This window comes from Arachis duranensis, chromosome 4 (assembly GCF_000817695.3).
Source record: "Arachis duranensis cultivar V14167 chromosome 4, aradu.V14167.gnm2.J7QH, whole genome shotgun sequence".
NCBI classification, from domain to species: Eukaryota; Viridiplantae; Streptophyta; class Magnoliopsida; order Fabales; family Fabaceae; genus Arachis; species Arachis duranensis.
In genome coordinates this window covers 19,617,741-19,689,829 of record NC_029775.3, presented here as the reverse complement: position 1 = coordinate 19,689,829, position 72,089 = coordinate 19,617,741, and the positions used below count along the sequence as shown (strand labels likewise).

General features: G+C 35.7%; 3 protein-coding genes and 2 long non-coding RNA genes across 8 annotated transcripts; 3 read left to right on the top strand and 2 right to left on the bottom strand.

The window, feature by feature from the left end:
• Positions 1-21,321: 21,321 nt before the first annotated feature.
• On the top strand, positions 21,322-23,127 carry LOC110279929 (uncharacterized). Its single transcript, XR_008008478.1, has 3 exons — positions 21,322-21,599; positions 22,233-22,454; positions 23,011-23,127. It is a non-coding gene; the product is annotated as an uncharacterized LOC110279929 (long non-coding RNA).
• Positions 23,128-24,726: 1,599 nt separating this feature from the next.
• Positions 24,727-28,889, top strand: LOC107483692 (uncharacterized). 4 transcript variants are annotated; one of them, XM_052260954.1, is made up of 4 exons: positions 24,735-24,873; positions 25,341-26,873; positions 27,288-27,402; positions 28,266-28,889. In XM_052260954.1, exons 1-2 carry the CDS (start codon positions 24,818-24,820, stop codon positions 26,350-26,352), a joined length of 1,068 nt encoding a protein of 355 aa, XP_052116914.1. In that variant the 5' UTR covers positions 24,735-24,817; the 3' UTR covers positions 26,353-26,873; positions 27,288-27,402; positions 28,266-28,889. The 4 variants fall into 4 exon arrangements, with proteins under 4 accessions (XP_015959783.1, XP_052116914.1, XP_052116913.1 ...); XM_052260953.1 differs by having other exon boundaries at positions 27,529-28,889; XM_016104297.3 differs by having other exon boundaries at positions 24,727-24,873; positions 25,683-26,873; positions 27,288-28,889.
• On the bottom strand, positions 24,809-36,478 carry LOC127746746 (uncharacterized). Its single transcript, XR_008008413.1, has 4 exons — positions 36,384-36,478; positions 35,594-35,873; positions 31,973-32,076; positions 24,809-24,922 (listed from the first exon to the last, which is right to left on the bottom strand). It is a non-coding gene; the product is annotated as an uncharacterized LOC127746746 (long non-coding RNA).
• Positions 36,479-42,407: 5,929 nt separating this feature from the next.
• On the bottom strand, positions 42,408-45,158 carry LOC107483661 (uncharacterized). The gene is made up of 6 exons (XM_016104270.1): positions 44,990-45,158; positions 44,834-44,857; positions 44,698-44,723; positions 44,525-44,584; positions 43,331-44,432; positions 42,408-43,231 (listed from the first exon to the last, which is right to left on the bottom strand). Exons 1-6 carry the CDS (start codon positions 45,156-45,158, stop codon positions 42,408-42,410), a joined length of 2,205 nt encoding a protein of 734 aa, XP_015959756.1.
• An 11,407-nt stretch (positions 45,159-56,565) lies between these two features.
• On the top strand, positions 56,566-57,975 carry LOC107483660 (uncharacterized). The gene has a single exon (XM_016104269.3). It carries the CDS (start codon positions 56,566-56,568, stop codon positions 57,973-57,975), a length of 1,410 nt encoding a protein of 469 aa, XP_015959755.1.
• The last annotated feature ends 14,114 nt before the right edge of the window (positions 57,976-72,089 follow it).

Below are 72,089 nucleotides of genomic sequence, written 5' to 3'. Positions count from 1 at the left end.
AAAGGTTGGACCAAGTCCTTAGGGACATATGTGTGGAAGGAGCTCAATGGAAAAGAGACTCCAAAGGCAAGCCAGTTCAATTAAGAAGACTGGACCTCAAGCCTGTGGCTAGAGGATGGTTGGAGTTCATCCAACGCTCCATCATCCCCACTAGCAATCGATCTGAAGTTACTGTGGATCGGGCCATCATGATTCATAGCATCATGAATAGAGAGGAAGTAGAAGTTCATGAAGTCATCTCCCTTGAATTCTACAAAATAGTCGAAAAGCCCTCTACCTTGGCAAGGCTAGCTTTTCCTCATCTTATTTGCCATCTATGTTACTCAGCTGGAGTCATCATAGAAGGAGACATCCCCATTGAGGAGGACAAGCCCATCACTAAGAAAAGGATGGAGCAAACAAGAGAGCCCACTCATGGACACCAAGAGACGCATGAGGAAGCTCATCACCAAGAAATCTCGGAGATGCCTCAAGCGATGCACTTTCCTCCCAACAACTATTGGGAACAACTCAACAGTTCTCTAGAAGATTTGAGTTACAATATGGACCAATTAAGGGTGGAACATCAAGAGTATTCCATCATTCTCCATGAAATTAGAGAAGATCAAAGAGTAATGAGGGAGGAGCAACAAAGACAAGGAAGAGACATAGAAGAACTCAAGGACATCATTGGTTCTTCAAGAAGAAAATGCCACCATCACTAAGGTGGACTCATTCCTTGTTCTTAATTTTTTCTGCTTTTCAGTTTCTTTATGTTAAATGTTTATCTATGTCTGTGTCTTCATTACATGATCATTAGTATTTAGTAACTATGTCTTAAGGCTATGAATAATTCTATGAATCATTCACCTCTCTTAAATGAAAAATGTTTCTAATTCAAAAGAACAAGAAGTACATGATTTTCGAATTTATTCTTGAATTTAGTTTAATTATATTGATGTGGTGATAATACTTTTTGTTTTCTGAAAGAATGATTGAACAGTGCAAATTTTTTATCTTGTTGTTTATGAATGTTAAAATTGTTGGCTCTTGAAAGAATGATGAACAAAGAGAAATGTTATTGACAATCTGAAAAATCATGAAAATTGATTCTTGAAGTAAGAAAAAGCAGTGAAAAAGCAAAAGCTTGCGAAAAAAAGTGGCGAAAAAATATTTTTTGAAAGAAAAAGAAAAAGCAAGTAGAAAAAGCCAATAGCCCTTAAAACCAAAAGGCAAGGGTAAAAAGGATCTAAGGCTTTGAGCATCAATGGATAGGAGGGCCCAAAGAAATAAAATCCAGGCCTAAGCGGCTAAATCAAGTTGTCCCTAACCATGTGCTTGTGGCATGCAGGTCCAAGTGAAAAGCTTGAGGCTGAGTGGTTAAATTCGTGATCCAAATCAAAAAGAGTGTGCTTAAGAGCTCTGGACACCTCTAACTGGGGACTCTAACAAAGCTGAGTCACAATCTGAAAAGGTTCACCCAATCATGTGTTTGTGGCATTTATGTATCCGATGGTAATACTGGAAAACAAAGTGCTTAGGGCCACGGCCAAGACTCATAAAAGTAGCTGTGTTCAAGAATCAACAAACTTAACTAGGAGAATCAATAACACTATCTAAAATTCTAAGTTCCTAGAGATGCCAATCATTCTAAACTTCAAGGAAAAAAGTGAGATGCCAAAACTGTTCAGAGGCAAAAAGCTACAAGTCCCGCTCATCTAATTAGAACTAATACTTATTGATATTTTGGAATTTATAGTATATTCTCTTCTTTTTATCCTAATTGATTTTCAATTGCTTGGAAACAAGCAACAATTTAAGTTTGGTGTTGTGATGAGCGGATAATTTATACGCTTTTTGGCATTGTTTTTAGGTAGTTTTTAGAATAATCTAGCTACTTTTAGGGATGTTTTCATTAGTTTTTATGCTAAATTCATATTTCTTGACTTTACTATGAGTTTGTGTATTTTTCTGTGATTTCAGGTATTTTCTGGCTGAAATTGAGGGACCTGAGCAAAACTCTGATAAAAGGCTGACAAAGGACTGCTTATGCTATTGGATTCTGACCTCCCTGCACTCAAAATGAATTTTCTAGAGCTACAAAACCCCAAATGGCGCGCTCTTAATGGTGTTGGAAAGTCCAGAGCTTTCCAGAAATATATAATAGTCCATACTTTATTTGTAATTAGATGACGTAAACTGGCGCTCAACGCCAGTTTCATGCTGCATTCTGGAGTCAAACGCCAGAAACACGTCACGAACCAGAGTTGAATGCCAAAAACACGTTACAACTTGGCGTTCAACTCCAAGATAAGCCTCAGCTTGTGTAAAGATCAAGCTCAGCCCAAGCACACACCAAGTGGGCCCCGGAAGTGGATTTATGCATCAATTACTTACTTCTGTAAACCCTAGTAGCTAGTTTAGTTTAAATAGAACTTTTTACTAGTGTATTAGACATCTTGGACTATCTAGTTCTTTTGACCATTAGGTCTTTCATGAAGGCTGGCCATTCGGCCATGCTTGGACCTTCATCACTTATGTATTTTTAACGGTGGAGTTTCTACACACCCGTACCTCAAGTTTTAATGCAATTACTACTATTTTCTATTCAATTCAGCTATTCCTGTTCTAAGATATTCATTGTACTTCAACATGATGAATGTGATGCTCCGTGACACTCATCATCATTCTCACCTATGAACGCGTGACTGACAACCACTTCCGTTCTACCTCAGACCGGGCGCGTATCTCTTGGATTTCTTAATCAGAATCTTCGTGGTATAAGCTAGATTGATGGCGGCATTTATGAGAATCCGGAAAGTCTAAACCTTTTCTGTGGTATTCCGAGTAGGATTCAGGGATTGAATGACTGTGACAAGCTTCAAACTCATGATTGTTGGGCGTGATGACAAACGCAAAAGAATCAAGAGATTCTATTCTAACATGATCGAGAACCAACAGATGATTAGCCATGCCGTGACAGATCATTTGGACCTTTTTCACTGAGAGGATGGGATGTAGCCATTGACAACGGTGATGCCCTACATACAGCTTGCCATGGAAAGGAATAAGAAGGATTGAAGGAAGACAGTAGGAAAGCAGAGATCCAACAGGGACAAACACCTCCACACACTTATATGAAATTCCCACCATTGAATTACATGAGTAACTCTATCTTTATTTTCTGTTTTATTTATTATTCGAAAACTCCATAACATTTACTATCCGCCTAACTGAGATTTACAAGATGACTATAGCTTGCTTCATACCAATAATCTCCGTGGGATCGACCCTTACTCACGTAAGGTATTACTTGGACGACCCAGTGCACTTGTTGGTTAGTTGTGCGGAGTTGTGACTAAGTGTGATTCACATTTGAGAGCGCTACCACGTTTTTGGCGCCATCGTTGATGATCACAATTTCGTGCACCAGTCTCATGAATTTCAGAAAACAGAACATAAACAGAAAGAAAGAAGATGACACAGTCATGTATCCTGGTTCGGCTGCCCTGTGCAATGCAACCTACATCCAGTCTGCACCACAACTAACGTTCATGTGAACAATGAATATGTGTAATTGATAAAAAATATATGCAATAATAAATATGTGTAATTCTCAAGTTTTCATGTGAACAATGAATCGATTCAAAGATAAGTTTATTATTTGACAAAATTTTGTGGAGAATATTTGGAAAGCCACACTAAATGAATTTATGTATGCGTAGTTTATACGAGTACAGATCGGTCCAAAAGAAGTTCTGTACTTAGCCAAATTACATGCGCATTTGTGATAATGAACGTGTGCTACTTATTTGATTCCATTTAAACAATAAGTTTGTCGAAAGATAGACTTATTGTTTAACAAGATTTATTATCAATGTTTGATTACTGTATTAAAAAAACTACTTACAAATTAATAGTTTTTTATTTATATGATATGTAACTTGTGTGAACATATTATTTTACTTTAAAATTGTATTTGCCAATGTTAGTCTATTTTTTAAATAGATTTTTTTTACAATTAGAAAAAAAAGATTAGTAACTTATATTTCATCATATTATTATCTCATATGGCCTTCCAAGATAAATGTGGTTGATAAATAATATCAGTTTAGTGGGAGTAAGTATATTTTTACTATCCTTATACGTTAGTGGCATCAGAATTGTCTGAAGGTTTTAGAAGGTTTAGAGAATAGGGGTTGAATCTTTGGCCTTCTTTTTCTTTAACTGATTAAGCTTTAAAACCAGAACTCAAACTGCAACTCTATTTGAACTGCATAGTGGAATATTTAAGAGACGATTTTGTTTTGTCTCTGATGAGCGGATAATTTATACGCTTTTTGGCATTGTTTTTAGGTAGTTTTTAGAATAATCTAGCTACTTTTAGGGATGTTTTCATTAGTTTTTATGCTAAATTCACATTTCTGGACCTTACTATGAGTTTGTGTATTTTTCTGTGATTTCAGGTATATTCTGGATGAAATTGAGGGACCTGAGCAAAACTCTGATAAAAGGCTGACAAAGGACTGCTAATGCTGTTGGATTCTGACCTCTTTGTACTCAAAATGGATTTTATGGAGCTACAGAACTCCAAATGGCGTGCACTCAATGGTGTTGGAAAGTAGACATCCAGAGCTTTCCAGCAATATATAATAGTCCATACTTTATTTGTAATTAGATGACGTAAACTGGCGCTCAACGCCAGTTTCATGCTGCATTCTGGAGTCAAACGCCAGAAACACGTCACGAACCAGATTTGAACGCCTAAAACATGTTAGAACTTGGCATTCAACTCCAAGATAAGCCTCAGCTCGTGTAAAGATCAAGCTCAGCCCAAGCACACACCAAGTGGGTCCCGAAAGTGGATTTATGCATCAATTACTTACTTCTGTAAATCCTAGTAGCTAGTTTAGTTTAAATAGAACTTTTTACTAGTGAATTAGACGTCTTGGACTATCTAGTTCTTTTGACCATTCGGTCTTTCATGGGGGCTGGCCATTCGGCCATGCCTGGACCTTCATCACTTATGTATTTTTAACGGTGGAGTTTCTACACACCATATATTAAGGGTGTGGAGCTCTATTGTACCTCAAGTTTTAATACAATTACTACTATTTTCTATTCAATTCAGCTATTCCTGTTCTAAGATATTCGTTGCACTTCAACATGATGAATGTGATGATCCGTGACACTCATCATCATTCTTCACCTATGAACGCGTGACTGACAACCACTTCCGTTCTACCTCAGACCGGGCGCATATCTCTTGGATTCCTTAATCAGAATCTTCGTGGTATAAGCTAGATTGATGGCGGCATTCATGAGAATCCGAAAAGTCTAAACCTTATCTGTGGTATTCCGAGTAGGATTCAGGGATTGAATGACTGTGACGAGTTTCAAACTCGCGATTGTTGGGCATGATGACAAACGCAAAAGAATAAAGGGATTCTATTCCAACATGATCGAGAACCGACAGATGATTAGTCGTGCCGTGACAGAGCATTTGGACCTTTTTCATTGAGAGGATGGGATGTAGCCATTGACAACGGTGATGCCCTACATACAGCTTGCCATGGAAAGAAATAAGAAGGATTGAAGGAAGACAGTAGGAAAGCAGAGATCCAACAGGGACAAGCACCTCCACACACTTATATGAAATTCCCACCATTGAATTACATGAGTAACTCTATCTTTATTTTCTGTTTTATTTATTATTCGAAAACTCCATAACATTTACTATCCGCCTAACTGAGATTTACAAGATGACTATAGCTTGCTTCATACCAACAATCTCCATGGGATCGACCCTTACTCACGTAAGGTATTACTTGGACGACCCAGTGCACTTGTTGGTTAGTTGTGCGGAGTTGTGACTAAGTGTGATTCACGTTTGAGAGCGCTACCACATTTTTGGCGCCATCGTTGATGATCACAATTTCGTGCACCAGTCTCATGAATTTCAGAAAACAGAACATAAACAGAAAGAAAGAAGATGACACAGTCATGTATCCTGGTTCGGCTGCCCTGTGCAATGCAACCTACATCCAGTCTGTACCATAACTAACGTTGGTGGAATTTTCACTATATGAAGATTATTACATACACGAATTTCCTAGGACTCACATAACCCTATCTGGGCACACAAGTTTCAACCTGTTCATACCCTGGGTCAAGCTGTCCGACCCGGGATGTTCTACAGACAAAGCACTCGACCTCTTTAGGTCAAGCGGACCGACTTCTTCGCAAAGAACTCGGTCCAAATCGACAGAAAAGCCCAAAGAAGGGTCCAACTCAAGGAATACAATCCCGATCCAAGGGCAGCCAAAGCCTATAGAGATAAGGACGGTTCCATGGAAGATAAGCTGACCTCGACAAAAGATAAGATAAGATAAGATAACTAACTTATCTTATCTAAAGAAGGTCACATCTCACCATTATAAATACACTAGAGCACGCAAGTATAACTCATACTCTGATTCTACTCAATACCTGTTTAATACCCTTGCTAACTTAAGCATCGGAGTCCCTTGCAGGTGCCCCCCACCCTTCGGTGACAAGGGATCAGCAGCATTCTCAGTTCCACAAGTCGGACACACCAGCTCCGGCTGCTACACACCTGCCAGACACGTCGGCTCTGACCAGCACAGAAGATCTCATCCGAGATTGACCTATAGTTTCAGGTAAACCCTCGGAACATTAGCGCCGTTGCTGGGGATCCTGGAAGTCATCCCATCACCATGGCGGACGACCATGACAACGACCACGATTCAGGTTTGGAAGATAGAACGTCGCACAAGAACGTGGACGTTACACTCAAAGATACTCCGGAGCCCAACGGGGACAAAAATTCATCAAATTCAGGAGTAATAAAGGCGCTTCAAGATCGATTAAAGCAACTTGAGAAAGAAGCCGAACATCAACGCGAAAAAGAAGAGGATCTGCATCGGGAGATAAGGCGACGCCGAGAATTAGAAGATAAACTTCTAAAACTCAAAGCCGATCTCAAAACTAAAGCTACTCGATCCACTCCAGATGATAGTTCTCGCAAGGATCAAGATCCATTCACCAGGGAAATTATGAAGACCAAAATCCCAAAGGGCTTCAAACTTCCGGATATGACTCTGTATGATGGCACTTCAGACCCCAACCATCATCTCAGTAATTTCAGAAGAAGAATGTACCTCACTGACGCCTCGGATGCAGTTCGCTGCAAAGCCTTTCCAACAACTCTTACCAAGACAGCCATTAGATGGTTTAACAGCCTACCTCCAAAGTCTATCTCAAGCTTCGACGACCTGGCCAAAAAGTTCCTGGCCAGATTTTCCATACAAAAAGATAAGGCTAAACACGCACCCAGCCTACTAGGAATCAAGCAAGAAGATCGGGAGAGTCTTCGTAACTACATGGAAAGATTCAACAAAACATACATGGATATACAAAGTTTACCAACAGAAGCTGCCATTATGGGCCTTATAAATGGCCTACGAGAAGGACCGTTTAGCCAATCTATATCAAAGAAGTACCCTGCATCCCTGGACGAAGTACAAGAACGGGCGCAGAAGTACATCAACATGGAGGAGAATTCTCGACTTGGGGAAGCCTCAAGGTTCGGTTCCGCCTACCGAGATAAAGATAAAGAATCCAAGAAAAAGGAAGATTGCTCCGGGGAGAAAATCAAAAAATATCATAACTACACCCCTCTTAGGGTATCATTGGTAGATGTTTACAAAGAAGTCTGCCATACGGAAAAAATACCTCCAGCTCGGCCACTCAAAGGCAAAAGAGGAGGAGGAAATCAAAACGAATACTGTGAGTATCATCGAGTCCGAGGACATTCCACCAACGAATGCTTCACCTTGAAAAATGTCATAGAAAAATTAGTAAGAGAAGGAAAACTAGATCGGTTTTTGGCCAACCGGGACGAAGAGCCAAGAAAAAGAAGAAGGGATGAAGATGTCGGACGGTCTGAGCGATCACCTCGCACACCGGAGAGACACGTCCACGTGATACACGGCGGATTTGCGGGAGGAGGAATCTCCAAATCATCTTGCAAGCGACACCTCAAAGAAGTATACCATGTCGAAGGAAAGAAGGAGGCGCCAGACATCCCAGCAATCACGTTTACCAAAGAAGACGCATCCGGAATCATCTCAGGACACGACGACCCCATGGTCATCACTATCATACTAGCAAACACCAACCTCCACCGTACATTAATTGACCAAGGAAGCTCCGCCGACATCTTATTCAAAACTGCCTTCGACAAGCTCGGCTTAGAAGAAAAAGAGCTAAGAGCATACCCGAACAGCCTGTTCGGACTTGGGGATACCCCAATACAACCACTGGGATACGTATCGCTACATACAACCTTCAGAAAGGGGAACCAATCCAAAACACTCAAGATAGACTACATCGTGGTCGACGTAAGCTCAGCCTACAATGCCTTAATAGGTCGGACAACGTTAAACCAACTCGGCGCAATAGTTTCAACTCCACATCTATGTATGAAATTTCCAACTGCAGAAGGGATAGCTACAATAAAAGTAGATCAAAAGATGGCGCGTCGCTGTTATAACGAAAGTCTAAATCTCAGAGGCGAAGGAGGAGAGTTCCACACAATCGAACTTGGTGGAGTTCAGAGGCGAGAAGAACTCTGGCCACAATCCGAAGGTGAAGTAGAGAAAGTTCAGATCGGAGACACCTTGGATAAGATAACTAATATTGGCACGATCCTGAAAGGAGATGCAAAGGAATCACTCATACAGTTCCTACGAGATAATGTTGATCTCTTCGCATGGAAAGCTGCCGACATGCCAGGCATAGATCCCGAACTGATGAGCCACAAATTGGCAGTCTATCCAGGATCCCGGCCGGTACAATAAAGACGAAGAAAACTCAGGCCAGAATGGTCTCAGGCTGTAGCAGAACAGGTGCAAGCACTACTAGAGACAGGATTCATAAGAGAAGTTAAGTACCCACTATGGCTAGCAAACGTCGTCTTGGTGAGAAAGTCAAAAGGGAAGTGGCGAATGTGCACCGACTACACCGACCTCAACAAAGCCTGCCCAAAAGACCCTTATCCACTCCCAAGCATCGACGCTCTAGTAGATGCCTCATCGGGATATAAGTATCTCTCGTTTATGGATGCATACTCGAGGTACAACCAGATCCCAATGTATCCACTGGATGAAGAAAAAACCTCGTTTTTAACACCCAAAGCAAACTATTGTTACATCGTAATGCCTTTCGGCCTTAAGAATGCGGGAGCTACTTATCAGAGGCTAATGAATAAGGTCTTCTCAGATCACATCAAAAAAATCATGGAGGTCTACATGGATGACATGTTAATAAAGACACAAAGTGAAAAAACATTATTGTCCGACTTGGTTTAAGTATTCGACACCATACGGAAGCATGGCATGCGACTTAACCCGGCTAAATACACCTTCGCCGTGGAAGCAGGTAAGTTCTTGGGCTTTATGCTCACACAAAGAGGAATCGAGGCAAATCCAGATAAATGCCAGGCCATACTCAACATGAAGAGCCCAACCTGCATCAAAGAGGTACAACAACTCAATGGGAGATTGGCGGCCTTATCCAGATTCCTAGCAGGGTCAGCGATAAGATCCCTCCCTTTCTACGCTACTTTAAGGAAGGGAAAGAACTTCGAGTGGACAACGAAATGTGAGCAAGCCTTCCGAGACTTCAAAGAATTCTTGGGATGGCCACCTATCCTATCTCGACCACGAGAAGGAGAACCACTCATATTGTACCTCGCAGTAGGAAGCCGGGCAATAGCCTCAGCACTAATTAGAGAAGACGAGGGTGGGCAATAACCCGTCTACTTCATTAGCAAAGCACTGCAAGGGTCAGAGCTGAACTACCAGAAAATAGAGAAGTTTGCCTACGCTCTCATACTCACATCCCGACGACTTCGCCCGTACTTCCAAGCGCATACCATTAAGGTTCGGACCAACCAACCCATAAAGGGGATATTGCAGAAAACAGATCTAGCAGGAAGAATCCTACAGTGGGCAATCGAGTTTTCCGAGTTCGACCTCCAATACGAGGCGCGAACAGCCATCAAATCACAATACTTAGCCGACTTCATTGTAGAATTCACAGACACCCCAGAAATCCCCATAGAGTGGAATATATACGTGGATGGCTCCTCAAATAAAACCGGAAGTGGTGCAGGTGTGATAATCGAAAGCAACCAAGGAACCCAACTTGAGCTTTCCCTCAAAAAATTTGGATTCCCGGCCTCAAACAACCAGGCAAAATATGAAGCGTTATTAGCTGGTTTGAAGCTGGCTAGAGAAGTTGGAGCTCGGAAACTCAACATCTACAGTGATTCACAAGTCGTTACCTCACAAATAATAGGGAGCTACCAAGCCAAAGATCTTACAATGAAAATTTTTTTGGATAAAACCAAGGAATAACTCAGACAACTCGGGAAATATAGGATCTGCCACATACCCCGTGAGCAAAACGCCCGAGCTGACGCACTCTCAAAACTAGCCAGCACCAAACCAGGGGGCAACAATAGAAGCCTCATCTGGAAAATACTGCAGAACCCGTCAATATCGGGAGAAGAAAAAGTCCTAGCCATAACAGGTCGGGATCAAGGATGGATGACCCCCATAATTAATTACCTCAAAACAGAAGCTCTCTCTACAGATGAAAAAGAGGCAAAGAGGTTAAAAAGGGAGGCACAGTACTACACTATCATAAACAACACCCTGTACAAAAGAGGGATCTCAATACCATTGTTAAAGTGCGTACCGACCTCCAAAACAAAAGAAGTCTTGGAGGAAGTACACATCGGCATTTGCGGCAATCATCTTGGAGCGCAAGCTTTCACCAAAAAGGTACTCCGGGCGGGATACTATTGGCCAACTCTACGAAAGGAAGCTACAGAATTTGTAAAGACATGTCCACCATGCCAGAAGCATGCCAACTTTCACATCGTCCCGTCAGAAAAACTCATCAGTGTAACCTCACCCTGGCCATTTGCAAAGTGGGGACTCGATCTTCTCGGACCGTTTCCACAGGAATCGGGACAAGTAAAATTCCTCATAGTAGGGGTAAATTATTTCACAAAATGGATCGAGGCAGAACCCCTAGCCAACGCCACTGCTCAAAGATGCTGGAAATTCCTATATAGGAACATCGTTACAAGGTTCGGGATCCCATACTCCATCACCACAGACAATGGCACCCAATTCACAGATGCAGGCTTCAGAAAACTAGTGGCCGACTTGAATATAAAACACCAGTTCACCTCCGTCGAACATCCCCAAGCCAATGGACAAGCCGAAGTGGCCAACAAAGTCATATTGGCCGGGCTGAAGCGGAGACTGCAAGAAGCAAAGGGGGCTTGGGCCGAGGAACTTCCACAAGTCCTATGGGCATATCGAATAACCCCCATTCTACTACAAACGAATCACCATTTCGATTAGCATACGGAGTGGAGGCAATGATTCCAATAGAAGTCGAGGAAGGGTCTCCCCGAGTAGTCCACTACAATGAACAAACCAACTCTCAACTTCAAAGAGAAGAGCTCGACCTACTTCTGGAAATCCAAGAAAGAGCTCGGATCAGAGAAGAAGCACTAAAGCGGCGAATAGCTTCCAGGTATAATCAAAAGGTAGTGCCAAGAGGTTTTGCTGAGAATGATCTCATCTTAATCCGAAATGATATTAGAACAACTCGACCCGGAGAAGGAAAGCTGGCAGCCAACTGGAAAGGACCCTACCGAGTCACAGAAGTACTTGGGAAGGGCTACTACAGACTGTCCGAACTCGAGGGACGAGAACTCCACAGATCATGGCACGCCTGTAACCTAAGAAGGTACTATAACAGGTAAAAGATCTCATCACAAGATGCACTCTTTTTCTTGAAAAGGTTTTTTAATGAGGCATCAAGATTGAGATTTAATCTGACTTAAGGGTACGGAAAACTCCCGCATGTATATATTTGCACTTTATTTGAATAAAATACATTTCAGATATTCTACGAATTCCCAAGACGCATTAATCTGAAGCATTCATCGTCCAATTATAAAGCAACGGATCGATAGAAAGTGAAGAACAGATTCACTGTACGATCTTGATAGGAATGATCGACCGACAAAGGTGAAAACGCGATTCACCTAAAGGATGATCAAACCGGGACAAAAACCACCATCTACAAATCGGCAAAGATGAACACAGAATAATGTAAGAAGTTATCGAAAGTGATCCCAAAAAGAACCTGACGAGGTCTTATGGATTGCTATATAATAACTTAAAAAAAGAGACCTGAACAAAGTCCAAGAAAGAGGATTATCAAGTGACTCGACAAGGCCCGACATGACGAAGTCGGCCCAAGATATAAAGCTACAAAATGTAATCCTTGAAAAAGACCTGACAAAGGTCCAAGAAAGAGGATTACAAAAATAACTTAGAAGAGATCGACCTAACGAAGTCGGTCTCCTACAAGATAAGTTATAAAAGTAATCCCTGAAAGAGACCTGACAAAGATCCAAGAAAGAGGATTACAAAAATAACTTAGAAGGGGACCAACATAAAGAAATCGGTTATGGGACGCTAAAAATACAAGCAAAAGCGAGAAAACCGAGAAACAAGTTCGACCCATACAGTCACGGCCTCAAAGGATCCAAGTTACAAACAATAAGTGCAAAAGCAATCCAAAGAGGTCAAGCAGCAAGATTCCAACACTCTCAGAAACCAGAAGAGATACCATGTTAAAGCGCAATGGAAGCATAGTATAATAAAGCTTCAAAAGGCTACCAAAATCTACCTCAGAAAGCTACTTTTGTTTTTCAAAGTAAAAGTTGCCAGGCAGGCAACTAAAAAAGCGTCAGCAGTTAAACAAAACAATAAAGTTCAAAAGCCCACAAACCGGGCTATTTACACAAATACTTAAAAAGAAGATCAGCAAAGATTGGGAGCCTTTCCGGCAGCATCAGTACGGGGAGTAGGAGGGCGAGTCTGAATAGGCACAGCATCTACAGTTCCATCATCCCGGTTCAGAATCTGACAATCCGGATCAGACATAACTAGAGGAACCGAGGAGGTCGACACCTTGATAGAAGGCACTGGGGGAGGTTCAACATCATCATCGGGATCATCTAGGACAATCTTGCCATCCTTTACTACGTTATCAAGACTAACGAGAGTCAAATCGGCATCAGGAGCAACAATTCGGAACTGCTCCATCAGGTTCTCAGAGGCGGTAGTCACGCTGCCCACAAGGTCACCCTGAAGCTCGGCATAATTAACCCGAGTAGTTTCCAAATCATCCCGGAGATGCATCAACTCCCTATAAGCTGAGACATAGCTATTCTTGAGCTTCAGTGCCATGTCCTCAGCCAACTTCAAAGAAGCAGCCAAGGCAATAGAGCTGGCCTTCTCACCCTCCAGTTCCTTCTCTACCTTTGCCAACTTCACCTCCAACTCATCCTTCAGACCCTTGATCCGATCAAATTCTGATTTGGCCTCCTCTATGAAGGATTTTGTGGCATGAATCGGGATCCTCTGAACTGTTCAGAAAATAGCCGCACGCATATGTGCCATTTTCACACTACTTTTGGTGATAAAATCTAGATGCTGAAGAAGAGACACATCGTCCATGGAGAGCCCACCATAGGGGGCAATTTGCTGGTCAACAAACTCGACAGCATCAAAATCCAGGGCATCCAGGTTAAAGGGCTCGGATGTTTTTTGCTTTTTTAAGGGAGAAGCATCAGAAGCAATGGCAGAAGTCTGTGGAGGATCGACCTGACGAAACCGAGGAGTAGGAATTGCTTTCCTCAGCCCGGGAGAACTTGGCACAGGAGGCTTCACTGGGACCTGAGAAGATCCCTCTCCGGCCACCTTGGCCGAGATGTTCAGAGCAGCAGTTGCCTTCTTTGCCTTTTTAAAGAGTTACAGCAAAGAGGAAGTAAGAGGAAGAAAAAATTAAGAAACAAGTATAGAAACAAGTCAGACAAGTACCCAAAACAGTCCGAACCAAGGACGGGTCATTCAAAAACCTTTTTGTATCAAGATGGGGTGGTTCCCCCCATAGATCCTCAAGAACAACAACAAAGGCATGCTCAACATCATCAAGCATCTCCCAGGTATAGCGAGACACTCTCACATCCCTCTGCCACTCTAGAGGGAAAGAAGGCTCATCGTTCTCATCAAGAAAAAAGGGGCAGGCCCCCTCGATAGCACGAACCCTAAAGAAGTAATTCTTGAAGTCCTTAAAGGACTCATCATACATAGCAAAAACTTTATGGTCTTGGGCGGACCTGAAAGAAACCCAGGAAGCTTTCTTTTTTGAAGAACTGCCAGGCTTGGCAGAAACAAACAAATAAAGGAAAAGAGTCTGAGAAGGTGTTACATCTAATTCTCGGTAGAGAAGCTGAAAAATTTTAATAAAACTCCAGGAATTTGGGTGAAGTTGGGATGTGGCAATATTACACGACCACAACAGGTCGGTCTCGAAAGCAGTAAAAGGAAAAGTAACGTTCAACTGACTGAAGAAGTATTCATAGGCATAGAAGAAGGGACACTCCCTCTCGATGGAAGTCGGAAAACAAACTCTCTCATCAGAATCAGGAGCAACAAGCTCATAATCCTCCTCACGAGCACTGTTACCACAAATCCTATGGCGCTTCCTCAGCTCTGTGCAAAATTCAGCATCCACAACAGAAACACACAACAAAACAAGGGAGTCCAGCCAATCGGACATCCCCTCGGAAACTCTGGAAGACATCTCTACAATGTTATTTCGAGAAGACATGAGGCCAACTAATCCTACAAGTAAGAAAAGAAGATGGGGTTACTAAAAATATCTCGGACAAAGAAGAAAACAACTCAATACGATACAGGCGAACACACAGAAAAGGAAAACCCCAAGACTCAAACCAAAGTCCTGGGGCATCCTTTGGAGGCAATAATAAAACAAGGTTTCTAGGAAAAATCTACTTCTCGCATCCCAGCACCTCTCAAAACAAGAAAAGAAAGCTTCAAACAACAAGCATTTTTCCATCAAAGCAAAATACAAAAAGTCATCAAAAACATTGCCTTATAGTCTAAACCAGCAAAAACCATCCCTAAAACATCAAACACGCCAAGCAGAGACCATTAAAGATGCAACCTTTTCAGAATCAGACAAAAGCAACCTTCAAATAAAACGAGAAACAGATGCGGACAGCGGTATCAGAACAGAAACAACAAAGAACATGCAAAGCCCTAAAAGCATCAAGCAAAAGAAAAAATGATCATGCAGAAGATGGAGAAACTCCCAGAACGCACATTTCAACAAATCTAGGGCACAATGGAAATAGAAAGATCCAAACTTTCTCTAAAAGGAGGATCAAAATCAAAACCTCATCACAAAAACAAAAACAAAGAGAAAGCACAAAATGGGACTAACCTGGAGATGAAAGAAGCTTCGAGAAAGAAAAATGGAGGCGCAGAAATGAAAGCTGCCCAGAAAATCGCCAAACGAAAGTCACAACACAAGAAAGTAGAAGCGCAAAACAGAGAGCGAAGAGAGTGGAGATAAGAAGTTACGAAAAGGGCGAAGGAGAGAAACCGTTTCTGGGTTTTCAAAATCAAAATAAAGAGTCTAAGGGAAACAGGGCAATTAATGTTAAAATTAATGAAGGCATTAAACCCTCGCACGTTCCCAAAGCACCGATACAAAAGCGCGCGCTTTTAGAGAAAAAACGTTCTACATTGAAAAGCTTCTACAAAGGAATCGACAAAATGCTTGAGTTCGGCTTCACTAGAGAAGGACCGAAGTCCAGGACTCGACCTCAACAAAAAGACCGAGCTCAAGCAAGGGCACTGTTCATACCCTGGGTTGAGCTGTCCGACCCGGGATATTCTACAGACAAAGCGACCGACCTCTTTAGGTCAAGCAAACCGACTTCTTCGCAAAGAACTCGGTCCAAATCGACAGAAAAACCCAAAGAAGGGTCCAACTCAAGGAATACGATCCCGATCCGAGGGCAGCCCAAGCCTATAGAGATAAGGGCAGTTCCATGGAAGATAAGCTGACCTCGACAAAAGATAAGATAAGATAAGATAACTAACTTATCTTATCTAAAGAAGGTCACATCTCACCATTATAAATACACTGGAGCACCTAGGTATAACTCATACTCTGATTCTACTCAATACCTGTTTAATACCCTTGCTAACTTAAGCATCGGAGTCCCTTGCAGGTACCCCCCACCCTTCGGTGACAAGGGATCAGCAGCATTCTCAGTTCTACAAGTCGGACACACCAGCTCCGGCTGCTACACACCTGCCGGACACGTCGGCTCCGACCGGCACAGAAGATCTCGTCCGAGATCGACTTACAGTTTCAGGTAAACCCTCAGAACACAACCTAAAATTGACTTAGTTATGCTAATACCTAAACTCTTTACACTAAGTGCTTACCCAACTTAGCAAGTGGCACCTCTCAGGTACTTGACACAAGACAGAAAATACAATCAAATAAAATCTGAAATTATTCTTGACTTTTCTCTCAACCTTTTTCTCTTTATGGCTCTTTCTCGATGCCTCTCTTTTGCCTTTTACCTCTCAAAGAAAATACAGAAAGATATACATTAAAACTGAAATACAAAACTGTAAAACATAAAGGAGATGATGAATAACAGCATTAAAACTCAACCTTTTTCTCTATCATGCTCTTCAGTAATCATGTCAGCTACCTCATCAACTCGGATTGGAGAGGTAAGAAGATTCTCATCAGTTCGAATAATGGAGTCCAGAAGAGTCTCATCAACTCGGGCATCTAAAGTCTTCGGGTCCTCAGCAAGGATGGTCCAGGCCTCAGGAGAAACAATCTTTTCTTCAACCACGACTTTATCGGGATCAATAGGGGTGAGGTCCACATCGGGTGCAAAAAGTCAAAATTATGGCTTCAAATTCTCCGCCATCTCGTCCATTCCCTAGGCCACAGACTCTTTCAGATACCCATATTCTTCTTCAAGTCTCTCCAGTTTCTCCTTCAAGCTCAATTTCTCCCCAAAGACATGGCAGTAGCTCTCCTCACCTTCTTTTGCAAGCCCTCTGCTATAGCACAAGTCGCTTTAGAATGCTTCACCCTATTACAAAGTTTGGAAAGATTGGAGGAAATTAAAGAACCTCTTCTCGGCCTCTAATTCTGACTTAGTCTCCCTGAGAGAAGCCACCTTAGAACGAAGGTCGGCCAATTCCCTTTGGGTAGCTCCAAGAAGAGTTTCATTAAACTGCTTTAGAAAGGTTAGGCACACCCTCGTTATCTGAATTTCTCCTCGAGCCAGCACCTGTAAATGTTTCTTCAAAGAAACGTCATCCATGTTTATGGCACTATAAAAAAGAATGTATTCCTCACAGAATGCAATGGCATCAAAATCCGGGTCATAAGCACTACCAAACTCGGAATATGGAGTCTTACGTTTTCGAAAACTCGGTTCAGTGAAGAGACGCACAAGGGGCACGATCCCGGGAGGAGGCTGTGTAATTGGAGGAGGAAGAGATATGGCTTTGACCAAATGATATGAAGGTGAGTCCGACTTAGAAGAAGAAAAAGGATCTCCTATTTCTTGTTTTCCTTTAACTGTACTATCCGAACTGCTACATTTTTCTTGGCAACCCGAAGCCTTTACAAGGCACCAGATCCATTAGCCATTCTTGCTATAAAAACAAAGAAAATAAAGAGACTAAGGTTATAAAATCTGGAAAAGAAAAGAGAAATATCTACGAAAGGCAAAAAGCTAACTACCTAATTCAGTACGAACATAGCTCGACTTGCTTATAAAAAACTTCTTGGTGTCGAGGTGAAGAAATCGGCCCTAACACTCTTGAAATAAGGCCACTACACTCTCTTCTATCACATCCATATTCTCGAGGTTATATTTAACGATGCCGGATAGGCATGGCAAAAATCCCCGGCGGGGCGGGTACCCGCGAGGATTTACCCGTCGAGGGACAGGTATGGGGGGCAATTTTTACCCGCAGGAACGGGGCCTCGTATAATAAACGGGGCAGAGGCGGGGGTAAAGGTCCCCGCCCCATGAAGACCCGTTTAATTCCCGTGTATATGAAAAGACAAAAATGCCCTTAGTGCTGCTTCAGAGACAAAAAACTCCTCTTCTCTTCATTCCTCACCGTGAAATCATCAATCTTGTCTCGTCTCCTCTCCTCGAACATCGCTGACCGCCGACCGCTGATTGCCGCGTCTCCTCTCCTCTCCTTCTCGAATATCACCGAACTGTCTCCTCTCCTCTCCTTCGTGTCTCCTCTCCTCAGCGCAGCCTCCCAACCCCTGAGTGGCTTGGTCGCTCACCGCATGTCTCGATCTCACTATGGCAGCCACATCGTCCTCTCCTCGTCGCTGGTCTTCAGCTCTTCACTGGTTTGTCCTTTTTCTCCGTCTGGTAAGTCAGTCTTGTGGCTTTGAAATTTTTGTTGTTGAGTTCTATTTAGGATTGATTTGATTCTGAATTTCTGATTTAGAGTAATTAAGTTTAGAGTTCTGAATTTTCTGGTTATGATGTCTATTTAGGGTTGATTTGATTTTGAATTTTTGATTTAGGGTAATTAGGTTTCTGATTCTGATTTCTATTTAGGGTTATTTGATTCTGAATTTTAAATTTTGGGTAATTAGGTTCTGAGTTCTAAATTTGTGATTCTAATTTCTATTTTGGTATTTTAAATTTTTTTATTATTTTCTGGTGATTATTACCAGATCAATGTGATTTTTGAATCTAAAAAATTTGCAACATTCACCCTGTTTTGATATCAAATTATCGACATGCAATTTCTAAATCCGTTGATTTCCTTTGAAGCATGCTTAAAGAATATTCATCCATCTCTTCAGTTACATGAATAGCAATTATTAATTTTATGTATCAATTTTAAATTTTAGCATTTATGTCTTCTGAAGTGATTTTGACAATTGTAACTCACAGATTTTATTTGATTTAATTTGGGATTAAAGTGATTTTGATTCATAAAGATGAATAGTTATTTGAATTCCTAATTTTTATTTTTTTAAATAGTTCACTTGTAATAATTCATATATGTGGATTAGATAGAAACTTCAAATTTAGTTGAGCCAAAAGTCATGTGAAGTGTTTGTCTCTTAGCGTGCACTCTCCTAATACTACCAATTATAATGATGGATTGTCGTGTCTAAAGAAAATTAGCATCAAAGTAGGCATTATAAACATAATGTTGACAAGATTAATAACATATATATTTATTGATTTTCTAATTCTGTTGATTTTCTTTGAAGCATGCTTAAGGAATATTCATCCATCTCTTCAGTTACATGAATAACAATTGTTAATTTTATGATTTATAACTCAGATTTTATTTTATTTGATTTGGAATTAAAGTGATTTTGATTCATGTTTGAGAATATTTTGATTCATGATTGGAATTAAAGTGATTTTATATTATTGACTTATTGAGTTATTATATGATTTTGACTTTAAATTATTTTCTTGTCGATGTAGGATTCAAGTAAGTTGGAATCTACCGTCACTACCATTACGGGATGAAAGGAAGATTGAGACGGTGGAATTATGTTTTTATGATGTCGTGAACTTTATTTGGTTGTTTATGAATATAGTTGGTTGTTTATGTAATATTTAGTTGTTTGTAGATATGTTTGGATGTTTATGTTTGTTGTTATTGTTATTTAAGTCTTTAAAATGGATATTATGTTTGTAATGGCAATTGAAGATTATCTTTGATTTTCTCTAATTTTTTTATTTTTTTCAATTTTTATTAATTTTTACAAAAATCCGCGGATATCCGCAGAGACCCAGGTCCCCGGTGGATATGGGGTCCCGGTACCCATCATGGGGACGGGGCGGGGACGGAGACAGATATTGGGAGCGGGGGGCGGGGGTGGAGGGCATGTCCCCGCCCCCATGGGGACCCGTTGCCATCCTTGATGCCGGAGACCTCCTCCTAGTACAAACAAAAAACGGATTCATCTCTCTCATTGAGAAAAAAAGTTCGGACACCCTCTGCAGGTCGGACCTTAAAGAAATAATTCTTTAAGACATGAAAAGAATTATCAAAAATAGAAAAAATTCCTTCCCTAAATAGGTTGGAAGAAAATTCAATGTTGTTTTTTGGAGCTAAAATGCTTGATAAGTTGAAAAAGGTAAAAGAAAATATTGGAAGAAAGGGGAAGGTCAAGTTTTCAGCTTATTAATTGATAAACTTTCATAAAATCCCATGAATTCGGATGGAGCTAAAACAGAACAACCTCACAGATACGAAGAATTTTAGATTCAAAATCGGTAAATGGAAGTTCACCCCAACCCAGTAAACAAACAGTCATACAAGAATAGAAAGTTGTTTTCCAAGTACTAAATCGGAAGAAGCAAATTCTATCATCAGGGTCAGGAGTCACTAACTCGTACTTCTTCTCGTCCTCTTGGGTTCTACAAATCTTATGTTGTAAACAAAATTTTTCTATATACTCATTGTCAACTACGGAGAGAGCAAAACGTACAGTAATCATTCTAAGCCAAATAGTACTTTAGACGACATGTTGAGAACTACCAAACGAGACGTAAAGGATTATATCTATAAAATAGCAAAATAAAGTTATGTCACTACAAAATCTCACAAACTATAAATCGGATACAATAACACAGTGTACAAATACCAAGTACTTGATTTGATAGAAGAAAAATTACAAAAGATCAAAATCGACTAAAAAATATTTGATCAGACAAAAAAATGTTCATATCTTAACCTACAACTTAAAAAAAGCCTAAAAAAATGAAGTCTAAGTTACACTTTACAAATAATGTTCAATTCTACACTACCTTAATATAAATACTTCATTTATCCTAATTAACAAATTTAGCATAAACCGAAAATGAAAGAATGAAAACGCTTACTTAAACAGAGTCCATTTGATCACTATCCACAACTACGCATCATATTCCAACCATGACACATAGGGTGTGTGTGGTTGGGGGAATTATAGAACATTCCCAGGAATTTTAAGATGGGAATATAAAATTCCTATGTGTGGTTCAAAGTTAAAAAAAAACATTCCAAGGTAACTTTTATTCCTTGGAATTGAATTACTACTCATTCAATTCCTATCTCCCCCCTGGTTATCTTTCATTCCAATGGGAATGGAATGTAAATAATGAAACAAAAAGACTAAATTACCCCTATTATTTAATACTATATTTCACTTCTTCTTCAGTTTTTTTTGAAGCACTAAACCCTAGCAGAGCAGTTTTTCCCAAATCAGTGAGCTTCACCAACGCCACCGCCACCGGAGTCGGCACCGGCACCGGCACCTCCGTTACTCTAAACGGAAGATTCGTCTCCTTATCTTCTCCGATTCATGTTCGCACTGCTTTTCTCTGTGAATTTTCTTCGAATCTCATATTAAGGTTTGAGTTTTTTCCCAAATCAGTGGAGGCTTCACCAACACCACCGCCATCGGAGCTACACCGGCGCCACCGCCATCGGAGCTACACCGGTGCCACCGTTACCTTAAACGGAAGACTGGTTTCCTTCTCTTTTTCAAGTTCATGTTCGCATTGCTTATCTCTGCGAATTCTCTTTGAATCTCTCGTTAAGGTTTGGGTTCTTTTTATGCTTTCTACATCATATTACACTAATTTTCTGTAATAGACTGCTAATTTGATTAGTTATTTTTTATTTTGCTTGATTTCTTATACGCTCTTTGTGATTATGTTGCATGCAAACAACATGTTTGATGATTTGCCTCAATAAAGAGTTTAAGCTTTTGACATATTTTTACATGCTTAATTTGGCTTGAATCTGACAAAAACATATTTTTACATGCTTAATCTTGTCTTAATTTGGCTTCCCATGCTGTGTACTTCATGAGCCATGCTACAATACACTACTAAGCTTGCATTACTATTGCTCTGCTTTTTTATCCTATTGTCTTGATGAATTTTACATACTAGTAACAATGTAAAGTTGTTTTGGTGGCAATCTAATTTTCAGCTACTGAATCTGTGAGATCTAGTTTTCTAGTTTTAAAATGTATTTTGGTGTGCATGTTCTGGTATACTTATATGTTCTGGTAATATTTGTTACAGTTTCATATGATAGTGCAAGTTTGTTCAATTATTCAATCTGCATGTTTACAGATTTTGGCATATAACAAGAAGCCCTTTAAGTTTCCTCCGATGCTTCTTCAATTTATTTATTCTGTTTTACTTGTTTGTTGATATATTTTAGATTGTTTGTTGATAACCATTGCCCATGGAAAGCAAAATGCCTTTCTCTTCAAGTATTATCCAAGCTAGGCCCAAACTTGAGCAGCAGTGTTGTTCTTGAAGTTTTAGATATGGGTCTGCATGATGAAGCTGAAAAAGTAAGAACTGAAGCTGTCATTTCTATGCCAGTGATGCTTTTCTGGTCTACTCTTGATATATCATCTCCTGTCATTCAAAAGATTGAGTAAGTAACTAAGTAAATGTTTTTGCGTACATGATTTAGATAATGTGTTTGGTCAGGCTTGTTATTTGGTTAGTTTCATTGTAGCTGTTTGTTTAACGTGAAGGCTCTCATCGACGAGATGTTGATATTTGAATTGCAGGAGGTAATTGAAAGAACATCTTTGCTATTTTTTTTCCTTTCCTCCGAACTGTTGCTTCCTTTTTCTAGGATGGATTATGTCTGGAACAAGCATTTCTTTTTCCTTTTCTATCTTTCTTTTTTTTCCCCATCATTTAAAATTCAAATGGCAAAATCTTGTTCTTTGAAGTGTGTTTCCCTTTTATACCTCTATTTTTCATCAAGATTGTTTGATTAGAGGTTTTCTGTTTCCAAGGTTTTTCCTGTTCCAATATTATGACAACTGCTCCTGTTCTTAAGCAGTTCTTTTGCCATTATGTATGTGTCAGTTAAATTTCCCATCACATTGATATATGCATGGAGGAAAGTTGTATCTCTTTTAACAAATAATGCATAGACAAATCTTCTGCTTGTTACATTTTTCCTATCTGTTATGCAGGTACATAAAGAGAGATAATGAGAAGGTAAAGAAATTGGTTCCCATAACACTTGGTCTGTTGTCATGCCTTTATGGATGCAGAGGAGCTACCTCTGGCTTACATACAGATGAATGCCTTTATGGTGAAGTCATTGTTGTTTTCTCTAACCATGTTGGAGATCATTTTGGTGTCTAGTTTCTTCTGAGCATTTTGGTGCCAAGGATGATTAGCAAAAGAACCATAGATGGAGCTGCTATTCAATGTGATACAAGCCTGATGATTGTAACTAAGAACGGAGATTTGAAGATTGCTTTTGTTGAAGTCTGACCACAGTTGGGCTCCAAAAGAATCTTGTGAAATAAACCAATCTATGTTGGGGTAGATGGAGAGATCAACTTGCACAAGAAATGTGGAACCAATGGAGGAGAAGACATCACACTCAATAATTGAAATAATTTTTCTATGTGAGGTTGTAATATTGATTTCATTTTGTTGATGTGTTTGTGTTCTTGTATAAGAGTTGTGCATGTATGCTTACTAGTGCTAGTAATTTTTACTTTTGAGACTTCTTTGTAACTTTCATTTACATAATAGTAATGCTTTTTTAGTAAATTTAATTGTGATAATGTTAATTTTAATTAAAGATATTTGTTATTAGAGGTATTTTAGTAAATTTGAAAACATTAGAATCGATAATAATTTTAACTAAACATATTTTTATTAAGGGTATTTTAGTAAATTTTTTATTAGAAGTATTTTTGTAAATTCAACATGTAAAAAAAAAATAATTTTAATTAAACATATTGTTATTAAGTGAAATTTAGAATCAATAATAATTTAACTAAAGATATTTGATATTGGGGGAATTTTAGTAAATTTAAAAAAAATTGAATCAATAATAATTTTAGTTAAACATATTTGATATTGGGGTATTTAAGTAAATTTTAAAAAAATTTAGAATCAATAATAATTTTAGTTAAACATATTTGATATTGGAGGTATTTAAGTAAATTTTAAAAAAAATAGAATCAATAATAATTTTATTTGAACATATTTGATATTAAGGGTATTTTAGTAAATTTAAAAAAATTAGAACCAATAAACAATTTAACTAAAGATATTTGATATTAGGGGTATTTTAGTAAATTTAAAAAAAAATTAGAATCAATAATAATTTTATCTAAACATATTTATTATTAGAGATATTTTAGTAAATTTATTATTAGAGATATTTTTTAAATTAAAAAAATAATGTAAAAAATAATAATATTTAATTAACTTTATTTTAATTATTAATATTTTAATTTAAATGAGTAAGGATAATTTTGACATATTACATAATATGACTAAAAAATTTAAACTCAACCAAACAAAAATTTAATCATTTTTAGAATTATTATATAATATTTCAATGCATCAAGTTTTATAAACAAATATGAAAATCTTACATTCCAAGTAATTTTATTCCTAAGCATTATATTTCTAAGAATAATATTCTTGAGAATAAAATTTAATCTATGAACCATACACACCCATACAGTCTGCGTAACATGATGATTATGCCCGTAAGCACCACAGAACTTCCCGTAGTGTGTATGTACGTTTTTATAGCCTAATTTAGTATTTTTCTCTTATGCTTACTCTCACGGTGCACAGTCAAACCTTGGTCCGAAATGCATCCAACAACCCAACCCTAACCCACAGCAACCAACAACCCTTTCTCCTCCGTTGGATTGGTTGAACCTCCGAACTGTTGAACCGATATCCGGAATGGTTCGATGACCTCTCAGTTTTCAGAATCTTGGTTTCCATGGCCGCGTGGCTACCATGATTGTTATTGAGAGAAACTTCCACTCAAGACTCTGCATCCACTCCCCGCTTTGGTAAAGATTATCTTCTGCTCTTTCTTGCTCTCTGTCTCATGCGCCCTCACTGTGTTCGATGAAATGCTCCAATCATATATATAATTTTTTTCCTTTCTCTCTTTTGATTATGATTTTATGAATGACTTGTACATGCTTCTAAGTGGCTTCCGCCATAAATATTGTGTACATGCTGCAGTAAGATTGTAAAAAAGGAACATTCCACCATTACGACTGATTTTGTAATGCAATGCATATATTAGTTAGTTATTGGTTTAAATAAGTTATCACCCATCTTCACCTCGTATATAATAATTGAACCACCCAGGACTAGTCCTATGCTAATGAAACTAATGAGGAATAGGAATCATATATGTTCATCGTATTATTCTTTTGAATGTTAGTTATGTATTTGATAAGTATCAGATGTTGTCGTGCTAGTATCTATGGTTCGAATCATCAAATGACAGCTTCTCTTTGTTTAACAGTTGTGAAGTTGCTTCATCATTCTCTCACATTGTTCGACTGCATTGCATGCACAAAATTCGATGTTATATGGGTGCTCTTGATGCATGTCTGGGTAATAAGAAAAACGTTAGTAGCAATTCTTTAGTATCGGTTATTGTAGGATCTAATTCCTATAGCCATGCTCCTAATAACAACTTTAGAAGTTTGAGCATAGTTGGTGCCATGTCAAAATACGAATCTGTCGAAACTCATTCTTTCCTTCAAGCACCGAGTCTTCAACACCGGTTTAAAAACTGGCAAACACTTAGAAAACACAAACTGACAGCTAGCACTTTCGCTGCCGCTATTGGATTTTGGCGTAGGCAAAGGTGCCAGTTGTGGCTAGAGAAGATCGGTGCTATTGAACCATTCTCAGGAAACATCGCTACCTGTTGGAACAATATCAAAGAGGAGGAAGCACTTGAAAGATACAAGCTGATAAGTGGTAATACTGTATTGTTTCCTGAACTTCAGGTGTATGGTGCTAACACTGAAAATGACTGGCTAGCTGCTTCACCAGATGGTGTACTTGACAGAAAGGTATTTGAGTTGTCTTCTCATGGGGTTCTAGAGATAAAGTGTCCTTATCTCAATGGAGACATGAGTAAAGCTTTCCCTTGGTCTCGAATTCCAATTCGCTATATTCCTCAAGCTCAGGGATTAATGGAGATTCTCGGGAGGGATTGGATGGATTTTTATGTATGGACTCCTAATGGCAGTAGTTTGTTCAGGTTACATCATGATGCTGAGTACTGGAATGTGATGGAACTGGCACTATCTGATTTCTGGTGGAAACATGTCCATCCAGCAAGGGAGTTGTATAGTAGGAAAGTTATAACAGACCCTCTTTTTGAATTAAGATCATTTAGACCAGCTCGGAGGCATGAGTTATGTAGTCATATCATTTCTGAAAGCATACGGATTGCTAATAGTTCGAAGTTATTAATGCGGGAAATACGTGGAATATTGCAACCAGATGACTCCCACGGTTAGAGGAAGGACATTAGTGTAGTAATAACATTTTTTTTACAGGGATCCCAATTTTTTTTTGGTGATCTGTTTATATCAGTATAGTTTATGAAGATATTGATGTTGCTGACAGAGGATAATATTGTAAATTTGATATGGTTATAGAGACATCTATGAGAATATATGAAATAAAGAAGTGATTGTTAAATATGATTGGTTGAAGCTGGAGAATAGAGAAGGGGATAGAAACAAACTTGCCAGGTTATGGAACCTTATAAAGTTGGGACATTTGATATGGAGAAAGTGGAGAGTTCAACAGCTGGTACATCTGTCAATACACCACATCATTTCTTTATTTGAGAAAACAAAATGACCTAATATGTGAAGTGAGTAGAATGTTCATAGTATGAAATGTGAATTTACATGCTATAAAGTCTAGTCTAAGGATTCAAGACTACATTCCTTTTATCTTCCTCTCTGGTTTCTCCTGAGATTAAAATCACTTCTCATTTGCAGAGTGACCTGGTTCTCTAGGCTTCATCAAGGTAATTTGTTAGGCTTAATGAACTTGAACTGAAGCATTAGCTGTAATTATCATTTGATTGATTGTTAACCTGTTTCTTCTGATCTCAATTGCTTGGGATATTATCTATGAAAGTTTTAAAGGTATAGACTCAATATAAAGTTATCTCTCACATGCAAAATATAGACATGTAAAGTTATTTTTTTCCTCTCTTGTAACCATACCGCTTCAATTATGCTGAATATGGTCTTTAGGTCACATCTTATTACACTAAAGTCACTTGCGAAGATATGATAATAAGATTTTGGTTGACAACAAATATATTGTTTCTGTTAGTGCTATCTCATTCAAGGATAAATGGTACTTTCTGAAAATGTGAAGTCATAAATTTTAAGTCTTTAGTACCTCTAATTTAATATATTTTCTCATATTAAAGCTATTGCAAAATAGAATTGATCAAAGTGTCTGTGAGAACTCGGCATCTTCATATAGCACTGCTCATTGGTATCTCCTTGGCTGCAATGGACGGTGCATCTTTCAGGTCTCTTTAGGTATTGTTGTCACCAAGTATGTCGATATTTTCTAGATTTTCTATATGCTTGATATTGTTTATCAATGTGTTGAGTTTGTCTTCATCTCTATCTTAATCTCATCTTGTCATTTATAATTGGTGCTAGTATGTGTGGCGCTTTGAATCTGAAGCGTTTACTGCTTAGATGGTCCCCATAAGTCAAAGATGATGTGTTGGACATGAAAATTTGCTCCACGGTGTATGTTGGTTGCTTATCTTAGATTTCATTACCATATCCTTATCATGGTTATAAGCCTTTTATTATCACCTTAATGTTCAAATATAGCTGTATTATGTTATCAGTATTCTGGTGATTCCCAATTCGTACTGGATTCTAATGCATGGTGTTTGTTTGGGATGGAGTCACTTCTTTTCCCTTTGAATGGTGGAACTTGGAAGGTTTGTGGTTAACTCCACACATATCTGTTACAAGTTTTTCTTTTTGTTAGAATGGTTTGTCTTCCCTATTAAAGTGGATTGTTTTACTCATTTTTTTATGACCTACATAAGTTGGTGTATGTAAAGTATAATGTTGGAATATGAGTACACAGGCAATGGCTGGAAAGGAACAGAAAATCTCGTCCTTGTTGGATATGTGACTATGTTAAGCTCAACACTCTAGCTCTTTTACTCTAATTTTTCCTCCTTCAATGAGCATCAAGATTAGTTGATTACCTCAATCTTCCCATTAGAGGGAAATAAAACGAGACATTGTGTGTGTGTGTGTGTGTTTTCTCTTCTTTTTTTTTTTTATTTGGTCGGGAGAGTTTGATTATACCATATTGAGCAAACTTATTAGAGAAATGTTGCTGCTATTTTTGTTAAGACTTTTTTTCATCTTAGGGTAGTAGTGTAAGAAGTGTGTGATAAACAAGTTGAAGATGGATAATAGTGAAGAGTTGCAGTTGCAGAGCAATATTTCAATTTAGAGGTTTCTAGTTCAAGTCCCTTTGCTTGGGTCCAGGCTGCAACATAGTTCAGTTTACTTAGCCTCCGTGATTGCCTGTGATGAATTGTATCCGAATAGAACAACTTGGTAAGCTTGGGTCTTGGGGCATACGAGTCCAAAAGTTTATTCGGACCATCTCAAACAAGTCCACCTTCTCCAGACGGCCAGACCCCAAAAAAGAAAAAGGAGTTGGTCCCAGAGGTAAGCGGTTCGGATTTACCTTGGAGGGCTAGTGTATGCAATTGTTCCCTTTGGGAGCCTACTCATCACAGCCGAATGCGCGACCCAGGTTGTATCTGGATTAGTCGGGGGACGAAGCTCCGGATACCAAGCAGGCCACCAAAAAAAATAAGGCAAGTAAGCATTTCACTTGAGGTTATTGAAACACGTTTAATCTAATTGCAAAAAAAAAAAAACGTTTAATCTATTTAATTTGATGCTGACTTGAGGGGTATTAGTTTCTTCAAGTTTGTTTGTTGTTGCTACATAGGAGTAATACTCTAATTTTGCAAATCTAACCTATTTAAATTTCTATCACTATCATTCCTTTTTTTTCTTTTTTTTTTGGTTAGAAAAAGAACGAAACGAAATCCAAAATAAAATGATTTCTAACGTTCATCCCATTAACATGAGTATCACAAAATAACCAATGGGCCCACTAATTATCCATTAGGATGTATAAAATAAGTGTCAGTAAAAAACAGGCTCAAGAAATACCGGCTATTAGCGAGCTGCTGATTCCAAACTCGTGTCTCATCGTTTGAGAGGCTAAATTTCCACATCCAAAGAAAAAAGGGGGCTAAATCTTAACAAGTTGGTATAAAAGGTTAATGCATCTTTTGGTTAATTTAATTGATAAACAGAAATCAATGAGATAATAAAACTTGATATGAGGAAGCTATCTAATAGAAATTAGTTATTGTTCTAGATGCGATTCTCACTACATTAGAATTTATCCTAAAAGTGAAATAATTATAATTAGAATGGGGTTTACATTTTGAAAAAGATTTATAACAGTTATTTTTATGCAAAGTTAGTTGAGAATTAATTCTAACTAATGAATACCTTCATATCATTTATGGTATTCATTGGCCCTATAGTGTTTATAATAGCTTGTTATTTATTGTGGCATTGTAAGAACTTGACTACTATTAGTTTATTAGGATGTATTTATTTGATATCTCTTATAAATTAAGACACAGACACAGAGTTAGAGACACAAAGACATAAAGATATGCATAAAGACATGATAAAAAAATTGTGTCTAGTAGTTATGATGGACAAAACATAGATTTTGAAAATATCTATTTTATCCTTCATAGCATAAAAAGTGTCATTATCATCTTCATCACTTTCAACTCTTCCAATCTTGTTTCTCATAGTAATTTCAGATCTAATCTTATTTTTTTAAAAAATAAAAATAAAATTAATGGTATAACCAGAACATTTATCTAATAAATTTCATAACAAAACAAGATTTATAATATATATTTTGGAAAAAAATTAAAATGAAGATAGATAAGCAAAGAAGCACAAGGAGATAGAAACGAAACAACAACAGAATAAAGATACTCACATTAACACTAATCTAATTACAACAAATTCAGTGTCAAAAAATAACAGTTAAACTAAACCCAAATAACTAAATCCGCATTTAAAATATTATTATCCAAAAAAAAACTCGAGGTAAAGTGTGAAACAGTTAGAGCAACGGACACTTGCAGTATTCACATTGATGGCGAGTCCACAACGGTGAGGGAAGGGTGATGCTGTGAGACCTGTGACAACGAGGAAAGGAGAGACGCCGAGATGTAGAGGCAAGAGACAGAGGAGAGATGACACAATGGTGAGAGGAGAGGTTGAAACGGTGGAGTTCCAAGTAAGGGATGTAGGTAGCAATGGCAGCGAGGAGGCTGAGGGAGGTTGGAGGCGAGACAATGTTCACATGTGAAATTTTCAAAAAATATTATAGGTAAACTCGTCCAAAATAATAATTCAATTTTTGTCTCAGGTTAAAAATATGTCTCATCATTTAGGAAAGACACAAAATACACATATTTCATGTAGTTTTATGTGTGTCTGTATTTCTCTATTTTTTTGTGTCTTACAAAACAAACATTAAACGTGTGTTACCATATCCATGTTTTTGATAGATATGGACAGTAACCAAATGGGCTGTTAGTTATGGATAATGCACATGCCTTTTTGCCCTAGATTGTAGGATCATAAAACCACTTGAAAAGTTTTTGATAATCATCCCATCAAAGAATTTTATTTTAGGACCATTTTGGTAATTCTCTCTCTCTGAGCCTTACACACTTGACCGCAAGCTTTTCTTGACCTCTATGAGAGGAGGCTACGTGAGAGGAGGAGCCTCTAGAGTTCACACCCCAAGAGATAGCCAGAACGTGGAGAGGGGACCGCACGAAAAGGTTAGAAAAAGTAAAGAAATCAACTGAGGAAGGAGGAAAGGAGTTCATAAGAGACACTGCCCTTCTACCAAGAATGAAGGATTGGATGGTTGAGGAGGAGATAGGAAAAATGACAACAAAAAAGTACAGAACAGGCCCAACTGAAGGTGGAGAGGTTGGTCGAAGTTGGAGCCTCAAAGCCCAACTCTTTTGCGGATACTGTTCGAATGAGGAAGAGCACTAGAGGAGGGCACACACAAAGGGAGCAGGAACCAAAGACTAATGGTGGTGAAGACACAGATATGGAAGAAAGACACAGAAATAATAGTCAAAAAGCTGCCGAATAGAATATACAATTTAGTCATAAAGGAAGGAGTGAAAAGGGAGCTCAGGAAGGAGTGGTGGGACACCCTCATTGTCAAGCTTCTGGGGCGAAAGATCTCCCTGTTAGCCCTTAAACGGCATCTGAAAGTTATGTGGGGAAAAAAGGGGAGCATTCATGTGATAGATTTGGAAAACGATTTTTTCTTGGTCAAGTTTTTCAGCTTAGAGGACCTGGACTTTGCACTCACTAAAGGACCTTGGAAAATACTTGATCACAACTTGACAATCAGGTTTTAAAAACTAGAATTCAACCCTTATAAAGCCTCCATTTACATTATTGCTGCTTGGATTCGACTACCTGAATTAGCAATAGAATACTATTACAGAGCTATTCTTGAAAAGATTGAAAATATTGTGGGGAGGACCTTAAAAATAGACAATAATACTGCAGAAGTCTCAAAAAAAATGTTTGCTAGGATCTGTGTGGAGATGAATTTGACAAAGCTGTTGGTTGCTCAATATCAGAGAAATAAAAATAGTCATCAAGTAGAATATGAGAGGATTCACCAAGTTTGTTTTCAATATGAAAAGATAGGACATGAAAAGTCTAGCTGCTTAAAAAAATAAAATATAAAGGCTGTACAGAAAGAAGTTCAACAGACACCCCAGGAGGTTGAAGATAAGGGTAAAATAGAAAATACTTCAAAAGACAAGGACAAAAATATCATGGATGAGTGCATAGAAAACTTTGGCCTATTGATGTTGGTCCAAAGAATTCCACATGGAAAGAAAAAATGGAGAGAAGGTACAAGTAATGGAGGTATTGCAAAAGAAAAGAAAAAAATTGTAGAAGTGGAAAGACAAACCTCTCGTTTTGCAGTGTTGGTCAATACAGAGATAGTACAGAGTGAGGATGACGCTCAGGAGAACCAGCATCAGCAGACAGAGAAAAAAATCAGTCCTGCCCAAACTGTTCAAAATAAGAGCAACAAATCAGAAACTAATAATAGACTTAGTCATGCACCAAAAATCCAACTCGACCCAAAAATAGTGACACTCTCTTCTACCCAAAACATTCCATTAAAAAAACAGCTTTTGCAAACCAACCAGAACAAACTAATAAACATCCTAACAAAAAATTCTCTTCTCTAACCACACAACTAGAAAATAACTCACAAGATAAAAACTTGGCCCAACTTTCACAGAACTCCAATGATCAACAAGCCACCCATTCAGAACCAAATATCCCCTTATACTACCAAGAGAATTGGGTTAGCCAAATCTCTCCTAGCCCAACTCTTACTTCTGAAATTTCTGAGACTATACCCCTCTGACCCCACACATGAGGAACCCCCTAACCCCATTAATATGGATTTTGGCTCCATAAGTTTCACTGCTTTAGATGAAGCTATGCAGCAGTTTGAAAATGATGAAGGCCAAGCAAGAGAACAGCAAGCAGGAAAACCTCCACATCAAGTGGAGGAAATGCAATGCTCTTGATTATTGCGTGGACTTAAGGTTCTCAGCTAGTAAGATTTTACCATGTACTTTGTTTCTTTCTTATCTAGATTTTATCATGAAGATAGTAGCTTGGAACATTAGAGGAGCTGCGAATATTGCTACCATTCGCACCCTAAAAGAAATTAAAAGGCAACACAAGCCTACTATTACTCTTCTCTACGAAACTAAGTACAGTAAATATAGAGTAAAAGAAGTCATTAGAGATATGCAGTATAATTTCTACCATATCGAAGAGGCCGAGGGTTATGTGGGGAGTATATGGGTTCTTTGGAACCAGCCTTCTATCAGGATTGATGTTTTAATATCACATCACCAGTTTATCCATATGGAGATAAGAGACCAGCAAAATAAAGTTTGGGATCTCACAATTGTGTAAGTTAGTCTCCAAGAGAGAGTGAGAAGAACGTTGTAGTCTTAAAATAGTTGCTGAAAATATTGCAAGAGCTTGGCTTGTGGTTGAAAATTTTAATGAGATTGCTGATGAGGGAGAAAAAAGGGAGGAGCCAGTGTTGATAGAAACCCTTCTAGATTAAAATTATATGGAAAAATCACCTCACTTTTAATGATTTCATAAGCAATTTGTGGCCGAAGGACTCCTTATTCTCTAGAGCGCTCTCATCTCTCATTACAGCTCTCAAGAAGTGGAATAGGGAGGTTTTTGGTAATGTCTTCAAGAGAAAGAGAAAGTTACTAGGAAGAATTATAGAATTCAAAGAACACAATCATATGGCAGGAACTCTTTTTTGGAATATTTGGAGAGAGAATTAAATCGGGAGTTAGAACAAATCCTTGAGCAAGAAGAAATTCTATGGATGCAGAAATCCAAGCAATTGTATTTGTGGATAATAGATGGAGATTGTAACAAAATATTTTCACACAAAAATAGCCATAAGAAGAAAGACGAATAGAATTTTGAAGCTGAGATTGAAAATCGATTGCTGGAGTGAAGATCAGGAGGAACTTAAAAATTCAGCAATAACTTACTACTTAAAGCTTTATATGGAAGATTATTTTTGCAGCCCTTGTTTCAGAACCAGCACTACTTACCATGAATTGAGCAACCAAGATAAGAGATCTATTTCAAAAGGTCCAAATCTTGAAGATATTAAAGCAGCTTTGTTTAACATCGATTCGCTAAAGGCCCCGAGAAAGGATGGGTATCCAGCTTATTTCTACAAAGATAACTGGAATACTATCCAAGAGTCCCTATATGCTTTTATTAGGTATATTTAGAAAAATTCGCAGGAGATGGGAGCCATCAATCAGACCTTTATCATCCTTATTCCAAAAATAAAACAACCAGAATTTATCAACCAATATAGGCCAATTGCTTTATGCAATGTGATCTATAAGATTATTACGAAGATTTTAATGGCCAAAATCAAACCTTTCCTTGTGGATCACAAATTTTTCGACCAATCCAGTTTTATACCCGGCAGAATCATTCACGGCAACATAATCATAGCAAAGAAAATGACATATGATTTAAGGAAGATGAGATGTAGGAAAAAGTATATGACTATCAAAATATATTTTGAGAAGGCATACAATCATTTTAAATGGAAGTTCATTCTTCAGTGCCTAGAAGAGTTCGGAGTAGATGTGAAAGCTAAAAGAATTATTGAGGCATGCATCAGTTCAATCACATACAAGATACTATGAAATGGAGGAAAAAATGGTACCATCAATCTTTCTCGGGGACTAAGATAGGGGGATCCCCTATCCTTCTATTTTTTGTGATAGCCATAGACAAGCTCTCTCATATCATAGAGGAGAAGGTTGAAACAGGAAGCTGAATAACTATAAAAGCGGCGAGAGATGGACCAAACATTTCTCATCTTTTATTTGCTAACGACATCCTTTTGTTTGCAGAAGCATCTGTAGAAAAAATGGACACCATTATGGAGACCTTCAACTCTTTTGGAAAGGCATTGGGATTGAAAGTAAATCCAAATAAAACTTCAATAGTTTCTTCAAAGAATATGGATAACAGAGATAGAGTTTTAATCATCAACATGTGTGGCTACAAAGGAAACTCCAGCTTGAAAAGATACTTAGGGGCTATGCTCACAAATAACAAAAGGAAGAAAGAAAATTATAAAAGCACCATAGATAGAGTGAAGGCCAGAATCGGTGGATGGAAAGCAAAATGCCTTTCTTTGGCAGAGAGAATAACTTTAGCTCAATCTACTATCAGTCCAATTCTAAACTTTGATATGCTGTACAGCCAAGTCGCTCAAGGTATTTATAAAGAAATAGAGAAATTATAAAGGAACTTTATCTGAAAAAAAACTGATTGAAGAAAGATGCATGCTACTAGCTGGGAATTACTTTGCAAATAAAAAAAAATTGGATGGCATGGGACTTTAGAAACATGTCAGTAATGAATGAGGCTTTTTTGCACAAAATCTTCTAGAGAGTCTGCACAAAAAAAAACAATCTTTGGGTAAAAATTTTAAGAAGCAAATACGGAAGAAATCAACACATTGCCCAGAATATTATCTGCACGGCTTCAGATTCTCCATTATGAAAAAATCTTGCTAGAGTCTGGAGTACCTTTAAGAAAAGCATCTCCTTTTCTATTGGTGATGACATAAGCACTATGATATGGACTGATAACTGGGTTAAAGGTAAGGGAAGGCTTATCGACAAAGTCCAAAAAGTAATTGAAGATAGTTTTTTAAACTTTGCCGTAGCAGAAACAACAGACAAAAATGGTGAATGGAACATAATTTGGCTGGAGTAATTCTTCACTAATGATACTATAAAGAAAATAGCAGCTATTCACCCCAGAGAGAAGATTTAGGGAGGGATAGGCCTACATAGAATTTAACCCCATCAGGAGAATTTTCTGTCTCTATTGCATGCTACTGCCTAACTAATCGTATCGAAATTACAGATCACATATGGGAGATAATCTGGCAATAGCAAGGAACACAAAGAATTAAGATGTTTATGTGGCTTACCTCACACAAGAAATTGATGACTTCTATAAGGAAGAACAGAATCTTTGGAGCTTGTCTAGATTGCCACCTTCGTCAAAGAACCCTAGAAATCATAATCCATGTTTTGAGAGATTGTCCGGGAGCGTCTTGCATGTGGGCACAACTCATCAACCCTGCAAAAATCCAAAACTTTTTTTCGAGCTCCCTTCGAACCCTGGTTGAGATGGAATCTCACAACTGAGCTAGGTCAAAATCTCCAAATCCCGTAAAAATCTATTTTTAAGATGGGATGTTGGTGGACCTGGCGATAGAAAAATAAAAAAATTTTTCATCTTCTTTTAAAAGACTTCAAGCAGCAAAGAAAATTATTACTCAGTTTGTAACAGAAATAGCTGAAGCTTTCAAGAAGTAAGATCTTATGAAACAAATGAGGACAAAAATAAAGATTCAAGTTGCTTGGAAAGCCCCTTAAAAATTTGGATAAAGGTGAATTCAGATGGGTCATCGAACGAAAATCCAGGTTTGGCAGGATGTGGAGATTTGCTGAGAGATAGTCATAGAAGATGGCTAGCGGGGTTCATGGCGAATTTGAAATGTTGCGCCGCTTTTCAGGCAGAAGTTTGGGGAGTTTGCAACACGCTGAGAACAGCCTGAAATTTGGGAGTTACACATTTGATATTGGAAATGGACTCCATGAGCATTTGAGATTTTGCCAAGAAAGAAAAACTAAAGAGAACACCCTAATACTGGTATAAAAAGAATTGAAAGATGATTTCAAAAAGATTGGGAAGTCAAAATTACATATACTTACAGGAAAGAAAACAAAAGTGCGAACTGATTGGCAACAGAAAGTTTGAAGATGGAACTTGGGTATTACTTTATTGATCTTCTTCCAATAGGGATAAAAGCTCTTTTAGTTAATGATATAAGAGGTAAGTAGTCCCCGTTTAATTGCTGAATTGTAAACTCCTGTTTTTGTCTTTTGGAGGCATTAGCCCTCTTTTTTATACTAATAAATAAATAAATAAAACTATCCGAGAATCATAAAATACATCCAAATTCAATGGTATAGCAGCGAGAAGGTGTTTGAGGTTTGTGTTTTTATAATTGACACCTTTATTTAATCATGTTTAATCTTACCTTTCTCTTTTTTAAAGTATAATTTTGCATGGTCAATACTAAATAAAATTGATAAATTTTAGACAATCAAATTTTTTTAATTACGTTTAACCAAGTTAACTTTATATATACACGTTTTTTAACGTCCTTGTACGTCCATCTTTCTCCCCCACCACATCTTTCTTCTTCTTTTTTTTCTTTTTTTCCCCTTCCTCCTCCTCCTTTATCATCGTCATTATCATATTTTTTTTTCTTAGTTTAATATCATACAATAATTTAACGATAACAAAAATACATAATTTAGTTGTAAATGATACAGAATTTTAGAGAATAATATAAGAAATTTATTGAAAACGGTAATTTTTGGTAAATGACACAAGAAATTTTTAAAAAATCTGTCATAGTTAAAAAATTTATGTGTCAAAATAAAGAAACTTCTTATATCATTGTTAAAAAATTTTAATACTATTTTTTTGATAAATTATGCACAATTAAAATTTTTTTTTTTCGTTATCTTCTTCATCATGATCATTTTCTTTTTCTTTTTCTTCTTCATATTCTCTTTCTTGTTTTATTTTCTCACAATTCTTTTTGTTTGTCACGGTTAAAAAATTCATGTGTCAAAATTAAAATTTTTTTTGTATAATAGTTAAAAAATATCGATGCTATTTTTTTAATAGATTCTATATAATTTAAAATTCTCTTTTTCTTTTTTTTGTCATTGTCTCTTTATTTTTTATAAATTTTTTTATTTTANAAAATTCAAATAAAAAAAGAAACAAAAAATGAAGAAAGAAAAAAAGAAAAAAGAAAATACAACAGTAATAAAAGAATAATAATAAAAGAATAAACAAAAAAATTATAAAAAAATGTGTGATTTATATATATGTTTTGTGAATAATTTTTATTAAATTTAGATTAATTTAATTAAACTTGATAAAAATCTTTAGATGTATTGGAGAATATGTGTTAAATAACGATTCATGTTAAATTTGTTATGTGCACTAAAAAGACGAAGACATAAATATTGAGACAAGCACACATACATAAAGATACTGTTAAAAAGTATTGTGTTTGTCAATTATAATAGATAGAATACATATTATTTTAAAAAATTTATTTTACCCTTGATATATGAAAAAAATTTATTAATTGCATCTCTATCTTTATTTGTGTCTTAAGTAACAAATTTATATCTTACCTTTTTGAAAAGACACAAATTACATATATTTTATAAGTATTAATGTGTAACAAAATGAGCATACAACAAGTAACTTCACAATACTAAAAATCTAAACATCATTATTATTATAATTTTCAAACTTTATTCAACAAATTTTTTTTTTAAAATAAAATTATGGACGAATTAATATGTATAAATTGTCAATATAAAATATTTATATAATAAGTAGTTTCATGAAAGGTTAATTAATTATATGGTTTATACCGCTTTTTAATTTACATATGGAACCATCGAAGGTGTAGGACTCGAATATGGGGGTGGGGAGTGCTTCACAAAATGGTGGTGTCAGGGGGAACAACTCGGACCCTCCGAGTTCCAATCACAACACGCACGGTCCGAGTAGCTTGCATTTGGTTCACGCCAGTTCCCAACTCGGACCCTTCGAGTTTCATGAAGTTTACGGACCGCCCAATTTCCAATCAAACCAATCGCACGGTCCGAGTTTAGTGCCACACTCAACACGCGTCGCTCTCTTGTTTATCCCTGAACGGTGCCCCTAAAAAACAAATAAACACCTTTAACCCTCTCTCACCATCCGAAAACAAAACACATCTCTCACAGTTTACTCTCACACCTTCTTCTTCCTTTATGTGAAGCTGGGTTTTGCATGGTGAAGGAGAAACAATCATGCCCAAAAAATATAAAGTTAAAGATGTTAATCGATCTGAGCTTAAATTATTCATTATCTCAGTGATTTTGATTATGTAAGTTTTTTATAAATTTTTTTAGATTTTATAAGTTTTTTATATTTATAATTATTAATATTAAGAATTTAATTATTATGGTTGTCGTTAGAAATGTAGTTGAAGAATATAAAAATACAATGATTATGACTAATTTTTCAATATTTGTTAGATTTTTCTAATTTTTTTTACATATTTTTAATTAGAAATATTATTATTATTAGGAACACGTTATTATTATTGATGGAAAGTTTTCGGTTGTAATAAAAAAAGAACTAAATAGAATGGTTATTCAGTAGAGAATGTTATTTATTTTTTTAATTTTTTATTAATTTTTAGTATAATTATGTGTAAGTTAATCATATTTAAATGTTTTTTTAAAAAATTAACTATAACTGTTATCGATAAATTTGAATGTTAATGTTATTTTTATTGTTATTGTGAGAAAGTGTTAATGCTGAATGATTAATAAGATTATTTTAATTAAGCCATGTTAGGTTTTATTATGACAATGTCTAAAGTTTTTAGAATATGAATGTTAATATTTTTTAGAATATGAAGGATGGCATATACTGATTGTTAATATTTTTATTATTGAGAAAAAAATGTTTAACAAATGAGTAATTAATATTAGATATTATTTAAGATGTTGTAATATTGTTGAGAGTTTTCATTAAGAATAAATGTATTAGTAATGAATTTTTTTTTTGCAGTTATGAATAATTTTAAGGATTAATTTACTAATTTTAAAAGTTAAAAGAATTAGTTATATAAGGATTCAGTAAAATGATTGATGATGGTAAGTTAGTTTTTGTTAATTATATGACTAGTAATTTGTTATGTTTTTTTGTAAAAATTAAGAATGTTGACATGTAACCACCCAGTTCCTCCGGATCAGTACAACGATAGGGCGGAGGAGCATTTACGAATTACTGGGTTCTATCATGTGTCTCAGATTGGGATAGTGCAGTGTCAAAAAGCATTGGTAAATGCTCTAATCGAACGTTGGTACCCAGACACACATACGTTTCACCTTCCCATTGGTGAATGTGCCGTGACTCTTGAAGATGTGGCTCTAATTCTTGGTCTTCCCACAGATGGTCTTCCAGTCACAGGGATGACAATGAGTAATTTTGAAGCCATGGAGGCGGAGTGTTTGCTTCAATTTGGGGTTGCACCTCGAAAGTAGGACTGTAGATCAAGCTGCATAAAACTGACCTGGCTGCGAAATCTAAAAGAGAATTTAGAATTGACTGACGAAATCAGTATACAGAGGTATGTGAGGTGTCATATTATGTTGCTGAACTTATTGATGTATTAGCCAGCTGGAGTATGTAATAATGTCTCATAAAAGCTTAATATGCTCCTACAGATATTTTTCTATTGATGTATTAACCATCATATTATATAATGCTACAGATATGTTATAATACTAGATTGTCATTAATTACTAGGTATGTGAGGTGTCACATTATGTTGCTGATTGGGACGATCCTGTTTGGGGATAAGTCTGGGGCAGGTGTGCACTGGAAATTTCTACCATTGCTTCGTAATTTTGTCAATATTGGACAGTATAGTTGGGGTTCGACATGCCTAGCACACCTTTACAGGGCGTTATGCAAGGCATCTCGTTATAACTGTAAGAAAATAGATGGTCCACTAACACTTCTGCTCGGTTGGGCTTGGATCCGATTGTCATATCTATCGCCGCTTCCTAGAGAACCCCGGAGTTTTCCACTAGCAAACAGGTAATATTATGTTACAATGTACCCGTTTCTTGATATTTAAGATTTAGTTGAGCTAATTGAGGACATCGTATTAGGTGGCGTAACTGGGAGTGTGGTGACCGACGATATAGATATCTGAAGCTAGCTCACTTTAGGAAGGCATTTGATGAACTTCAGGAAGGCCATGTGTGTTTTAATTAAAGAAGTATTAGTTTTGGGGTTATGGGATTCGACAAAACTATGAGTCATTGTTATTGTTATTTGAATTGTGGGTTGTAATCATGAGTTTCCTTTATTTTTCCAGTTTGTCTGGGTTGCCTATACTGTGGATCGTGTGGATCCGAACATAATTCCTACTGAAATCTATATGCAGTCGGTTGTATGGAGCGCTACAGTTCCGTTGGTGTCATTTGAATGTATCGAGTGGCATGCTACCGATAGGAGTTTCGTTCAGGGAGTACCTACTCAGGAGCAGAATTTGGATAAGGCGCATGGAGAGGTTTTGACTGGTCCTAAGAATCTTAACTGGGCCACGACACCGACTCATTCAATTTGGGTGATGCATTGGACAAACAGGTATCACTACGTTCTTTCTGAGCTTCCTATGCCTTCACAGCATCCATTGGATACTTACATGAACTGGTACTGATTAAAATATAGGGACCGCTTAGCCTTGTCGAATCTTGTGGGTGAAGAGAATGATGAAGGTAACGATGATATGGATGCGGGCAATGAGGATATGGATGAGGGTAATCAGGATACCGATGAGGGTAGTTAGGATATGGATGAGGACAATGAAGAGCAGGAGCAACATATATCACCTCCAAATCCGCCTCCACAAGAACAACCTCAGTCCTCAACCCAGTATCTACCTCAGACACAGTTCACCCCGTCATTACCAGTACAGCAACAATATTGGGGTATGTCACAATTTGAAACAGGTGATGGAACTTCTTTTAGCCAGTTGCTTGGGTTCATGGCTGCAGATGCAGCACAATCACAATATGGCCATCAGCCTGAGTTCATGCCAGGCAGGTATTCGTTGGATACGAGGTATCCAGGCCATACCTCATCCGTTGCTTCTGGAGGGTTCGTATCTATCGACTCTAGTAGGAGTGAGGGTGGACGCGGTGTTCTTAATAGTCAAAATCCTAACCAGCTTAACATGGGGCTAATTGAGGAAGACACTAACGCACTCGAACAAGAAACCGATGCGTATCTAGTAGATGACCCGGATGCCGAGGGCGATGATGAGAATGATGAAATTGAAGAGTTCGATGAGGATGAAGAATCTCGTAACGATGGTATTATGTTAATTATTTTGCTTTACATATTAGATTACTTATTTATTTTGTTTGCATAAATGGCATCTCTTATTGGGTTTTCCTTCTTGATTTGTAGTATTTATGTTGGTAATGAATATGTAATGTGCTGCATCTGCTTGTTTATTCAAAATTGTTTACAGGTCAGGCATGCAGTCCGGATGACAACGTCAAAGGTTACAATCTGAGGATTGATCCGCCACGTCGGAGCGCTAATCGTTTCACCCCTTCTATCTTCAAAAAAGTGGCCAAGAAATGCAAGAACTTTGTGAAGGATGTAAAGTGGACAATGAGAAAGTAGTTGTAGATTTATGTTTAGAGTTATATGTATTTGTTGGACATTATGTACTAATTACTTTGTGTAATGTTTAGACTAATTTGTATGTGTTGGACTTTGTATAGAGTACTTTGTATGTGTTGGACATTATGTAATAATGAATTGGACTATGGTAAGATTATATTGTATGTTTATGTAACTTATGTTGCAATGAACTTAATATGCTCCTACAAATATTTTTCTATTAACCATCATATTATATAATGCTATAGATATTAACCATCATATTATATAATGATACATATATGCTCCTACAGATATTAACCATCATATTATATAATGTTACAGATATGTTATAATACTAGATTGTCATTAATTATAAGGTTACATATAGTAAGTAGGTCATGTTACCTCAATTTGCTCATTCAGGTTATATTATACAATATCATCTTAAAACTGTGAACTTAGGGGGCATCTCTGTTGGTATTTGAACCAGCTGACCGACGGCATCTGCTATGACTATGTCCCTCAGCACCACATAGCGTACATCGCCTAGGACGATGTAACATCTGTGTGTCCATCTCATTCGGAAAGCGCGTCATCCTGGGGTGACCTTTCGTTACCCGTCTTAGGTATGGATTCGGTATGAACCGAGGTCCGTTGTAAGCAAGCCATGTAGTGAGATTACCTGGTGGCCTAATCCTTGCTCGGTACACCCACCGCACTTGTTCCATCTTATACACATCATGAACATACAGTCGCCAATCCAGTCGCTGGTTGGCACAACATGCGAAGACATGTCTGCAGGGGATCCGGTCCACCTGGAACTCACCACAGTCACATCGAAGGCTACATAGATCGACTGCAAACTCTAGTCCGCTTGGCATCTCACGAACCTCAAAGACCTGATTCTGGCGGTCAAAGCAACTAACCTGGATGTTTCCTGATGCAAGTTGGTTTGCATGCAACTTCGAGGTCACTATATCAGAAAACACATGGCCAGCATTGATCCGGGCTTCCGCCTCCGCTCTTTTACAGGTGAACAACTCATTTAGCCTGTAGAATGTTGCCTTCACAAGAGCAGTAATGGAAAGATTGCGTGCACCCTTCAAAACTGAGTTGATGCACTCCACTAGATTCGTCGTCATGTGACCCCATCGGTACTCGCCATCAAAGGCTAATGCGTACTGTTCGCGAGGAATTCGATTTAACCAGTTTGTGTACGCCTCGCCCCGGTCCCGTAACCACTGGTAACGCACTTTGTACTCCCCCACCGTCCTCGAATATCCTGGTAGATCACAGCATATAGAAAGCAAAGTAATGGAGGTCAATAGATTTATTTAATGAAAATCTATTAATAATTTGCTTAAATTTAGTAAATGTTTACCGATGTTGACAACAAATTTTTGGAGGTACGGTGCCTTGAACTTTCTCAGAAAATTTGACTCTATATGCCTGATGCAAAACATATGAAAAACTCTAGGAGGTGACCAAGCTCCGTTACTGCGTTCCACAGCTGCATTGATGGACTCGTGCCTGTCGGATATTAGACCCACACCATCTCGAGTTACAACATGTTGACGCAGGTTACTAAGGAAAAAATGCCATGCATCATAAGTCTCTCCCTCCACAATAGCAAACGCAATTGGGACGATATTGTTGTTGCCATCCTGTGAAACTGCCACAAGCCGACAACCCTTATACTTTCCGTACAAGTGAGTCCCATCCACCTGGACAATTGGCTTACAATGTCTGAATGCCCTAATACAAGGGTAATAACTCCAAAATACACGATGCAGTACCCGAATATCACCCACCAAGTCATCGCCTTGATATGCAGGCATAGTCTCAAAATGGACAACAGTTGATGGCTCCTTGTGACACATGGCCTCAAACCATATAGGCAACGCTTCATACGATGCTTCCCAACTTCCAAATATTTTTTCTACTGCCCTTTGTTTAGCCAACCATGCTTTTCGGTAACTGACGGTGTAGTTGAACTTTGATTGCACTTCTGCTATAACCGATTTTACCTTTAAGGAGGGGTCAGCCTCAACCAGTGGCTTTATTGCTTCTGCAATTGTGATAGAGTCCAGCTTCGAATGATCCTGTGAAATGGTGGCTGTGGTACAGGTGTGACTACCATTATACCTCCTTATAACCCAACAGTACCTCCTGCTGATCAAACTAACCCTAATAAGCCAATCACACCATGACCCATACTGTGTACACTTGGCATAAAATGTCAACGGCTCAGACTCATATACTCGGTAGTCTACGCTTCGTCGTATGGTATACTCCTTTATCGCCTTAATAACAGCTTCTCTGGAACTGAACTCCATCCCGACAGCAAATTCACCATCTGCAACGATAGGAATTTCTGCTGGGACAACCACCATAGGAAAAATTTCATTAATACGCAGATATTTCAAAACCGATTCCAAAGGTAAATCAAATTTCACTGCATCCAGTATGCTATAAATCCAAACCTTCAACATGTTATGATGTCACACTAAACAAAATAAGCACATCAGCAGCAAATGTAAAAATCAGATCGAATCGGCCAGTTCGACCGGCAAACCAAACGAACTGCACCGGTCCTGTCCGGTACATGGCATTTGAACCGTACAACGGATCGAACCTGTGCAGATAATAATTACAAACTCATGCAATTTGCTACAACCATATTATAGACAACTTAAATATTATTTTCTAATAAATACTTGTAGCATATAAAAGTAAAAAAAAATCCACCTGAACAGGTCGAGGACCGGTTGGATCTGACAATTACGACATTCAACGTATGATTAAATAATGCTAAATAAAAAGTAAATTATTCATAACTCAATCAATGTCTAACTAAAAAAACACTTCTACTACAATTGCGTACCTGCAGCCATATATTCCGGAAATTCTGAAACATGCATGGCTTCCAAGTCTAAAACTCACATGAATGATGGCTCCTCAAACGGCACTTCGTTTGCGAGTGCATTTGCCACTTCTGTCACATCTGGGTCTATGGTTCTGTCACCTTGATCTTAATCACCATCTGGAACAACAAATTTATAGTTGCTTTCGAACTCTTCTTCACTGTCACTATTATAATCTTCCCGTAGAATATTTCGGTCAGCCTCAGATGGTTCAAACTCAACATACAACTCGATGAACGAGATCTGAGACCGGTTTTCAATATACATTGAAAACATCTCCTGCATGCTCGCTTCGTCCGTCACATATTTAGTTTGATACTAGACGAATCCACCAAACACCGGTATGGGATATATGTATAGAATACATGATATCTTTCTTTCCCTCTCAGAATCAATTTTTTCACAGATTACACCTTTGAGCTCTTCAAAAGAGATAATAAAAGGAATAACAATATCTAGTAGGTTTTCACAAATAAATTTTACTCCTTCAGTCGTTTGTAACAAAATCTGACCAAAATAGAATATTTTTAGTAATATTCTGTCACTCATTTTTTTCACTCACCACAAAAGAAGCATAACTTTAGCCTTAGATACTACATTATCAAAATCAAAACTGAAAAAACTAACTAGAGGAAACAGAAGAAGCAGCCATTCAAGAAGGAAGAAGACGCAACTAAGCTCCCACCAGTTCACTTCACACTTTTATATCACCATCTTTAAGGAACTCGAACCCTACGACTAGGTTAACTTGAACAAAAAAAAAAGATTGAATTCGGACCATCCAAGTTCGTCTTAACTGTTCCACAAAAGGAGGGTCCGAATTCAATGTTCTCCAATTCAAACTCTCAGCTACGAACTCGAACCGTACAATTTACATTCGCATTCCTTAGTTACGAATTCGTTGGATCCGAATTCTACTACTCAAAATTCTACCTCCATTACCAAACAATTCGGACCGTGCAATTTGTTTTTAAAAAAATATAAAACCAAAGAACACGCACCATTCGAATTTTTTCATATCACACCGACAAAAAACTGTCTCATATATATATCTAATTCCCTATAAATTCATATCCAAACATAGCACACACATGCCCTCTATTTCCAAAAAATTGAACCTGGTTTCTATACCCAATACCGATGTTATCTTCATGTTTACTCACTTCATTATTTATCTTATCTTTATCTCTATTTTGTTTAATTTAATCAAAATGTACATCTAAAGCATGCATAGTTAATTAAGGAGAATTATAAGGTACAGATCACAAAAGGACAAAATCCATACAGATTTTAAAGATTTTTGTTTTAGCCACACTTTTAAAAGCGTAACAAAGAAAAGCGTCACTTTATGGAAAAAAGTAAATTAGAAGATTTAAGAGAAGAAATAATTAATCTATCAAAATTAATAGATCAAAAATTAATGATTTTAACCAATGTCAATTGTAATGACACTGAATTCTTAAAATCAATACAAAATGATTTTTCTCAAAATCTTTATTTTACTATAAGTTTTATTGAAGGACTTCAAAAACCCGAAAAAACTTACATTTCACATGGAGTTTCTAAAAAATGTTATCATGGAGAAAATTATCCCCATCTCCATCATACTTTTAATCCACAATTAAATTCTATAATAGATATGCTTGAAGAAATTTTAGTTTCTCAAAAATTTCAGAAAAATAAAGAAAAAGAAGAACCTAATATAATAAATAAAATTGAAAAAATTCTTGATAAACATTTCCAAAAAGAAATTCCTAAGAGAGAAGAAGTCCAAAATAAAATCAACACAACAAATCTAAAAATTAGACCACCTCTAAAACTATGAATATTGATGAAAAATTAGAAGAAGTTACAATGCTTTTTAAACAATTAAAAATGGCTCAAGAAGACAATTTTATGGAACAAGGTTTTCAGATTAAAGAAGAACCAGAATTTTCTGAAAGAGAAGAATATGTTTTAGACTATTCAAGTGATGAAGAACCAGTACATCCAGTACAAGTAAAAGATGAGGCTGGAACATCTGGGAATAATAATCAAGCCCAATTTAAATGGGAAACAGGTTTTGAAAATTATGCCTTCAAAAAAGGTTTTATAAGCAAAAATTCGAAATATACTAAAATACCATCTAAATACGTTCCTAAAATCCAAGAACTAGAAGGAGAAAAAATGCTTGATCTAGATTGCAAAAAGAATGAAAAAGAAATTTTCGAAGATTGGATGAACTCTTTTCTATTAGAAGCTTATACAAACCCAAAATTAAATGAATTATCTGAAATGGATATCTGGAATTTCATAGGATTCCACACAAAAGGAACTATAAGAAATTATATGTTATCAGTAGATAATAAAATAATAGAAGATTTAGCGGAAAAAACAACAGCTTATGATAAAATAGCACACATAATGAGAGTTCTATACAAAGAATTCTTTGGAAAAAATGTCATAGATCATGGAAAAGAAATTTCTGAAAAAGAGTATTTAGAAGCAAAAAATCATTTGGCCAATATTCAGATATTCGATCTTTGCTATATAGAATCCTATATCTGTGAATATAGAATATATTATTATAAATTAAAAGAAGAAGATAAAAATCATTATCTTAGCATGTATATCACAAAGCTTCCATATCCTGCTAATGAAATTATTATGGGAAGATTTATAAGAGAAATAAATAATAAAACAATTGAAAATAATTTCGGTGGAGCAACTTTTGCTATAAGAGAGGAAATAAAAGATCGCTGTATGCAAGAAGCTACTCAGAAAAGATTTAATAATATAATTAGAATTTGTTGCCAAGATAATGAGGAAATTCCTCAAAAATATGGTTCTAATAAAAATATTCGAAAATACCATCCTCATAAAAATATTCAAAGAAAAAGAAAATATCATTTTAGAAAAAGAAAATATTATCCAAATTGGAGAAAAAAGAGATATTTTAGGGAAAGAAGTATCAATAAAAAACAAAAGAACTATTGCCCAAATAAAAAAGAAAACTGTAAATGTTGGTATTGTCAAGAAGAAGGACATTATGCAAATGACTGTCCAAAAAAGAAGGATAAAAAAGACCTAACCAAACAATTGGAAGTTGCAAAAACTTGTTTTATGGAACCTTTAGAAGAATCTGATAATGAGCTAAAATATATTTTTGAATATGTCTCAGAAACAGACTCAGAAACAAACTCAGGAACTGAGTAATAGCGCTACGTTTATTACTGTAAAAATTACAGAAAAATTTATTAATGCCTTTATAGACACAGGGGCAACAAAATGTTTTGCAAGTTCAAATATAAGACTTAATTGGAAAAAGTTAGAAAATCCATTAAGAATTAGAATAGCCGATAAATCTATACACAAAATTAATTTAAAAGCAGAAATGGTTGAAGTCTTCATTCAAAATTACAGATTCATTGTTCCATCTATATATAAATTAGAATCTGGAATAGATCTTATTATAGGAAATAATTTCCTAAAGTTATATCACCCTTTTATCCAAGAATTAACATATATAGTTCTAAAAGCCCCATATGATTCCTCCCTAAATCAAAAGGCAAAATTAATAAAAATCCCAACTACTACTATAAACGAAATTTTAAAATTCAAAATATTTTCAATTTTAGAAGAATGTTATTTGAACTTATATTTCCAGATAAAAAGTCCTAAAAATGACCTTGAAATCAAAATAGAAGAACTTTTAAATGAAGTTTGTGCTGAAAATCTCTAGATATTAAAAATACAAACAAAGAATTAATAAGCATTAAACTAAAAGTTCCTACAAGGGAAATAAATGTTCCAAATAGAATTCCTTATTCAGCTAGAGATAAGGAAGAATTTTCATCTGAATGTAAGGATCTTTTGGATAAAGGAATTATAAGACTAAGTAAAAGCCCTCATGCGGCCCCAGCCTTCTATGTTGAAAACAATAACGAAATTAAAAGAGGAAAACGAAGAATGGTTATTAATTACAAAAAAATGAATGAAGCAACTATAGGTGATGCTCATAAGCTCCCAAGAAAGGATTCCATTCTAGAAAAAATCAAAGGAGCAACTTGGTTTTCATCACTCGATGCAAAATCAGGATATTGGCAACTTCGTTTAGACGAAGAAACAAAGAAATTAACTGCCTTTACTTGTCCAACAAAGGATTCAACAGGAGTATTACTCTACGAATGGAATGTCTTACCATTTGGACTAAAACAAGCTCCAGGTATTTATCAGAGATTTATGGAAGAAAATCTAAAAGATTTAAATGATTTTGTTCTAGTTTACATTGATGATATATTAATCTTTACAAAACAAGATAAAGAAGATCATCTTCAAAAATTACTAATTGTCTTAGAAAGATGTAAGGAAAAAGGTTTAGTCCTTAGTAAAAAGAAAGCTAAGCTAGCAAAACAAGAAATAGAATTTCTGGGATTAATTCTATCTACTGAAGGGAAGTTAAAACTTCAACCAAATGTATTAGAAAAGTAGATTTATTTCCTGATAAAATGGAAGACAGAAAGCAATTACAAAGATTTTTAGGATGCATAAATTATATTTCTGATCAAGGATTTTTAAAGAATATAACAGATTATACTAAAAACTTATTTTCAAAAATAAGTATAAAAAAGACTTGGAAATGGGAAGAAAAGGATAGCCTGCAGATTCAAAAAATTAAAGAACTTTGTAAAAATCTTCCAGAACTTTATATTCCAGAAGAAGATGACTATTTAATAGTAGAAACAGATGCTTCAGACAAGACCTGGTCAGGCTGTCTAAAAGCTAAAAAAGCTGAAAAAAGCTTGAACAAAGAAAAAGAATCACTAGATTCTAAACATTCCTCAAAGGAACTACTATGCAGATATATTTCTGGAACATTTACACCAACAGAACAGAGGTATACTACCCATGAAAAAGAAACTCTAGCAGCAATAAAAACTATTAAGAAATGGAGGATTGATCTACTTCCAAAGGAATTTACATTACGAACAGACTCAAGTTATTTAACAGGTTTTATTAGATATAATTTACAATCTGATTATAATCAGGGTCGTCTGGTAAGATGGCAAATGTTTTTATTACAATATCCGATAAAAATCGAGTACATTAAAGGAAATAAAAACATTATTGCAGATACATTGACAAGAGAATGGAGTTCATTGCCAACACAATGAATCAAGAAATCCAGAAGCTTGAACAAGAGCTTGAAAAGTGCAATCACTGTCAGCAGCTAAGAGCTCAAATTAAATCCATCAAGAAGGCCATGGAAGCCATGAAAGTAACCCAACAAGCAACATTACCCACTCCAATACCAATGTTGACAACACCATCAGAGTTCAGCCAGCTAAGCGTGGTGGACAACCATCCGCAAAACCCACAATCAAAACTAATTTTTTCTGAAAAAATCCCTGAAAATAAAACTCTGGCAGAAATAGTTAAAAAATCAACTCAGGACAAAAAATATTATGTCATCTACAATGGCCCAATGAAAGGAGTCTATGACGATTGGGCCAAAGCAGCCCCATTTACTCATCAACCCAGAACTATTCACAAGGGAGGATTCTTAACAATAGAAGAAGCAAAAGAATCCCTCAGAGAATATGAAGTGCTCCATCCAGAGCAGATTTTAAAAAGAGCAGAAAAAGCTCCAGTCCAAATCCAAAGAACAGCCCAAGCCCAAAGGACTGGACTAATGAAAAAACCCAAAGAACTGGACTAATGAAAAATATTCCTACAAGAGCTGAAATAAATGACAAGAAAAGGGTCTGCAGATCAAACTGTAGAGAAACCTTAAATCTGATCCTAAACTGGACTCTAGACAAAAGAGCAACATTGGGATATTATCCCATTAACAAAAAACAGCTAACAAAGCTGGTAATCTTCCCAGAGGCCTCACCCTCTGATACATATCAGTTTTTCCAATACGGATTAATTGATACAATCCTAATTTTTGACAATTTAAATATCATTAAAGAATTTCCTGCAGGTTTTATAGATGCAGTGAAAAAATTTAAAAATATGATTGATACAAGAGAACCAAGGGATATATCCCTAAAATTCACAAGTAGTCAGCCAATCTTCAATGAAGAAGGAGAATGTTTAATCCCAGCATTTCAAGTAGTTTTCAAGATCTATCAATTTACAGTGACGAAGGTAGATTGGCTAGCACATTGGCAAGAGTCTTCGAAAGAGCCCAAAAAATAAACAAAGAATCCAGGACAAGAATAAACTACAAAAGCAGAAACACTCTAATTGTTTCTAGTAAAAGAAACCAAATTGAATCAAGAGAAATGAGACTCCTAGTGGATTTTGAATCAGCATTTTACAACTTCTCTGGATTACTGGAAAAACTTCCTGACGGGATAAGAAGGAATCTATGCCATTTACTAAAAGACAAAGAGGACCATAGGTGCCAGCTATGCACCTCAGAAATATCTGAAGAAAGCAACAATGCTGAAGACCCCACCCATGTGGAAAAAGAAGAGGATGAGACATCTGAGTCATCCATCAACATTATTGTTGAATGACGTAAGAGCTTACGTCACAGAAGCACCAATAATGTAGTTGGTGCAAACTAAGTGCTCAGTGACGCATGCAATGACGTCACAAGAAGGGTAAGGATGGGATTTGTCCATCAAACCCAACCATTATAAATAGATTGCTAAGTCATTTGAAAGAGCATCAGAAATCAGAAAGCAGGAAGCTTAGAGTACTCACAGGCCAGGAGGGCAAAGAGGAAGTAGCTGAGGCGATTCTGGAGTCTGATCAAATAGAAAAATAATTATATAAAACTCCCTTCTGGAGTTAAATTGTAAAATCTCCCCTCTGGAGAAAAACACCTATTGTAAAATAACATTAAATAAAAGTTCATCTCCAGAAAGGTACATCTTCATCTCAATCTCTTTATATTATGAACTATTTAGAAGATTTAGAAATAACTGAAGAATCTGATTATTATAAAATAACTGCTTTACTTAATAATGAAAAACAAGCTATTCTAAAATCAGAATTAGATCTCAAAGCAAATGAGAATTTTAAACAAAGCTTTTTAAAAGAAATTTTTAATAGAAAGAACATAATATATTATGGAAAAATGCAGTTTGAAGCACCTGTAAAAATAGAATCTGCTAATGGAGAACTTGAAATAGCTCTAATAGATGAAGAACAAATAAACGAACAAATAAAGAAAATTAAAGATCAACAAAGAAGATCTAAGATTGGATGGATTCATATTAGTACTATCCAAGTTTTAGTAAAATCAACATATATGAAAGGAATTAATTCACCAATAAGTTTAGCAATTTGTGATAAAAGAATTATTGATCCCACAGATCAAATAATTGGAATTATTCATGGAAATTTGGCAAATGTAAATGTTAAATTTAACACCCATATTGGATATGCCATCCCCTTATCAACAAAGAATTTTGATAGATCTATAAGCTTAGCTTATAAGTTTCATAGACAAAGTTTAATGGAACAAAACGATGAACCTTTTTCAATTACATATGCAATAAACTATGCATTAACCAATAGTCATCATAGTATAGAATTTAAAAACAAAGAAGGAATTTATATTGATGATTTATTCCAAAAGGTTGTTAAAACTGAAACACCAAAACGCAAGCCTATTGAAAAACCAGTTTTATTATTAAGAGAACCATCAAGAAAATCGTGTTCCTCTAGTTTTAGAATAAGAGAATCTAAAATCAATAGTCCTTTAAGTCTATCCCATTTAAAAAATGATGACAAAGATTCTGAAATAAGAGAATTAACAAAAAAGATTGAAAGATCTGACAAAAAAGATAGAAACACTAAATGAAACTTTAAAAAACAAACTATGACAATAAATAAAGAAGAAATATATGTGTCTTATCAAAATAAGAAACAAGAACTCTTTGAAAGAGAAAATCATTTGAAATATTTAAGGTTTTCTAAAATAAATCAAAGAGCTTTCAAAGCTTTAGTATTTTCTTATAATAATCTGAAAAAAGAAGTCGAAAAATTAGAAAAAATAATAGAATCTTTAGAAAATAACAATGAAGCTATGGCGGAAGATGCGGAAATTTTAATATGAAAGATTTTCAAAAAAGTCTTATTTCTTTAAAAACAATTAAAAGAAATATGAAAACAAGAATAATGGCTATAGCTATAAAAATAAGAAATTTGACAACTGAATCTTCGGATTTAGAAGCAGAAATCAAAAAGATAAATAAGAAAATAATTAGAACAAGAAAATTAATACAATGTTATAGAACTAAAAAATCAGTCAAAAGTCTAAAAGAAAAAATTAAGAATAAACAGATTTATCGTGTTCGTAGATTGCATTATCTTCACACACAGAGTATGATTGCTTTACAAGCTTTTGAATCAAGAATTCATGTTCAAAATATTCAAGTAATGCAACCTCTACAGGTTGAACCCCTAGAACAAGTACAAATTGAATCTGAACAAGAATTACAAGTACCTTTATCATCTTTACAAAATCCTATATTTTGAGTAATATATAAAAATATAAAATGCCTGGTCTAGCAAATCAAACACTACAAGAATTAAAAAATGATTTAGATCTTCAGAAAGGTCAAAAAAGATATTATGAAAAAAGATTACGAAATAGTAATGTTTACACAAGAAATAGAGAAGAAGTAGAACAATTCTGTAAAAATTGTATAGAATGTATATCAAGAGAAATTGAAAAATTATTAAAAGAAATAGAAGATTTTAATAATGCAAACCCAACCCAAGAAAGATATTTCAAAAATTTGCATTCGAAAAATTGGTATCAGAGTCAAGTTAACGATTAAGGGTAACATTTTTTTTTAAGCAACACTTTTAATGACACGCTTTTCAGCCACAAAAGGACAAAAATCTGTACAGACACATCTGTACACTAGATGACCCCGTTAATTAAATGGGAAAAGAATTAAAATTCCGAGAGTTGCGCAAAATGTATAAATAATCTTCCACAGTTCCCGAGAGAGAAGTAACAATCATTATGAAGAGAAAGTGAAAGGTATGTATATTGAATGTATTAATAATCTTAACAATCAGGTCCCACTAATAATAATGAAGATTTGAGAGAGGAGGAATAACACCAGGTCACTAGCTAACATGTGTTTGAAGCAGCATTATTCTACGTGTAAACGATGAAGCGTGGCACATAAACAAGAGGCCGCCAAACGATGAATCATCATGTAGAAAGTACTAAAACGATTTTTTTTAAAGACGAATTTAATAATTGAAAAAACACAATTAGTGTTAAAAGAAAATATATAAAAATGTTTGGCGTAGTTGCTTAGCTTCTAACAGATGCATGCAATTATATGATGAGAACAACCAATAGTGTCATTTTCTTTCAATCTTGAAGGCCAATTAACCATGACCAAGTTTCATTTTATTTTTCTTCTTTCATATACATGTGGATAAATTACATTGGTATTTTTTTATTAACGATAATATTAATTAAGCAATATGTATGTTCTTTGATTTTCTATGCTGATCTTAATTTCTACGGCTAATACTAATGTGCTAAAAGATAAAAATATAATTATTTTTTGACAATAATAATTATATAATAGTTATTTTAAATTACCAAATACGATTATTTAAAAAAATATAAAATTAATATTTGAGTTTCAAATTATATTATGACATAGTAAATTGGTTAACCAAAAGAATAAACGGTTTTTATAAATTTATATAAAACATTTATATAAAATGTAGAAAATACATCATCGAAATCTGTGCATACGACAGAGAATACAATTTATTAATTGTTAAACAATATATTTTTTAAAAAAATATTTTTTTAATTTTTAATTTTTATTTTTATGAGAATGATTAGTTTTTTTATTAATATTTTTTATATTAATAAAATAAATTCACATAATATATTAAACTGTTAATTTATTTATTAAGAATTAATTAAAATTGATAGATTTTTTTATGAGAATTTTCTTATTTTTTAGAAATAATTATTAAGACTGTTTAGTATTTTTATTATTTTTTTNNNNTTAATGTATTACATAATAAACATGTTGCGGAAAAAAATTATTAATAAAAAAATTAACTGATTTCATAAAATTAAATATCAAGATCCCTAAAAGATATTCCTTTTTATCGAAACCTCGTACTCCTTAAAAAAAGATTTTTAAGAGCTAAAATGAGTATTCATCCAAATTAATATGATATTTACAGATCAGACAGTATTAGTATTTTATATTATGAAAAACAATATTGACAGTTTTGTTTGTTGATTTATTTAAAGATAGAAGATTTATCCATACACACGGTAGAAATAGAATCAGGTTTATGGCATAAGTAAGAGGACAAATAGGTTACGAAACAAAGAAGAACTAGTAAATCAGTTTTAAAATAGTGGAGAAAAATATTGAGATGGGAAAAGATTGAAATTGAGATTGAGAAAAAAGCTCAATGAGAAGTAGATGATTGATTAACTCGTTTTTTTAGTTTGGTAAAAGTTTTATTTTTTAAAAATTATAATATTTATATTTGATAAATTAAATTTAAAATAATTTTTAATAAATATAAATAACAAGTATATTTAATAAAATAATTTTTAAAATTTAAAAAATATTACAATAATATTAATGTAAGAATTAAATTTAAATATTAATTAATGTATGTGATTATATTAGATTTTTTAATTTTGATAAGTACAAGTCATCTTTAAAAAGATTCACTTTAGGTATTTTGATAATTATTCGTATTTTTTAAAAACTACAAGTATAAAGAGATGATCTTTTTGATTTATCAAACGCAAAATGAGGGGTTTGTACTTTTAAAACGTATATATACCTCTTCAAAAAGTTTTACCAAATCAAGCTATTATATATGCTAGCTATCTAGTATATATATATAAAGATGTTTGCGGTGCAGTTTGATTCAGTTATTTAAAAAAGTCATCTTATCCAATTATTTATTAAAATTTTGGTTAAATTTAGTTCGTTTTTTTACTGAGATCAACTAAACTAAACCAATCAATTAAAATCAATTTGGTTTGGTTCGATTTATTCGATTTTTTAATAAATTTAAATGAAAACTTGTTCTACTATTTAAACTAAACCAAACCAAATGTAAAATTTTGAGCTCTTGAGATCAGAAACACCCCAAGTGCCTGTATATGCAATTAGAACATCAATATTTAAATCACATAACTTGAAATTGAGTTGAATGCATTTTGAAAGTAAAAGAGATGATGAAAGAATACGGTACCCAATATCATGTAATATATCATCAATTGCAAGAAAACTTGTGTTGTCAACTTACATATTCTAAAAAATCATTGCCAAATCTGTTAGAAAATAACCTACAAAAATCTGAAAAAGAAAAGGAAGAATATATTATTAGCAAACAAACTAATTGAACAATCAGCATAGTAATAATTCCTAAAAAATAACATTACTAAGAAGATTAGGAGAAAGAGACATTCAATGACAAAAAAGGGAGCTAAAGGCAAATTAAAGCATAGAAAAATATATTTAAATATGTTGTATGAAATAGACAAATTATAATAAGAATTAACATAAGACTGCACAAAAAGGTTATGAATGAATTGTTGTCCTCTCTCCTCCTAACTCAATGTTCTCCTAGGGTTTGAAGGAGTGTAGTGCAAAACATCCGTATACATCGTGCTTTTCCGCCTTTGTGCAGCAAAAGTCGGTGAAATCCTGTACCACCAAACACAACCAACATGTCAAACACAAACACCATTCCAGATACACAAAACACAACTCAAGACCAAGAAGATGAAGAACTCTTGGTAGTGTTCAACAATGAAGATGTGAAGGAAGGCTTACAAGGATGCAAAAATAGCTTAATAGGAAGATTAATGACTGAAAAAAGCATCAACAGCGCATGGATACAATCTGCAATGCAAAACATTTGGAAGAAACCAGAAGGTCTGAGAATAGTAGAGTTAAAGCCAAAGATCTACCAAATTTTTTTCCAGAAAGAGACAGACTTAGATAGAGTGCTGAAGGGGAGTCCATGGAATTTTAGAAACTCGTGGTTTCTCTTAAAGAAGTGGGATAGAAGCGAGGATCCAGTAGAGAAAGGACTAGATAAAGCTGACATCAAGGTGCAAATATGGAACTTACCTAAGCACTGCAAGACTGCAAGGTTAGGGTGGAAGATAGCCTCTGCTTTGGGTGTTGTTAAAGAGTGTGATGTTTTTGAAAACACAAGAGACCAAGTGCGCTTCATAAAAGCCATAGTAACTCTTAACACAAACAAACCCATCCTAAAAGGGGCGAATATTGGCAGCAAGGAAGATGGGTTGATCTGGACAGATTTCAAATATGAAAAGTTGCCAAACTTCTGTTACTACTGCGGGCTGATAGGGCATGAGAAAAGTAATTGCCAACAAGCAATAGATGACGAGGAAAAGGGAGAGAACAAATCTAAAGAGCTGGGGCCCTGGTTGAAAGCCGATTTGATAGGAAGCATAGTGAAAGTAGTGAAAAATCAACAAAACGGAGACTCAGAGGAAAGAAAGGAGAAAAACACAATGTCCCAGCAAAGGCTTACCGCAAGAATGCTAGAAAAGTTGGAGAAATTAACAATGATAGATATACCAGAGCCATCTAACAGTAAGGGAAAGGAGGCAGAACAATTACAATACAACCAAGAACAGAGAGTAGGGATAGAACAAGAAGAAACAGAAGAAATCCCTTTAACACTAGTGAAACAAGTAAGCAACACACCACGGACGATGGCCACTGGATCCGTACCAGAAAAAGCAGAACAAAAAGAGAGTACAGAGAACATAGAAGAAGAAGCAAAGAGGAAAGAAACAAAGAAGAAAGAGATCAAGGAGCAAGAAAGAGAGTTTACTCCAATAGTCTTGGAGGAGGTCACCAGTACAAAGACAGCAAAGGAGACAACAAAACAAGGAAACAAAACTTGGAAGAGGCAAGCAAGACAAATGGCAGCAACAACAAAAAATGAAAAAGAGAATTCTGACTTTGGACGGCAAAAGAGGAAGGCACTAGAGGCTGAGGAGATGGAGATTGATAGTACTGAGGTGAAGATGATAAAAATCAACGCAGAACCCATACTTCTAACGGCAGAGGCTGCTCAGCAGCCCTGCCGAAGGCCATGAAGATGATTAGTTGGAACTGTCGTGGGCTTGGGAACCCATGGGCAGTCCGAGCCTTGACAAAGCTCATTAAACAACAAGGACCCAACCTTGTTTTCCTTATGGAGACAAGGAGAAAGGAAATAGAAATGATGAGAATGAGATATAAAGGAGGGATGGCTAATATAGTGGCTGTGGACTGTGAGGGTGATGGTAAACAAAGAGCTGGGGGCTTAGCAATTTTGTGGGACAACACCATCAAGGTAGAAGTCAGGTCTTTATCTACCAACCACATAGATATGGAGGTGGAAGTGGTAGAAAATGAGCAAAGGTGGAGAGCAACGGGTTTTTATGGGAAGCCGGAGAATGAAAATAAACACATTAGCTGGGATCTCTTAAAGTCACTAGGGAGAGACTCTAATTTGGCATGGATAGTGTTCGGAGATTTCAACCAAATCATGGGACAAGAGGAGAAGCAAGGGGGGAACCCGGTTACTTATTCGCAGGTTCAAGGCTTCAGAGATGCTGTCCAAATCAATGAATTGCTTGATCTTGGCTTTGTAGGCCATTCATTTACATGGACAAATGGCCAATCAGGAGAAGATAATATCCAAGAAAGGCTGGATAGGGCTCTAGCAACTATAGAATGGCAACAAACTTTTCCAAAAACAATTGTCCAACACCTCAGCAGATACAAATCAGACCATAGCCCCATTTTAATTGATATGATGGGTGAGAAAAGGCAAAGAAGGAAGATTCCTCACAGGTTCAGATTTGAAGAATGTTGGCTAAGCAACGAAGAGTGTGAAAGAACCGTGGAAGAAGCGTGGAAAGGGGAGCAAGGACCCATACAAGGAAGAATAGCTTATTGCGGGAAGGAGTTAGATAGATGGGGCGATATGCTCTTTGGAGACATACCAAAGAAGATAAGAAAGCTACAAAACAAACTCCAACACCTAAACACCATAAAACAGGAAGAAGGAGTCATCTTGCAAATCAAAGAGGTGGAAGCGGATTTGGACGAAGCACTTAAGGAGGAAGAAACTTGGTGGGCTCAAAGATCCCGAACCAATTTGCTTAGGCATGGAGACCAAAACTCTAGATTTTTTCACCAAAAAGCTTCACAAAGAAAGAATAGGAATTGGGTGAAAGCCATCAGGAATGAAGCCGGAGTAACACATGAGGAGGAGGAGAAAATTGAAGAGGTGATGGTGGAGTATTATGATAACATTTTCAGGTCAGAGGGTGTGGAAGAAGCAAGACAAGCGGCTAATATAGTGAAGAATAGGATTGATGCAGAGAAAAGAGAATTCCTAGATCAGCCTTTCACTGTTGAAGAAGAAACCCAAGCCCTCAAACAGATGCACCCAACCAAAGCACCAGGACCCGATGGTATGCCGGCACTCTTTTACCAAAAAATGTGGAGAATTGTCGGTAATGATATTAGTGATTATGTGCTTAATATTCTGAATCATGAAGCTGATCCCTCCCCTATTAATTCGACACATATTTGTATGATTCCAAAAATAAAAACTCCCAGATATGCCAAAGATTTTAGGCCCATCTCTTTATGTAATGTTATTTTTAAATTAGTTACCAAAACTATTGCAAATAGACTCAAACAAATCCTTCCGGATATTGTTGGAGAGTTTCAAAGTGCCTTTGTGCAGGACAGGCTAATCACTGACAATGGATTGGTGGCGTTCGAAATTTTTCATTACATGAAGAAGAAGGTGACAGGCCAAAAGGGGTACATCGGAATCAAATTAGATATGGCCAAGGCATATGATAGAATAGAGTGGTGCTTCTTGAAAGAGGTCATGATATCAATGGGTTTCTCACAAAGATGGGTGAATTTAATCCAAAGATGTGTCTCGACGGTGACTTTTTCAATCCTGGTTAATGGAATCCCAAGTAAGCCGTTTCTACCAACACGGGGTTTGAGGCAGGGAGATCCTCTATCTCCCTACCTATTTATTTTGTGTGCGGAAGTTCTCTCAGGACTCCTAATCAAGGCCCAAAACAGCGAGATCATCAGAGGCATTAGAGTTGCCCGACAAGCTCCCCAGATAAACCACCTATTTTTTGCGGATGATAGCATCTTGTTCTCCAGAGTATCAGATCAAGACATACAGGGTATTAAGGAAGTTCTCATCCAATACCAGACAGCTTCAGGCCAAAGAATCAATTTGGACAAGTCAGAAATTTCATTCAGCCGAAATGTGCCTACTATCAGACAAAATCTTATCCAAGACTGGTTAGGGATAAAGGCGGTGGAACAACATTCGAAGTACTTGGGCTTACCCACTTTCGTGGAAAAATCCAAGAAGGAAGTTTTTGACTTTATCCAGGAGAGAGTTTGGAAGAAGCTCAAGGGATGGAAGGAGAAATATCTCTCAAGAGTAGGAAAGGAGACTCTGATAAAATCGATTGCACAATCAATCCCTACTTACATCATGGGATGCTTTCAAATACCCAAAGGACTTTGCCAACACTTAGATGCCATGATAAGAAAATTTTACTGGGGGAGTAGGAATGGCGAAAGGAAGATACATTGGATCAAGTGGGATAAACTTTGTTCCAGCAAAACAGAAGGTGGACTAGGATTCCAAAAATTTGAGGCCTTTAATTCAGCACTTTTGGCGAAACAAGGGTGGAGAATAATGACAAGACCTGAATCCCTAGCAGCAAGAGTCCTAAAAGCGAGGCATTTTCCAAGAACCAGTTTCCTAGAAGCATCAACAGGCTATGCACCAAGCTACACATGGAGAAGTATTTTGAATGCAAAAGAAGTTCTTGATTTGGGGGGGCTATGGAAGATAGGAAATGGAAGGTCTGTAAAGATTTGGGGGGCACCATGGTTACCAGAACAGAACAATCACAGAATATGGAGCCCAATTAACAATTTAGATGTGAATGCAACTGTTAGAGAGTTAATGAATGATGAAGGAAATAGGTGGGACATTATGAAAATTAGGAACATGTTCATGGAGTTTGAAGCCCAACAAATCATTAGAATTCCACTACCAGTAACAGCACTGCAAGATCAATATTATTGGAAATTCTCAAAAAATGGGGAGTACAGAGTCAAGGATGCGTACCACAGGATTATAAAGCAAGAACAACTTCGGAATAGAAGTGGACTACCACAAAACCCAGAAGAGCCTCGGTGGAAACAGCTTTGGAAAGCAAAAGCCCAACCCCGCGCAATTCACTGTGCGTGGAGAATCCTTAATAAATCATTGCCAACAAAATTGAACCTGCAAAAGAGAGATGTCAATTGTATTGCCCTCTGTCCCCGATGTTGGAAGAATGAAGAATCTGAAACTCACCTTTTCAAGAATTGCGAATTTGCTCGAAGATTTTGGTTTGAATCCCCCTTGACAATTCGAACAAATGCAAATCCATCTATGGAAGCACCAGAATGGATTGAATTTCTGCTGAAATCCCTTAATTCCCAAGATCAAGGTTTGCTCTGCAACTGTCTTCTATCTCTTTGGACAAGCCGTAACCATCTCATCTTTGAGAATATAGAAGAATCTTCCATGGAAGCAGTTGATCGGGCAAGAAGAAAGCATGAGGAGTTCCTGTTTGCTCTGAGAATTACTGATGCCGAGATTCAATCACCACCTCCTGGCTCCAATAGCTCCGAAAGATGGAATTGTCCACCTACCAATACCATTAAAATAAATGTGGATGCATCTACTTCAGAGAATGGTTTGGTTGGCATAGGAATAGTGGCAAGAGATAATTTTGGTGCCATTTTAATGGCCAGCACGTGGAAAGGGGACTTATCCCTCAATTCCCAAGAGGCTGAAGCATTGGCTTGCTTAATGGGTTTAGAAAAAGCCCAACAATGCTGTTTTTTTGATGTCATTGTGGAGAATGATAATATAGAAGTCATCCAAAGTCTCAGACTCAACAAGAGGCAAAATAATTATTTTGGGTCTTTTATTGTTGACTGTTTTAATTTAGTAACTAATTTAAGATCAGTAAAGTTCTCTCATGTGAAAAGAAGTGGTAATAGGGTAGCTCATGAATTGGCTAAAATGGCTCTTACCAATTCAAATGAGGTGTGGATGGAAGATGCTCCAAGCAATATTTGTAATCTTGCTTTTTCGGACATTATTAGTCCTATTCATGAATAAAAACTACCTATTTACACTGTCAAAAAAAAAAAACATAAGACTGCACATTTTATTAACTCCGTTACATACACTGTCATTAAATAAATTGGATAGAACTAAGATTAACTTTTAGCATAACAGATTTTTACTCTCAGTACTGAATTTGAGAAAATAGATAATCTATGAACAATTAGCTCTTCACGTGAATCGTCACCAAAAAAATTTGATCTCATGAGAAGGTAAAAAGATACAAAGGAATTTTACCTGTTATTCCATTCTATTTTCTCTTTATTGCTCAATTTGACATATCTCACGAACAACAGAAAACCTATAATAGCCATCAATCTATAAAACTTCAAGATAATAAAAAAAATTATAAATTGATAGGAAAATAATTCTTTTAGCAATATATCCCTATTCATATAAATCAAGACATATTTGAAGGAAACGACGGTTGCTGTGCGTGGGGGAGATGGTGGCCTGTGTTCGTGGAGGGTGACAGCAGCTCCTGGTGCGTGGAGAGACACAGCATGGAGGAGACGGCAGCTGCTGTGCGTGGAGGACGACGAGGAAGGGAAGGAGAGAAAGGGTCGCGCCGAGGAAAGGGAAGCGCAACAAGGAAAGGCCGCTGCGAGGGTGTTGTCCAACTGATAAATTCTATTTTATCATTTTAAATTGTTTTTGAAAGTATAGAGTTTATCAACTACTTTGCATAATTTTGGCTCAATTAGTTGAGTTTTTTAAATCTTGCTTTCGATGAAGTTGTGTGTGAAATAGATAATTTTTTATTCTCCTAATCATTAATTTCTTAATCTCATTTTATCCTATTTGAAGCGATGATCAAATGTATTTAAGTATTTTAGAATTTAGGTACATCAATAGCCTCTAAGGATCGAAAATAATGGAGTGAAGAAGCGAATTCGAGAAGTGATTTGGGAGTGGAGCTTTTTGGTAGCTCGCGTGGGCAGACATTTCTCACGTGAGAGAGCTATTCGTGTGGGAGGACCTTCCTCGCATGGGCAAGCTTTTCGCGCGAGCGACTGCTCCTCGCATGCGCGAGATGACCCCACGTGCCTGGTTTAATGAAACACGTGCATCTTCGATTTTGGGCTTTCTAAGAAACTCCAATAACTATTTCTGATGCTATTATGAAGCCAATATGAAGAGGAAAGGAGGCAACATTAACATTATATACTATTTTTCCTTTTTTAGGTTTTAGACCTTGAATTCTAGAGAGAAAAGCTCCAACTTCTCTTTAGAATTCAAGAGTTTCTTATGAAATTTCTTTTTAGTTCTAGATTTTAGTTTTGTTAATTGGAGTTTTTTTTTGTTTATAATTTCTTATGTTGATACTCTACTTAAAATCTTTTGTTAATTTTTCTACATTGTTGTTTTAGTTTATGAATATGTTAAATTCTCATTTTCTTTTAATGAAATTGATATTTTATGTTTCATTTATACTTAATTGAGTTGTTATCATTGATTGATTGCATTGAGAAGTTGTAGATTTTTCTAATTCTCATAATTTATGAAGTTTTATGTTTATGTACTCTTAAGTGTTTGATAAAATGCTTGACTTAGTTATAGAGTATATTTTACATTCTTGGTTTGGGTTGGAAAACTGGGTGACCTTGACTTATTGATGTCCAAATTGATTGATAATTTATTAATTTAGAGATATTAATTAATTTTGTTTTCACTAATGCTAATCTTTTACTAATTTAATTAGTAAATTAGTTAGGACTTGTAGATTAGAATTAATTAAGCCTAATTGACTTTCTTTAATTTGTAGAGGTTGACGAATTGGATTTGCTCTTTATAATTATCATACTGTGATTAGTGACGAGCATAGTGATCCTAGACCCTAAACACTTGCCAAGATTTTTTAGCATTTGAATTTACTTTCTTTCACTGGTTAATTGTCTTAATTGCTCTTACTTTAAATTATCTTGACATTTACTCATTGCTAGCTTTTTTTTATTTCTAGTTATTTAAATTTCCGTCGATTGCCATTAATATCCCGATTTTTCCATAGTCAATGATAATGCACTCGATTGTGATTCCAAGAGAGAACAACTTAGGATCAAAATCCTCGATATTGTTTTGAATTTGTGACATTTTCACTAAACTTTGATAGTATTAGTTGGCGGTTTAGAACTATATCTACGACGCATTCAAACTTTTAAACTTCTAAAATTCTAAACTGATCTCTAGCACTCATCAACGACGTCAACAGCTGAGAGGATGACGGTGCTGTGGAGGGTAGGAGGAGGAGTTTTTGGCACTGTGCAGTGGAGACTGGAGAGTGGAAAGAATTACGGTTCTTGGAGTGGCTGGTGGCTGGGTCATCTAGTAGAGGGGGTTTGGTTTATTTAGGGTTTTTAAGTAAATCGATTCAGTTCGGTTAGAATTTTCATATCAAAATAAAAAAAGAACTGAACCACAAAAATATCTGCAAAATGTCATTTTTTCTATTTTTTTCAATTTTTGATTTGTTCGGTTTTCGATTTTTTTGGTTTGGTTGGTTAATTTTATTTGGTTTGGATCGATTTTGAATACCTCTATAAATATCTGTACAATGAGAGAGAATATAAATAACTAACTTCTTAACTGATGCTAATGTGAGAATTAACCAACTTGCTAAGTAAACTAACTAACTAACTAACAGCTACTCTAACAACTTTCTACATTTAGAATTTGGTTACATTTCAACTTTATTTTAGCTCAACTTGCAAACAATCTATATCATGTTATATACTCTTGCAAACTGGCATTGCTTGGTTTGTGTAAATCAAGACATCCTAGCTTGGATAGTAAGTGAGAGAATGGCGCTAGAGCAAGGGGTGGGATTTGGTGAAGATGTTAGTAGTTTGCTCGCCGGAGTCAATGTGACACAAGTTAAAAATTTCTTCTTTGTATTTGTTTTGAGCAACATGACAGTCAACTTCAATATGTTTCTTTTATGGAATACAAGACTGGAGGCAATGTAAATGGTAGATTTGCTATCATAAAATATTACAATAGGTATAGGTGGTTGAACATTAAACTCCTTCAACAGTTTTAGCAACTAAACAAGTTCAAAAGGTGACATAGGCCAATTCACAGTATTCAATTTCAAAAGAAGTAATATCCACTAATTGAATATTGACGGTCTTTGTTTCTTACTCTTTTAAGAGAGGAGAGCTTAGATGAGGAAGAAGCAATATCCACTAATTGATTTTTTAGTATCTTTGCAAGTTCCCTAATCTAAATCTATAACCTAAAAAAGTGAACGTATTACTAGTTGAAAAGAAAAGACTAGTTGTTGGGGATCGCTTGAGGTAACGAAGGGTTTGATAGGCAGCTTTCAAGTGAGAATCAGTTGGAAAATCTATGAAATGACTCAGGCACTCTACTGAATAGCTCAAATCTAATTTAGTATTTGTAAGGTACCTATCAATCTTCTGTAAATAGATGCATCAAGAAGAGGAGAACCTGAATCTTTAGAGAGAGTAACAGTATAGTTCATGGGAGTGGAAGCTTGTTTATCACCGAACAAACCACAATTTGTGATCAAATCCAACACATATTTTCATTGGTAAAGAGCAATGCTCTTCTTATTTTATGCTACTTCCATACTAATAAAGAAATTTAAAATACCACGATTTTTGAAGCTAAATTTGCTGTCCAAGAAAACTTTGACAACTTGAATCTCATCTAAATCATCCTTTGTCAGGACCAAATCATCCACATAAAATAGAATTGCAGTGAATCCTTTGATGGTCAATTTCATAAATAGTGAGTGATCATTTTCATATTGAACAAATCCTACCTTTGGTTAATGCATATGACAGTTTGATGTGCCACTGACAATTGGCTTGTTTTAAGCAATAAAAAATCTCTCTATAGTTTACAAATCAAGTTAGGATTTCAGCACTTCAACCCCTTGAGAATTTTCATGTACACTCCTTCATAAAAGTTTACATGAAGAAAAGTCGTGTTGATGTCAAACTGATGAAGATGCCATTGTTTAGCTACTGCAATAGCTAAAAAAACTCTGATAGTGCACATTTACACAACAGATCTAAAAGTATCAATATAATCTACTTCAGAAATTTGAGTAAAACCTTGAGCAATAAGTCATGCCTTGTGCCTTTCAATGGTTTTATCCACGTGAATTTTTTTTTAAAAAAATTTATTTACTGCCTATTACATTTTTTACAGGAAGAAGAGAGGTAATGGTCCAAGTCTTATTCTGCTCAAGTGCAGTAGATTCTGTAATATTTATTCTTTTATATATAAATATTTGACATAATATATTCAATTTTTTATCTCTTTTTCATGAAAAGTAAAATAATAATAATAATATAGATATCTATTTTTACTAACTATAATATAAAGTTAGGATTTTTTTAGTCATTATATGATAACAAAATAATACACGCAATAAGTTTAATGTAATAGTTAAAAAAATAAGACAATGGTTCAGCAACGCAAAATACTGTCTGTGTCTTTTGTTGAGTTTGAGAAAATAAAAATAATAATTTGATGATGATTAAATATTATAATTTTGGGCCAAAAGCCAAATTGTGTTTATAATTTGTTTGGCTAGTGTGCAGACCAAAATAAAATGATATTGTAATAAACAAGGCCCAACAACAAATAATACATTCTCTTGTGGCCCATAACAATTGTTGCTAATCACTAATCAAGATGAAATGATGCAACACTTTTCTTTGGTCCATTACCAAGCAACCGAACTCTCCTTCTTTCTTTTCTCTTTTCAACTCACGTGATTAGTTCTAAAAGTAAGTAAGAAAAGGAAGCATAGATTAGGGTTCAAATCAAAAGAAAAAAGATGATTACAAAATCAAGCAACAAAGAGAAAAGAAAAAAAAGTCAGAGACTGTGGCACAAAAGCAAAAATCAAATCAAGGTTGAATCAAAAGGAAATCAGAATAACATTTTTATCTTTGTGCTTCCATTGCAGCTTGTTGAAGATGCCTTCCTCCTGCATGCACCATCTGGATAAGTTGAAAAAAATAGAGGTTGTGAATCTCTGCTATAAATCAAAGGTCAAGAACAAAATTTAGAGCCAACGAATTAATGAATGGCTAAGTCAAATGAAAAAGAAAGAAAAAGAAGCAGTTAGGTAAGGATGCATGTCAACTTTAATCACTGTTGTTGTCCCATCTCTTTTCTACGTTACTACTATGTTATTTGGGAAAGAAGAACACGTCAAAGGTGTTCAAATTCAGTTCAAACTTTGGAAGCTTTACTCCTTTTTAAAAAGGATAAACAGTCAAAAATTGAATTAAAAAGTGAGCACACAGTTTGGGTTCTCATAACTTACAAGTTAAACCTTCTTCTCTTTCATGGTTTCACATTAAATTTTCTATTCTTCAGCGTTCATTTTTCTTTATTTCTTTTCAATAGAAAAAAGCATTAAGTGAGGTATCAGTAAAAGCCATTAAGAAAAAAGGCAAAGAGAATTATCTTAAAAAGTCAAAAAATTATGTCAAACTCTTTTATATGTATTTCTATTTTGTATTTATGATCTTGAGGGGATTCCTTTGCTAAATTGTGTAAGCAGTTTATGGTTGAAAGTTAGGGGTGAACCTAGCCAAATTAAATTTCGATAGAAGTTTGATTTGTCCCCGATAGGATTGGGTATAATCCTAGAAAAATTAGTAATTGTAATATTTATAAAAGATTAGTGAAAATTTCACCATAATTATGGTGGAGACTGGATGTAGGTCACATTGTACAAGGTGATTGAACTAGAATACATGACTGTGTCATTTTCTCTTCTTTATTCTGATTCTGGTTTTATTCGACAAAAGATTAAATAAAATTATCTCCTGCTTTATCTATTCCACAGAAGTCACAGTAACTAAAAGTAAAGAGTTTGCTCAGTACCTAATTAATCGTGAAGAGACAAAATAAAATCAATAAGTTTCAAATCTAGTCTGAAGTCAAATTGAAAAAGTTTAAAAGGTAGTCATAGATTTAACCTCATTTTATAGGCTATTGATAAACCTTTATATTTTTCTTCATTCTTTTATGTGCGTGCGTGCGGATGTGTATGCATGTAGAGGAAGTTAGAAGTGCAGAGAGATTGAGAATAAAAAAAAATAAAAAAAAATAAGAGAGAAGTGACAGGAGAAAAAGAAAAAAAATTATTGATATTAAAATTTTAAGATACATATTTTTTTTAAATAATTCTTTTGATTATATATTATTATAATTATTTATATACCATTGATACTTTATTTTCTTACTTCTAACTATTTTGTGTTATCCCTGCTTTTTATATGGAGTTTGACTAATGTTATTATTGTTGTTATTATTATATTTAATTATCTATTTCTTATTTTTTTCGGTCCAATAATGCGGATTACTGCTGTTCTGATTACTTTGTAAATGTTAATATTATTACTATTATTAATATTATCTCTTCTCGGTTAATGCGTGGATTACCATCATTCTGTTTTCTTTATTTATTTATGTTTATATTATTTATCATATATTTACTTTATTAATATTAGTATTGGTAAATTATTATTATATTATTGTTATTAATTAATTTTTAGTATTATGATTATCCATTAGTTATTATTACTATCGTTGTTATATTATTATTATTATTATTATTATTATTATTATTATTATTATTAGGGTTGAAAATTTTTTTCGTCCCTAAAATCTAAGGTAAAAATCAAAATCGTCATCGACTTTTTTTTCTTATTAAAATCATCCTCAACGTTATAAATGTTATAAAATCATTCTTTTCTATTTCAATTTTATTTTTGTTATCAAATTACCCTTAACAAATAATAAAAATAATACTAAAAAATAATAACAAAAACAAAAACACACCCCATTCCCACCCCGATATCTCTTCCCTGTTCCCTCCCCATCCCATTCTCCTTCCTCAAAATTCCAATTCTTCTTTCTTCCTTAAACCAAAAATCCTTCACACCCTTATCATTAACAACAGTAACAACAAAAAATCTTTCACCCACAAACTAAATTCAACAACAATAACAATCAAATTCAACTACAACAAATTCAGCAATTTCAGTAACAACAACCACAAAATAAATCAACAGAGATTTCACATTTAACAATAATTCAACAATCATCAACTGCAACTTCAAATCCAAAATCAGCACAGAAATAAAAAAATAAAAAGACAGAAATGATGTTGATGTTCTTCAAAACTTAAAAAAAAAAAGAACGAAAAGAGGAAGAAGGAAGTGTCGGTGCCGGAACCTACTGCTGCTGGCGCTATGGCAGTTGTGGTTGATGGAGCTTGATGCCGTTCTTGATCCGGCCCACGACCAGCGTGATCTTGCGCGTCACAAAATTCTCACTTCTGCACGTGATCTTGTGCGAGCGCCCGATGGGGTTAATGTGGGAGCGCACAACCTCTAGAAGGCGGAGGGCCCCGGTGGCGACGACGTCACGGTGTAGTCGGGGATCTCGAAGGAGACGGCGACGTGGGACTGGGCGGCGAGGTTGTGGACCTCATCGGAGAGAAGAAGGTGGAGAAGGAGGCGGGGACGGAGATGGTACGGTAGCGGAAAGAGAGAGAAGAAGAGTTGGGGTTGTGGTTGGGAGGGGGGTTCCGAAGAGAGGGGTAGGAAGAAGGGGATGGGGGTCAGAGACGATTTTGATTTTCACCTCAGACCTTATGGACGAAAAAAGTACTTAACCCTTATTGTTATTATTAGTCTTTTATCATTGTTGTGTTACTTATTATTATTATTTAATTTGAGATGACAATATTATTTTTTAATTACTTATGATAAAAACAAAATAAATATGTAAGATGGACTATTAACCGTTAAGCAGGCAAAATGTTTTAGTTAGTACGTTGTAATTCTATTTTGTTGTCACAATTTTATGAGACACCCAAGAGATGAGATTTTTTTAAAAAGGTTTTGTATGTATGAGATGACTAGATGAAGAAAAGTGAAAAGAAAATAAAGATATCATATAAGACATATTTGTATTCTATTAAAAGAATCATTTTTATAACTGTGATAGCAACGATATTTTCCATTACGAATGACCGAAACCAACATAAATGAAAAATTATCATATTTACTGAGAATTTTAAATTCTTACTTATATCTATATACATGTATGTGGTTTCAAATCAAACTCAGTAAGAACTCATGGAAAGCGTACTTCAAGTGTGTGTATTTTACAAGATCGTGTATAAATATCATGTAGATTTCTAAGATTTAATTATTCTGTTGATCCCTATAGTTTTGCAAAATTTTTAATTAGGTCTCCGTACTTTTTTGCTTTTAATTGAGTCCTTGCACCAAAAATTTTTTTAACTGGGTCCCTACACTTTTTTTTTCTTTTATTTAGGTCTCTGCGCCAATTTTTTTTTAAGTTGGGTCCCTATAAAATTAAGCCAATTACTGGCAAGAGGGACCTAATTGAAAAAAAATTAGTGTAGGTACCCAATTAAAAGGAAAAAAAAGGTATAGGGACCTAATTAAAAGTTTTGCGAAACTATAGGAACCAACAAGGTAATTAAACCTTTCTATAATTACTTTTGCAAAGTATGTTATATTATTTGTGGACCAAAGTCAGACGTATTGTATTTGATTTAATAATTGTATTTGTATAATTATGATAAAATATTATATCTCATTATAAGTTTATACAATGAGTTTTTATTCCAAAAAAAGATGTTACAAATTCTACTTCAATAGCCTTTCTTCAGCAATCATGCATAACAACCTCATAATAATACTTAAGGTATGGGTTATTTATGAGAGCTAAAGTGAAAGCATGGATGTTTGGAAGAGAAAGATGCATATAACAAATGCTAAGATAGAAAATATTTAAAAGTTGAAAGTAATTAGGTGGCATTGATTAGACTCTTATGCGATAAAATGTTGAAGCAATGAAAATCTCTTAGATAAGAAGGTTGCCTTCTTTCTCTCTCGAACCTTCTCAAGACAGGTGCAGTAAATTATGGTGCATTAATGGGTGAATAAGGTACTGAGTCTAATGATTATGCAGAAGGTTCAATGTCATGATGTGTTAATGCTAGTGAATATGCATTCTGAACTAATTTAAGTGAATTGTTCTCATGACTAGATGTAGCAATCGTATGATCAATCTCATGAGTTGATGCAGAGTTATCATGAAGGGGATTTAATTTGATGTGGGAATATTATAAAAATATTGAAATGTATCATATGTAAAAGTTTTATTAAAACACGACAATGCAGTCAAAATGTGTCTATATTTTGGTTGAGTTAGGATAGCTGTAAAAGTTAAATGATTTACATTATTTAGAGTTGTTATGGTTGGTTGCTGGAACAAAACTATTAGAGTTTCATTCTTATCTTAAGTCAAAACAGCAAATATTTCATTATTCTTTTCATCATGTCCAAAATTAGTGATTTCAGCACTGGAATCTTTAATTGTTCCATCAATATTGATGTTAGCTGATTTTTGCTTGAAATGTGATGGGTAACCATTCTTCTTGTAGTAATTTTTAACTAAATGATGGCAATAGGTGCATAACTTTGAAGTGTAATCTCTATCAAAACTCTTTTGATTGCTATCGTCTTATCCTCTTCTAGAAATATTTAGTCCCCTTTCTCTCCCTTATTAGGAAGGATTGCTGCTTCCTAAATATTGCACCTCTAATGAATTGGTGACTATCTTGTTTTCTAAAAAATTAAAATTTAATTGTCTTTACTATTGTGTTAACATTGCTAGAACAATGTTGATGTCAAGCAATGGATTTAGAAGTATTGTCTGTGACTTAACAGTAAAGTATTGCTTGTAACACCCTAATATTCAAATTCTTATGCTCGAGTCATAAGTCAATGATACTACGGTGGTACGACTCTTAGGTGGATTTTTAATATATAAATATAAGTAATTTCGAAAGGAGTATTAATCGAGAAGCCTGAAAAGAGTAGAAATAAAATCGCGAAGACGTATCACTCACGTTTCATCAACAAAAAGATAAACCGTGAAGTCGAAAGCGAT

Bases quoted from the DNA above. Each gene is read 5' to 3' on its own strand.
- LOC107483692 (XM_052260954.1), top strand. From the start codon at position 24,818: ATGATTGTTATTGAGAGAAACTTCCACTCAAGACTCTGCATCCACTCC. The intron at 24,874-25,340 runs GTAAAGATTATC...TTTGTTTAACAG, and splicing joins TGCATCCACTCCCCGCTTTG to TTGTGAAGTTGCTTCATCAT.
- LOC107483661 (XM_016104270.1), bottom strand. From the start codon at position 45,158: ATGCAGGAGATGTTTTCAATGTATATTGAAAACCGGTCTCAGATCTCG. The intron at 44,433-44,524 runs GTTTGCCGGTCG...AACATGTTGAAG, and splicing joins GGACCGGTGCAGTTCGTTTG to GTTTGGATTTATAGCATACT. The intron at 43,232-43,330 runs GTAAACATTTAC...GTGATCTACCAG, and splicing joins AAAATTTGTTGTCAACATCG to GATATTCGAGGACGGTGGGG.
- LOC107483660 (XM_016104269.3), top strand. From the start codon at position 56,566: ATGTCAAACACAAACACCATTCCAGATACACAAAACACAACTCAAGAC.